Source organism: Hibiscus syriacus, unplaced genomic scaffold, assembly GCF_006381635.1.
Source record: "Hibiscus syriacus cultivar Baekdansim isolate YM2019G1 unplaced genomic scaffold, ASM638163v2 tig00110893_pilon, whole genome shotgun sequence".
Classification (NCBI taxonomy): domain Eukaryota; kingdom Viridiplantae; phylum Streptophyta; class Magnoliopsida; order Malvales; family Malvaceae; genus Hibiscus; species Hibiscus syriacus.
Window position 1 is genome coordinate 4,496,218 of NW_024062901.1, and position 70,816 is coordinate 4,567,033.

General features: G+C 34.7%; 8 protein-coding genes across 10 annotated transcripts; all 8 read right to left on the reverse strand.

Annotated features, from left to right (window-relative positions):
* Window positions 1-294: 294 nt before the first annotated feature.
* Window positions 295-920, reverse strand: LOC120145194. Its single transcript, XM_039159086.1, has one exon. The coding sequence runs from the start codon at window positions 837-839 to the stop codon at window positions 447-449; it is 393 nt and encodes a 130-aa protein (XP_039015017.1). The 5' UTR covers window positions 840-920; the 3' UTR covers window positions 295-446.
* A 4,308-nt stretch (window positions 921-5,228) lies between these two features.
* Window positions 5,229-7,676, reverse strand: LOC120145369 (plasmodesmata-located protein 6-like). The gene is made up of 3 exons (XM_039159222.1): window positions 6,817-7,676; window positions 5,688-5,810; window positions 5,229-5,597 (listed from the first exon to the last, which is right to left on the reverse strand). Exons 1-3 carry the CDS (start codon window positions 7,550-7,552, stop codon window positions 5,587-5,589), a joined length of 870 nt encoding a protein of 289 aa, XP_039015153.1. The 5' UTR covers window positions 7,553-7,676; the 3' UTR covers window positions 5,229-5,586.
* Window positions 7,677-22,638: 14,962 nt separating this feature from the next.
* On the reverse strand, window positions 22,639-29,531 carry LOC120145600. Its single transcript, XM_039159416.1, has 11 exons — window positions 29,053-29,531; window positions 28,760-28,877; window positions 28,309-28,646; window positions 28,080-28,211; window positions 27,912-28,010; window positions 27,391-27,809; window positions 26,185-26,319; window positions 24,949-25,088; window positions 23,550-23,675; window positions 23,355-23,481; window positions 22,639-23,103 (listed from the first exon to the last, which is right to left on the reverse strand). Exons 1-11 carry the CDS (start codon window positions 29,490-29,492, stop codon window positions 23,045-23,047), a joined length of 2,133 nt encoding a protein of 710 aa, XP_039015347.1. The 5' UTR covers window positions 29,493-29,531; the 3' UTR covers window positions 22,639-23,044.
* A 902-nt stretch (window positions 29,532-30,433) lies between these two features.
* Window positions 30,434-31,428, reverse strand: LOC120145753 (nudix hydrolase 18, mitochondrial-like). Its single transcript, XM_039159506.1, has 5 exons — window positions 31,340-31,428; window positions 31,136-31,241; window positions 30,946-31,029; window positions 30,640-30,768; window positions 30,434-30,529 (listed from the first exon to the last, which is right to left on the reverse strand). The coding sequence occupies exons 1-5, from the start codon at window positions 31,411-31,413 to the stop codon at window positions 30,434-30,436; spliced, it is 489 nt and encodes a 162-aa protein (XP_039015437.1). The 5' UTR covers window positions 31,414-31,428.
* Window positions 31,429-44,284: 12,856 nt separating this feature from the next.
* Window positions 44,285-45,278, reverse strand: LOC120145278 (probable calcium-binding protein CML25). Its single transcript, XM_039159157.1, has one exon. It carries the CDS (start codon window positions 45,001-45,003, stop codon window positions 44,392-44,394), a length of 612 nt encoding a protein of 203 aa, XP_039015088.1. The 5' UTR covers window positions 45,004-45,278; the 3' UTR covers window positions 44,285-44,391.
* Window positions 45,279-46,396: 1,118 nt separating this feature from the next.
* LOC120145729 (protein VAC14 homolog) lies at window positions 46,397-53,572 on the reverse strand. 3 transcript variants are annotated; one of them, XM_039159485.1, is made up of 20 exons: window positions 53,241-53,572; window positions 53,011-53,124; window positions 52,815-52,880; window positions 52,416-52,505; window positions 52,206-52,325; window positions 52,085-52,113; window positions 51,826-51,968; window positions 51,646-51,740; window positions 51,345-51,431; window positions 51,098-51,205; window positions 50,888-50,979; window positions 50,605-50,686; window positions 49,834-49,899; window positions 48,562-48,677; window positions 48,271-48,391; window positions 48,033-48,194; window positions 47,797-47,925; window positions 47,400-47,468; window positions 46,858-47,157; window positions 46,397-46,761 (listed from the first exon to the last, which is right to left on the reverse strand). In XM_039159485.1, the coding sequence occupies exons 1-20, from the start codon at window positions 53,328-53,330 to the stop codon at window positions 46,672-46,674; spliced, it is 2,169 nt and encodes a 722-aa protein (XP_039015416.1). In that variant the 5' UTR covers window positions 53,331-53,572; the 3' UTR covers window positions 46,397-46,671. The 3 variants fall into 3 exon arrangements, with proteins under 3 accessions (XP_039015416.1, XP_039015417.1, XP_039015418.1); XM_039159487.1 differs by lacking the exons at window positions 46,397-46,761; window positions 47,400-47,468 and adding an exon at window positions 47,312-47,399 and having other exon boundaries at window positions 47,135-47,157; XM_039159486.1 differs by lacking the exons at window positions 46,397-46,761; window positions 47,400-47,468 and having other exon boundaries at window positions 47,052-47,399.
* A 1,263-nt stretch (window positions 53,573-54,835) lies between these two features.
* On the reverse strand, window positions 54,836-58,169 carry LOC120145755 (E3 ubiquitin protein ligase RIE1-like). Its single transcript, XM_039159507.1, has 5 exons — window positions 57,432-58,169; window positions 56,312-56,431; window positions 55,900-56,032; window positions 55,644-55,802; window positions 54,836-55,188 (listed from the first exon to the last, which is right to left on the reverse strand). Exons 1-5 carry the CDS (start codon window positions 57,938-57,940, stop codon window positions 55,027-55,029), a joined length of 1,083 nt encoding a protein of 360 aa, XP_039015438.1. The 5' UTR covers window positions 57,941-58,169; the 3' UTR covers window positions 54,836-55,026.
* A 1,381-nt stretch (window positions 58,170-59,550) lies between these two features.
* On the reverse strand, window positions 59,551-63,028 carry LOC120145601 (probable UDP-3-O-acyl-N-acetylglucosamine deacetylase 1, mitochondrial). The gene is made up of 6 exons (XM_039159417.1): window positions 62,935-63,028; window positions 62,556-62,864; window positions 61,961-62,199; window positions 61,617-61,739; window positions 60,804-60,948; window positions 59,551-59,862 (listed from the first exon to the last, which is right to left on the reverse strand). The coding sequence occupies exons 1-6, from the start codon at window positions 62,992-62,994 to the stop codon at window positions 59,806-59,808; spliced, it is 933 nt and encodes a 310-aa protein (XP_039015348.1). The 5' UTR covers window positions 62,995-63,028; the 3' UTR covers window positions 59,551-59,805.
* Window positions 63,029-70,816: the final 7,788 nt, after the last annotated feature.

Below are 70,816 nucleotides of genomic sequence, written 5' to 3' on the forward strand. Positions count from 1 at the left end.
TAACCTCAACCAAAGTCGCAATCTAAACACCTTCTTAGGGCGACTGATGATGAGAACTATAGAATATGAGAATGCAAATTGAGACAATTGATAATGCAGTTTCAACTTTCAATTATGCCCATTCGATCATCATCTAGCCTTGCATAGCTAAATCCCAAATGATAATCAACTTGTTCTAATTGATATTGCAGTCCAAAATTTCAACTCCAAAAGCAGTTTTCAATTTTGAAGCAATAGTTTGAACCAAATCTCAACTTTCTTTCGTAATCAAATCATAAATTCAAAAACAGAGAGGCAATAATAATCATACAATTATCGTAAGATAAACATTCCAAATCATCCAAGCACATCAGTGAGGAAATTCAAACAAAAGATTATTAAGAAAAAGGAAAAGAATAAAAGAAAGTAGTCCAAATACAACAGATCTAACATTCACATCACTTATCTCAATCGCGATTCTTAAGCCTATCGAGTCGCTGGTTCAACTGCTCGATCTTAACAACAAGGCTAGTAACAGAGTAAAGGAGCCAGTACAGAATAAGAGCGGCGGCGATGAGAAGCGCGTTGCGTTGGCTCTTCATGATGGATTTCTGGTGACGGAGATATTCGGAAGGGGCACACGACTCGTCGTCACAGCTAGGTCGCGTCTCGTATTTCCAGTAAATATCCATGAGGAGGAAGAGGCAGAAAGGAACAACCGACATGAACGGCTTCAGGAGGTTACGTGTGACGGCAATTAAACCCTTGCGGAGTCCTTCGAGGCCTGGAACTGTGAGGAGCAGCAACATGATGGCTTCGGCGCCGGCGGCGTAGCCTAGCACTACCCATTCTAAAGCCATTTTCGCAGGAAAATTGGAAAAATTACTGGATCTGATTTAGGTATTGATTTTTCTGAGCTGCGGGGTGGCCCGTGGGAGCTTTCAATGTGCTTTTTCTTAGCGAGGAAAGAAGAAAGAAAATTAAGAACCGATTTTTTTTTTCTTCGAATGTAACGAAGTACACGTGGCATTGATGGTACACATGGCCTGTTAAGTAGGGATTGGGCTTTTATTCATTTGGATTTTGGCCCGATTTTATCCCAACGTCACTTTTGTTGATTAATTATCAAATTTCCTCCAACTATCGTCGGTGTTTAAAATTAATCTTTAAATTTTGAAACAATTAGTTGAACCCTCTTATATCACGCTATATATATATTGCAGTTAAAGGTATAGATGGTAAATTATTCGACCCCGATGAGTTTAGTTTGATTTTATAGTTTTTTTTTAATTTGAATTTGAGACGTGTTGAGAAACTTTTAGGGTCAACGACACATTTAGTTTCTAACTATTAGTTTTGGTATGTTTTAGTACCCAAATTTTCAAAAAAAATTTCAAAATCATAACTAACGTTTAGTTTTCATTACATTTTAGTACTCCATGGTTAAAAACTTAATGCGTTTAGTACCTAAACTACCAATTTGAATGGGAAACTAAAATGAAACAAAAACGAAAGTTTTTTACGGCGGAGTATTAAAACGAAACAAAAACTAAACTTTAAGTATGATTTTGAGAAAAACTAAAAGTTTAGGTATTAAACGCGTAATTTACCCTAACTTTTTTATAAAGGGAAGTTGAAAGTAAATTTTTTTAATCCAATCAAATATACTTATTATAGTTCTCATATATACATGGATAGATTTAAGCGAGGTGAATGAGCTATCATTCTCCTAAAAATCGTAAATATTTATATATTTTAAATTTTTTATAATGTTTTTATTTTTAAAATGTTATAAATTTATCTCTTAACATAAATAAATATATATATATATATATATATATATATTTAAAGTTAAAGGGTACACGAAGTCTTTGTACTTAAAAAAATCAACGTGACCCTCGTATTATTTCTCTCTCTCAATGTGACCCTCTAACTCAAAAAAGAACATAATGTAATCCTTTGAACAATGTTTTTCGTCATTGACCAATATTAATGTAAGTCCTTCGCTATTAGGATGTTCTAAGTCAACCATAAATTTTTGCAAAAACTATCTCCATGATTCTTTTCATTCCCCTTCAACAACTGGCTATACAACCGAAAACTAACCATTTTCGTCTCTATTAACAGTCACAAGTAATATTCTCTTCGTAACAGATTTGAGAAAACATCAACGTCAATAGAAATTAACGGAGCCGTTGATCAATGACTAAAAACATTAATTAAAAGATCATATGTTGGTTTTTTACATTACAAGATTTCATTAAAAAATATTTTTAAAGTACAGAGACTTCACGTACCTTTTTACCTTTATTTAAAGATCATTACTATAACGTTCCTCTATTGAATCAAGTAACTGAAAGTGGGTGCGAGTAGAATTGCCAATGGATTGATGATTCCGGGCCCCAAAGTTGGGCTGAAATTTTCCCCACATCCAATCCTTTATACTCTCGGGGGATTAGGGTTCTAATCATGGCTTATTCAAAGACAAATTCATAAGAAAAATAAAAAGTAAATTAAGTACTCAAAACCCAACTAACCCGAACCACGTGTGAGGACTAAATTGGCTAATCAGAAAACCTAACCAGCCATATATCTACGCATGCATCATTCTTTTCTTTACTTCGGTGGTCAACATCCCTATCTCTCCCCTTTTCAGTATTACATAAGAATTTTACATTCAGTGGGAGTTTCATCTGAGTTGCCATAGGTGCCACGTTTACATTACGTATAATTATGCAAAGGAGATTCTTTGCGGCATTTTCACAAACACAACGAGTGCCAACTCATTACTTTGTTTAGGTTTAACACTTGGTTTTAGTTATCCCATTCAAAATATTATTATTTATATGTCATCTCCTACTTACCCCAAAAGACCATGAATTAAGAAAAAGGCATTCTAGTCTCTAGAGACTTGTTTTTCCCTTGTCATTATTACTACTTTTGACACATACCCTAAACTTTATGGTCAAAGGTAATGATGATCCTTTTATATATATATATATATATATATATATATATATATATATATATATATATATATATATACACATATATGTTAATTTGGTTATTTTGAATTATCTTTCTAGTTCAGTCGGTAGAACACAAGGTTTTTAATTTTGGAGTCGTGGGATCGAGTCTCATGGTTGGCAATTCATAATTTGGAGGTCTCCCACGGAAGTTACTCTCAACCTGGTGTTAGGAGCAACTTACTATCCTACCTCCCCTTACCCCATTACATATAGAAAAAAGGGTAAGCTAATTTATTTAATTTGGTTATTTTCGAGTTGATTAGTTTATTTTAATAGATTATCATAGTTATTATATATATATTGTTTTTATTAATTATTTAACATCAAATGTTGATATCTCTGATATTTTTTTATGTTTAAACCTAAGATCTCAAAAAACAATAATTTATTTAAAATTGTGTTTTATTTTAATTTGAATATCTATTTATCATTGACGATATTCAATGGAGCCTGTCAAAATGTATTAAATTAAGTTAAGCAGAGGGCTCAAATGAAATTTTACACTAGACAAAGGGACCACAATTCAAAACGATTCATCTCTCATAAATGAAACCCAAAAATCATTTTCTTTTATTAAGCTAAGATATTCAAAAATAGTATCTGATTTGAATATTCTTAACTTTTTGATAATGAATGTTTAATTACACTGATATTCGAATATATAACCTCTAGAAATAATAACGATTCTTTTAACTACTAAGATAAATTAATTCGTGCAACCCAAAAATCATTTTCTATTCACAAAAGGAAGAAAAAGAATTTATCCGGGGGACTGAAAAATAATAATAAAACTGCAAGGCAACATGTCGGCATGTGTAAAGTGGTGATATGATTAAACCAATAAGTTATGCAAAAGATTTGATGGATTATTATACATGTAGCCAAAAGCAAGAGCTGAAATGATGTTCAACATTACATTGCTTGATTCCCAAACCCTAATTCTTACAGTCCTCAAACTTTGTCATGTCTTTTTAGCTTTAGCTTTTGCTTTTGCCCTTTGTTTAAAGCCAGTCCTTATCTAATCTCTTCTCCTTCTCCATGTATTTGTCTTGGAATAATTACACAAAAAGGGCCTTGGAATTTGCATTAGCGACGCCAATTATAATCCAATATCCCTTTGAGCCCACGCTAGGAAAAGGTGCCAAAAAGAATGAATTGTGGGATGCAAGAAAAGAAATTACAAAGTGACAAAGGGGTTTTTATTTTGCATAATGGGACAGAGGTTAAAGCTCTTTTGATAAAATGCAAAGCCGATATTAGGTTTGATAATTGATGAGAGAGAAGATTCTTAGCTGATTCATGAACTCTAAACCATTCAATTATTAGCATTCAAACACAGGGACATAATCATATTAATAATTAAAATATTCGTAAATAGTTTCTAGGGATAAGTACACAAATGGTTCCTCGACTATAGGGTATTGCTTTATTAAGTCTCCCGACTATCGAAAGTTACGAAATGGTCCTTTGACTATAGAGTGTTGCTTTGTCGAGTCCCTGGACTATTAAAAGTTACAAAGTAGTCGTCCGACTATTCATTATGTTTCAAACCCGTCCTATTTTGTTAAAAAAATTGGTGGTATTCTGAAATAAACGTTAACCTATTGGATGCGATATGACAAAATCCGATCCTAGAATCTCAAACGATTATCATATCTCAGTCATCATATTAACGTTCAACTTAGACAACCACCAATTTTTTAACAGAAAATGACGAGTTTGAAACATAATGAATACTCAAGTAACCATTTTGTAACTTTTAATAGTTGAGGGACTTAATATTCTATAATCGGAAGACTATTTTGTAACTTTTAATAGTCAAAGGACTTAATAAAGTAGTACACTATACCCTAATTTATTTATGCTTTACCCAATATAAAAGATTAAAACTGAATGTATAAGGATAAATACCTAACATCCTCTAACAACTCTACCAAAAGCTTTCATTGACATATAATAATTATCAAATTTTAGTACTTATACTCAAATTATAAACTCTTTCATACATAATATCGAATAATTGTCAGTTTTGTTGAAGGATGTTACGTATTTATAAAAAATTTATTGATCGATCAATTTAAATCAATATTATAAAGGTTTTTTATGAAAATAATCTAAAAGTATCTTGAAATCGGTATCGAAAACATTATTCTAATTATTACAAAACTATATAAAGTAAACAAATTATACGTAAATATAATCTAAAAGTATGGGTGAAGAATTCAAGCTTTTGCCAACCATATGCTATAAAGTAAGCAGAAGTTGTAATTACAGCCGACATATCCACCTATTACATCACTAGAAAGAACACTTTCTTTTCTTCCACGAAAAGTGTTCACTAATTATACACTCAGAAACAGGTTTTCGCCATGGATGAAAATCTCAACTGGTCGCAGTTCTTAGGGTTTTTTTTCCACCTTAAACCGCAACTCTCTCTTCACTTTGATCAAAGGCACCTGTTTCCGTACCATCAAAATGTAAAGAAAAATCGAAAATTACAGCTAAAGGGCCATTAAAGAAGCAAAAGGATTCATCAGATTAAAAGGGTTTTTGCTTGTATCCTTGGCGGCGTGTTTGTTTATTTACCACCTGCAAATTTTCAGGTAGAAAATGAGAAACAAAGGGTGAGAATATTTGAAGAAGGTGAAGGTGAAAGTGAAAGTGAAAGTTGTATTTTACCTTTGCCTTTCTCACAGAGCGTCGATAAAAATGACACAAAGAGAATGAGCAGAGCAACTCCGGCGATGAGTCCGATTAGAATTGCCAGCGTCTTCTCGATCTCATCGTCATCGTCGTTCGTATCTACAGTGTATAACTTGATTTATTAGTATGATCCAGGTCCCATGGGTGAAATATACTAGTAATAGAGGGCAAAATGACTAGTTTTGTAAATGTTCGTATCTAAAATTTAATTCGACTTTTAGAGTAAAAATTTGTATTCTACCCGATTCAAATCGACAAAAATATAAATATAAAATTATTTTTATTAAATAAAATAGGGTTCTAATAAAAAATATAGAGAAAGTGATATCCTTATGATTATTCTTAAATATATAGAGAATAATTATATTATTTTTTAGGGTGGATCTGATCGGATGTTTTTACCTTAAATTTAATCCCAACTTGATTTCCTCCTTCAAAAATTTCGACTCAATTCGAATTTAATTTTTTTATCTTAATATACTCGACCCTATAAAATCAAATAGAACATGAATCATATACTCATCCCTAATCTCACACATAAATGTGAATTGAAAAACCAAAACGTAAGAATTGACGATATTTTTAATTACTTGGACTCACCAAATAAATAATCATGAAAAGTTTTATAGTGTAAGTTTCATGCAAAATTATACTAATTTTAGGGCAAATTATGCATTTATAACTTAAACTATTAGTTTTGGTCTGTTTTAGTATACACAACTTTTAATTTTTCAAAATCATACCTAACGTTTAGTTTTCATTTCATTTTAATACCATCGTAAAAAATTTAATGCGCTAGTACCTAAACTACCAGTTTTAGTCCGTTTTAGTACCGAAACTTTCAATTTTTTCAAAACTTTACGTTAAATTTTGAATGAGATACTAAAATGAAACAAAAACTAAAGTTTTCATCGGAGTACTAAAATGAAATAAACACTCAAGTATGATTTTTAAAAAAATTAAAAGTTTAAGTATTAAAACGGATGAAAACTGATAGTTTAGATATTAAACACGTAATTTAATCTAATTTTTTTAGAATAAAAATTGTTTTAACATTATTGTTATAGTAATATTTTAGAGGTCGAGGTTTGAGGGAGCCCTTTACCATTTTGGCTATGGGAGGGGTTTCCACCTTCCGAGAACCGCACGTAGCACTTGGCTAAGTACATGTCACCCCATTTGGCCGCCGGACACTCGGTTTTCAGCTGTCCGGTCGCCTCCGATAAGCAATCTTGGCACTCGCTCGGACTCAAATCCCCAACGCACTGAGCCACACCCTGTAAATCCCCTGACCCGGAAACTCGGAATGGCTTGTACGTCCCATCACTCGATCCCAAGTAACCCAACATCGCATCACGACGAGTCGACTCGTCCGAGTAAGACGAACCCAACGGCCCACATTTTTTCACCACCACAGTCTTGTCCTCCACACCCAGGAAACTCGTATTATCATACTTAACGAAACAACCCTCGAGTTGCAACGCCCCACCCGTCGAGTCAAGGCAAAGAGTACCCAATCGACTCACGGCTCTCGCCACGCACCGGCCACAGTCACCGCCGTCGAGGTTGCCCCGGCACTGGAACAGGCCGTAGACAGTGTCCTGAGAGGCCGTGTCCGGTACCGTAAAATTACTATAAGAGGTGTACATGGCGGCGTTAACCAGGGAAGTGAGTACCGAATTCACGTTGGACTCATAAGGCGAGCCCGACGTGTACTTAAGCTGCGAACAGCCCCCGAACACGAAGGAATCGGTGGCTGTATACGACAGCCTGACGAAGAAAAACGATATAAAAAGAACAACAAAAAGAATCACCGACGTTTCTTCCGTCGCTAAAGCCATTGGGGAGTAAAAGAAGTGTTTGAAAGAGAGAATTTAGAAAGGAGAGTGAGGGATGGCTTAGAGGAGAGGATTTCAGAGTATTAAAAAACAATTGGACGACACTGTTTTGGTGTGTTTGAGAACAGAGAGGATTGTTGCTTTGAGGGGAATTTACGTAAGGAGGACACTAGCTTCATATTTCACATGAGTTTCCATTTTTGATTTCTTTTTCATATATTGTTATTATAATGATTATTAAATCATTTTCACCTACTGCTTTAACTAATCTAAGAATTTAGACCATTTTTTAATCACTACAAAAGATAAAGGGGCTTTGGTATCATATTATAAAGTTTACAATAAATGACATAACAAGGATAAAACCATGGGGGTGAAATTGCTTAATGTTAAAAGTGATAGGGACCTAAGGAGCCATAAGAGGCATGGCTTAATTTGACTAGCTTCAAAACATCTAGGTACTTAAAAATAATTAGGGTAAAGTACACCAATGGTCATTGAACTATAATTAAATGAGCATTTGGTCAAAGAACTTTCAAAAGGAAAAAATATCATTAAATTTACTGATCTATCACAAAATAGTCATTAAATTTTATCGAACTATTACAAAATGATAAACTAAATTATCAAAATTTTATATTTATTATTATATCACAACGATCATTTTAAACTTTTAAAGATTCAATGACCAAAATGATCATTTTAATATATTTTAGTGACCTTTAGTGTGCTTTAACCAAACAATTAAACTAAGAAAGTTAGGGGATAGGACTTAATTTGACTAATCTTAAATCAATCAAAAGCTGAGGGTAGGTCCGCTTCCACCATCAACGTGTTGTGATTCCGTCCCTAATATAACACATTCGAATTTAACAAAAATCGCACGAACTAAGCGGTCTCAGTAATAAATGAATTGTTATTATTTTTTAAGGTCTCAAGTTTAATTACCATAAATGCTATTGTGATTTCGTCCCTAATATAACACATTCGAATTTAACTAAAATCCGGGACCTATAGGAAGAGTAACGCTCTCCTTAACTTACCGAGTTTATTTGATGGGATCATGAGTAAAGATTTTTTTTTAAAAACTGTCGAAAATATTATTGACATATAAATAATAATAATAATTATTATTATTAATTTAGTAATGTTTGTAGTAAAGTTGTAATAATTAATAAGATATCTATGAATGGAAAAATGTTGGCTTTAATAAAATTAGTTGGAAAATGACATAGTGAAGGGTAGGGATTGACAAATGAACCAATAGGCGAGGTATTGGTGAGCTTAAAGGTCATATGTGGTTGGGGGACCGGTAACGGTTGACCCGTATTACATCAAAGATGGTCTGGGACTTAGCCATGCCTCCTACATTATAATTCATCTATCATCATCAACTTCATTTTCAAATACTAATCATTTGGTCCAATTTTCAGTTTACATCATTCTTGTTTAATGTAACGCTACCAAAAATAGGATCAAAAGTTGAACTGGTCAAGTTTTTAATTTCTCGATTAAATCATTTTTAGTTTCGAATTTCAAACGGTCCAGAATGATTTGTAACGAAAACCATCGAAACGATTCACAATGCATATAAAAGAGTGAGGTTTACAAGATTTTGAATCGTCGAAAGAACGATGATAAAGATCACAATAGAAAGTGATTACGTCTCCGGACTGCTGCAGATCTTTTACTAAGAGAGAAAATTTACAGGTGTTTACAAAACACTCACTACTCACAAGAAAACTCTCTAGTATTGGGAGAAAGAAATGATTTTTGGGATGGTTTTGAAGCTAAATTAATCTTGTAAATACCCTAAAGCCTAGGATTAATTATGATTATCCCATTATCATTTTTCAACAAACATCTATCAAACTTTGAAAAACTATTTTTCAAATAAACATTTACCAAACTTTGAAAAACATTTTCAAAGAAACATTTACCAAACTTTGAAAATCATTTTTACAAAGTTGGTTACCAAACTTGAAAACCATTTTAATACTTTCAACAATCTCCCACTTGAAGACTGATTTTAATCTGTCTTCACACCTCGATCTATGCAACAGCTTTTCTAGTCTTGTTACTCTAGCATGCCAACTGAAGTTGAACACAACTTCAGTTTGTCTGTAGTCACCGTCTTTGTCAACATATCTGCCGGATTTTGAGCTCCACTAATCTTTTCAAGTTTCAAAATCTCATCTTCCAGAAGAGACTGGATAAAATGATATCGCAATTGTATGTGCTTTGTCCTGGAATGAAAAGACGGATTCTTTGCTAGATGTATAGCACTTTGACTGTCGCAATACAAGACATTGTTTTCTTGTTTCTTGCCTAACTCTTCCAAGAAACTTTGGAGCCAAACCATCTCCTTGCTAGCTTCCGTAACAACGATATATTCTGCTTCAGTTGTAGAGAGAGCAACTATCTTCTGTAGTTGAGAAACCCAACTCACTGCGGTTCCTCCTAGAGTATAGACATACCCTGTAGTGCTCCTTCTGATGTCAACATTTCCGACTAAGTCAGCATCTACATAGCCTGTCAGTATTGTATCTCCACCTTTGAAACAAAGTACTTTGTTTTTGGTACCCCGCAGATATATGAGGATCCATTTGACTGCTTCCCAGTGTACCTTGCCCGGATTATTCATGTACCTGCTAACAGCTCCCACTGCTTGAGCAATATCTGGTCTGGTACAAACCATGGCATACATCAGACTTCCAATCGCTGAGGCGTACGGCACCTTCACCATGTGTGCACGTTCTTCCTCCGTCTTTGGTGACTGTTCTTTGGAGAGTCTGAAATGAACACCTAAAGGTGTACTTACTGGTTTAGCATCTTGCATATTGAACCTGGAGAGTACTTTGTTGATGTACTCAGCCTGTGATAATTTCAAAGTCCCTGACTTTGTGTCTCTCTTGATCCTCATCCCAAGAATCTGCTTTGCAGCACCCAGATCCTTCATAGCAAACTGCTTTGACAATTTTTGCTTCAAGTTTATAATCTCTTGCATGTCTGAGCCTGCAACGAGCATGTCATCAACGTACAACAATAAAATAATGAAGCTATTGTCGAACCTCTTGATGTAGCAACAATGATCTGCTTGGCATCTGGTAAAACCACCGCTACTCATGAAACTATCGAACTTCTTGTACCACTGTCTAGGAGCTTGTTTTAAACCATACAAGCTCTTCTTCAACCTGCATACCAGGTTTTTCTTGTCTGCCTCTATGAAGCCTTCTGGCTGCCTCATAGATTTCTTCCTCCAAATCACCATGAAGGAAAGCTGTCTTTACATCTAACTGCTCAAGATGTAAATTCTCTGCAGCTACAATTTTCAACACCAGTCTGATTGTAGACAGTTTCACGACTGGAGAGAAAATTTCATTGTAGTCAATACCTTCTTTTTGCTGAAAACCTTTGACAACCAATCTCGCTTTGTAGCGTTTGCTCCCATCGTGCTCTTCTTTGATCCTGTAAATCTACTTGTTGTGAAGCGCTTTCTTGCCTGGTGGTAATTCAACTAATTCACACGTCTGATTTGACAAAAGCGAGTCCATCTTATCTTTCATGGAAGACTCCCACTTGACTGAATCCTCCACTTGCATTGCTTCATCATAGCACTCTGGTTCACCATTGTTAGTCAGCAACAAGTAGTGCAAAGAAGGAGAATACCGTTGGGTTGGTTTAGGAATTCTGGAGGAGCGTCTTAGTTCCGGTGTGACTGGTTCTTCTTGAACTGCTTCAGGACTGATCTGAACATCATTTCCAGAAATCTCCTCAAACTCAGCAAATTCCTTTGTTTCAGCTTTGGTATTGGAGCTGCTTGATTCTACAGTTGACCTGTCTTTGTACATCACATTCTCATTGAAAATGACATCTCTGCTTCTAATGATCTTCCGATTTTCATAGTCCCAAAACCGGTAACCGAACTCATCACCGCCGTAACCAACAAAGGCACATTTGTTGGACTTAGCATCAATTTTACTTCTTTCAGTAGAGTCTATGTGTACATAAGAAATACAACCAAACACTCTTAAGTGTGAAAGGTTTATTTCTTTCTTGCTCCAAACTTCCTCTGGTATTCTGCCATCCAAAGGAATTGAGGGCCCACGGTTGATCAGGTAAGCTGCAGTGTTAATAACTTCAGCCCATAGAAATTTGGGTAATCCGGCATGTATCCTCATGCTTCTGGCACGTTCATTCAGAGTTCTGTTCATGCGCTCTGCTACGCCATTCTGCTGCGGTGTCATGGGAACTGTTATCTCCATCTTGATCCCATTGTTTGCGCAAAAATCTCTGAATCTCCTATTTCTGTACTCTCCTCCATTATCAGACCTTAACCGCTTGACTTTCATACCATTCTCATTTTCCACCATGGCCTTCCATTTTCTAAAGGTATCAAAGACTTCTGATTTTTTCTTCAGAAAATAAACCCACACCTTCCTTGTAGAATCATCGATGAAGGTGACATAATATAATGAGCCTGCAAGAGATGAAACTGGAGATGGTCCCCATACATCAGTATGAACTAACTCTAACTTTTCAGCCTTGGGTGTCTTACCAATCTTTGCAAAGCTGACTTTATTTTGTTTGCCAAAGATGTAATCCTCGCATAGTCCGACATCTACATTCTTTAGATTCGGCAACTTTCCCTTTGACAAAAGTGTCTTCATCCCTTTCTCGCTCATATGGCCAAGCCTTTGGTGCCATAGGTTTGATTTTCCATCAACATCTGCTACTGCAATGATATTCTCTAAATTTGAGGTTACATAGAGAGTACCAGTCTTCTTACCACGAGCAATGACGAGTGCTCCTTTGGTAATCTTCCATTCACAACCTGAAAAGGTTGTACTGTATCATTCTCCATCAAGCTGTCCTACAGAAATCAAATTTCTTTTGAGACCAGGAATATGTCTCACTCCTGTCAGCTTCCAGGTGGTCTGGTTTGGCAGCTTTAGTCGGATGTCTCCTTTTCCGACGATCTTCAAGGTTTCATCATCAGCAAGATGAACCTTCCCAAAATCACCACTGACATTGTTCTCCATGATTTCTTGGCATGGCGTGGAGTGGAAAGATGCCCCTGAATCCAAAATCAATGATTCAATCGGACTGTTGACGCTTAAAATCATGGCATCACTTGTCTCCTCCGTCATGTTGGCAGATTCCTGTGCGCCGGTATTTTTCTTCGGTGCTCGGCAATCTCTTTTGAAGTGGCACTTCTTGCCGCAATTATAACAGGTAAAATCTTTATTTCTTGTTCTTGATTTTCCCCTTCTGGATTTCGATCTGCTACGATTTGTATTTCTTTCTGAATTTCTCCCTCTGGACTCCGTGTGCAAGGCTGAGGAGGTTGATGCTTCACCCGATTCTCTCCGTCGAATTTCTTCGCTCAGTACCAGATACCGAACATCGTCGAATTTTAATTTGCTGTTTCCCGACGAACTGCTGACTGCTGTAACAGTAGCATTCCAACTGTCTGGTAAACATGATAAGAGAATTAAAGCTCGAACTTCATCATCAAATTTAATTTCCACTGAACTCAACTGGGTTGTGATTGTGTTGAGTTCATTTAGGTGTTGTGCCACCGATGCCCCTTCCGTCATCCGCAAATTGAATAATCGCCTCATCAAAAGAACTTTGTTTGAGGCCGATGGCTTCTCATACATACTGGAGAGAGCCTTCATAAGACCCGCCGTGGTCTTTTCCTTTGCTATGTTGAAAGCAACATTGCGAGATAACGTCAGTCGGATAACTCCGAGGGCTTGTCTGTCAAGAAGAGCCCAGTTTTCATTCTTCATGCCCTCTGGTTGTTTTCCTGAGAGGGGTTGATATAGATTTTTCTGCTATAGAAAATCTTCAATTTGCATCTTCCAAAATCCAAAGTCCGCACCATCGAACTTTTCAATTTTCACATTCCCTTCGTCTGCAGCCATCGCTCCCACTCGAATCTGGCTTCGTTTGGATCGTTTCTGACAATTTTTGCAAACCGTCGTGTATTAGAACACCTCCGTCGACAAACTCGTATCGCCGACCGAATTTCACTATTCACGAAATTCACTATTCACATGAATAGTAACCCAAATAGTAACCTCGCAAAAAATTGACAAAATTCACAACCCAAAAGCTCTGATTACCAGTTGTTGGGAAATAAACCAAGTACAAGTAATTTCCCTATAACCAGATTAGTGAGAATGCAAAATAAAAGCGGAAAAATAATACCCGAAATTGATAACGGAGTTCAGCCAATTGTGCTTACGTCTCCGGACTGCTGTAGATCTTTTACTAAGAGAGAAAATTTACAGGTGTTTACAAAACACTCACTACTCACAAGAAAACTCTATAGTATTGGGAGAAAGAAATGATTTTTGGGATGGTTTTGAAGCTAAATGAGCTAGGGTATTTATAGTTGAAACTTAAGGACTTAATCTTGTAAATACCCTAAAACCTAGGATTAATTGTGATTATCCCATTATCATTTTTCAACAAACATCTACCAAACTTTGAAAAACTATTTTTCAAATAAACATTTACCAAACTTTGAAAAACATTTTCAAATAAACATTTACCAAACTTTGAAAATCATTTTTTCAAAGTTGGTTACCAAACTTGAAAACCATTTTAATACTTTCAACATCCTACATTATAATTCATCTATCATCATCAACTTCATTTTCAATTACTAATCATTTGGTCCAATTTTCAGTTTACATCATTCTTGTTTAATGTAACGCTACCAAAAATAGGATCAAAAGTTGAACTGGTCAAGTTTTTAATTTCTCGATTAAATCATTTTTAGTTTCGAATTTCAAACGGTCCAGAATGATTTGTAACGAAAACCATATTAACGATTCACAATGCATATAAAAGAGTGAGGTTTACAAGATTTTGAACCGTCGAAAGAACGATGATAAAGATCACAATAGAAAGTGATAGCCACTAGCTATAAGTTTTAATTTAAATATAATTAAATATATATACAAATATATATTTTTAATTGAAAAATATTAAATAGAAAATAACAAGCATTGTTTAAACAAACGTAAACAATTTCAATTTGTTCTTTTTCTTCTATATAATGTTAGATGCCCTTTTTTTTTGATGAAACAAGAGGAATAAAATACACGAATTAAAACGTTGGTGTCAAAACACAGCCAACGGGTTCTTATTGCACAAAATCGACGACCTCCATTGGCGGAGTAGTGAAAACCATATGGACTTCGCCCCTCGCTGTAGCTAACTTCGCTAACGTATCAGCCACCTTGTTTGCATCCCGGTGAATATGCTTCAAAACCACATTCCAATCCCGATGTATAAACTCCTTAACACAATCAAGAAGCGTGATGATCGAAGCTCTTCTATAACTTTCCTGCATCATTCGAACAACCTCCAAACAATCATTTTTTACCATTACTTGCCTCTCCCCAAGATTTCAAGCATGAGAAAGTCCTTCATGGATACCCCATAATTCCGCTTCAACAATAGAACAAATATCGATCGCTTTAGAGAAACCAATCATCCAACCACCACTCGAGGATCTAATGACACCCCCACATGTAGCAAAACCGTCACCTATTTTTCGTGAACCATCAGTATTAACCTTACACCAATTGAGAGGAGGCGGAATCCAAGGATCAAACGTATTCAACAAAAGACGAGAATATTGAGCTAATGATAAGGCTGAATCTAATGCACTAATAGCTTCACGGCTTAGTCGCCTACCGCACACTAGCACAGAATCATTCTCAATGTACTCCGGGTCAAAAATTCTCCTATTATGGTCTTTCCAAATTAACCACAGAATCGATCCAAACAATAAATCCCAATCCCCTTCTTCTCTCGCATAAAACCCCGGGGAAGCGATATTAATCAGTAACCATTCTCTAAGATCTCTTGTGAAAAAATCATCTAATTTTTAAGTTTTAATTAAAGATGCCCAAATTACCATGGAAACTTGACATTGGCGAAATAGATGATTCGTTGTTTCACCTGAACATTATGACCACATATCATCTAATGGAGCCTTTTTTAGAAAGCAATATTTGATACTTAAAATGTTGAATTAATTTTGTCGTGTTTTTTTTTCTTATCACTGATATTTGATATATTGATCGACTAATTTAAATCAAGTATTATAAAAGTCTATTACGAGAATGCTCATTCTAGTTTAATTTATTTTATTTAGAATATCAAAATTCAAATCATTAATCTAACTAACTTTATTGACATACGACTAATGAACATATAAAATAATTGTTCATAGCAAAGTGGTTGGTATTGACTTCCATACCTTTTATAGGTATAACATGTGAAAACATGAGAAATCAATTCCTAATATATATAAGGAGAGAGTAGAATTTAGGGTAAACTACACATTTAGTACTTAAATGATCAGTTTTTGTTCATTTTAGTACCTAAATTTTTAATTTTTTTAAAAATCATACCTAAAGTTTGGTTTTTGTTTCATTTTAGTACTCTGTCGTTAAAAACTTTAGTTTTTATTTCATTTTAGTACCCCGTTCACAATGTTAAGTTTTGAAAAGATTGAAAGTTTACGTACTAAAATGAATCAAAACTGATAGTTTAGGTACTAAACGCGTTAAGTTTTTAATGACGAGGTATTAAAATGAAAAGAAAACTGATATTAGGTATGATTTTTTAAAAAAAAAAAAATTTAAGTACTAAAATAGATCAAAACTGATAATTTAGATATTAAATGTGTAGTTTATTCTAGGGTTATATATTTTTTTTATAAATATGATTTGTATTAAATCAAACGTACCAGATCAAGTGAATATCAAGACTCTTGAACAAGTTTAAAGATGCATTGATGAAGGGTCCTTTTCCATTGATATTGAAGAATGGAACCTCTATGTTTGGTACACTAATGCTCCCATATTTATGAAACTGCTTGGAAAATCATCTAAACTCTTTTTTGACAAGGACTTCGATTGTAGAACAGTTATATAGTTTAGGACATATGCCTTTAGATTGGGGTCACAAAATTTAATGCACCAACTAATTTTACTTTTCACAATTACATAGTTTTATACGCCCTTCTTATTTTATCCTTTTTTTTTTTGGCATTCTTTCTAGTGTAACTTAATTGTTTTATTAAGCACGAACCAAACGATCGGTGATAAAGGAATTGTTGATAATCTTTGAGGTCTCGAGTTCGAATATCAAGAATATCAGGGGTGTGAGCTTTTAATATCTAATGATTGAGAGTTATCATTGAACAAATACTACTTTATACGGACCCCAAATTAATTAAACTATGATATAGAAATTATTTTGTGTATTGTTAGGGTATTTTTTTAAATCACAATAAAATGACATAAATCCTTTAAAAAGTGATTTTGTTAAAAGAATAAAACATTTGATGACCCTTATTTACGATCCCCCCCTCCAAAAGTCTAACCAGAAGGCAGGGGCTCCGCCGGGGGAGGCGGGTCAGTTTGGTTGAATGGAAAAATTACAGCTTAGATACTTGGAAATTAACAATATTTTAATTTACGTAATTCAAACAGCTCCTTTCATAATCTTTTCGAAACTGCACTTCATATATGATTTTACAATTTCTTTATATGATTAGTACAAATTTGGAATCCGAAGTTTCCTACCCTCTTTAAATAAAAAAGGACATTTGTGAATGGTGACTATTTAATTTAGATTTAAATAGTTTAAAGGAAATATTTAATAAAATGATACAAGTATTTTATGAATTATTGTATCACATAATGTTAATGAAAAAACATTTTACAAAATGGTCTCCTGACTATAGGATACTACTTTATTAAGTACTTAACTATTAAAAGTTTTAAATGATCCTCTGACTATAGAGTATTGCTTTGTTGAGCGCCTCGACTATTAAAAGTTACAAAATGGTCACCCGACTTTTCATTATGTTCTAAACTCTTCCTTTTTAGTTAAAAACTTGACCCTTTTTTGAGCTGAACGTTAACCTGCTAGTTGTGATATGATAAAATATGATCCTAGAATCTCAAATGACCATCATATCTCAGTCATCATGTTAGCGTCCAGCTTAGAGAACCGTCAATTTTTTAACGGAAAATGTTGAGTTTGGAACATAATAAATAGTCAGGTGACCATTTTGTAACTTTTAACAGCCGAAAGACTTGATAAAGCAAAATTCTATAGTCAGAGGATCATTTTGTAACTTTTATTATTTGAGGGACTTAATAAAGCAATACCCTATAATCGGAGGACCATTTGTGTACTTTACCCAAATAATTATGTTTTTATATATAACTAGTACTTTTTCTTTTGAAGAGAAATTTCTTTTCCAATAATTCTTAACATTTTGCTCTGGAATTATATAGAATTGAATTAGACCTCCGCAGTCATGTTCATAACAATTATGCAATAAGCATTTGGTGCTTATTAAATACCAAGAAGCTTCCTTTAATAATGTTAAAAGCAGGTGCTTCAAAAGACCAGTGGTATTTGTTCAAAGTCTTTGGGTCATTGCTATGAAAAAAAACAAATGCCTTTATTAGAATTCAACGATCTTTTAAGTTTTCCATTGAGGAAAAAAAATGACCTAGTGAGAAAGTTAGATGCATGTATTAATTAATTAATTAAAACTTATTAATTTAAATATTAAAACGTTCATCTGTGTCAACGAGCGTTGGTATAAGTAGTTAAAATTCAGGAATTTGAGCTTATAATGTAAAGTTTGAATCCTAGCACCGTCACTCTTGGTGAGTAATATGTAAATGATAAATCCCAATTGGGTCTTAGGTATACCCTGACCATGGTCTGGGGCGCCACCCTTCTCTAAACTTTTTTTAAATGAAAACGTTCACGTGTTTTTATAAGATTTTTGGTCTCGATCGATTGAAATAGTGCCAACAAAGACTTTTGATTTGATGAGGATAGGGACGAATCGGTAGAGGAGATCCGACCCCTAAAATTGTATAAAATTAACTTTTAATTTTTTAAAAATATTGAGAAATTTAATTTATTCTTCTCACAAATTTTAAAAATTCTTATTAAGTTTTATTTTTTAAAAATATTTAGGTAAAGTACATAAATGGTTCCATGACTATAGGATATTGTTTTATTAAGTCTCTCCCTATAAAAAGTTACAAAATGGTCTTCCGACTATAAGTGGTTGTTTTGTTGAGTCACATGACTATTAAAAGTTACAAAATAGTCATTCAACTATTCATCATGTTTCAAACCCATAATTTTTCGTTAAAAAATTGATTGCAGTTTGAGTTGTACGTTAACATGCTGATTATGACATGATAAAATATGATCTCATAATCTCAAGAGACTATCATATCTCAGTCATCATGTTAACGTCCAACTCAGATGACCATTAATATTTTAACGAAAAAGGATGAATTTGGAACATAATGAATAATCAAGTGGCCATTTTGTAATTTTTAATAGTCAAGGGACTCAACAACGCAACTCCCTAGAGTCGAAGGGCCATTTTGTAACTTCTAATAGTCAAAGGACTCAATAAAGTAGTATCATATAGTTGAGGAACTATTTGTGTACTTCACCCAAAATATTTTTAATTCTCCTCCTAAAACTTTTAAAAGTTTTCTCTAAATCAAAAAATAAGAATAAGAATTATAATTTAGACCTATACAATTCTCAAATATTTTTTTAAAATGTATCGTCAAGATCTATTATTGAATACGAAGCGTGAAATTAACAAAAATGAAGTTTTTTAAAATGTGTTGTCAAAATGATAATAATGAAGAAAGGGGAAGGTCACACTCAATAATTAAATAAAATGTCCATATTATAGATGTGTATCTATCAAAGGCGATGAATGTTTTGTCATTTGCTTTTATTGTGTGCCCACAACACCTTTTAGGTCTATGGGTTTAACCTCCGACCAAAATATTGTCATTTTGCTCGATTAGATAAGATTTAAGGGCAAGCTGCATCACCAACAAATGCCCCCTGCCCTTTCCATCACCTCCCTTTGATTTAGGGTTGGATCATGCCATGTCCCTACACTTTGTAGCTGGCAAACAATCATAGTAATAAAGCATACATACCATCCATCATATATCATGCATATATCTATGTATACATTATACATATATGCACTTGTGCCATGGTTATGGTGTCTTTTGCCACACAACATTGTTGTTGCCAATCATGGCTCTTGGAACCAAATTATTAGGGTTTGATTAGCTGAGGATAAACTTTGAATAATGATCGGAGCCCATCTGTGGTATCTTATGCTATAATTTTCACTGTACTATGAAACATAATAATTCTAAAATATATAAAATTATTAGTTGATTTAACGGGATAAAACATTAGATGTTTTAAGAAAATATTAAAGACTTAAATATATAGTGGAAGGAGGAAATTGGATTGAATGGGTCACACCCTTAATAAACTTTAATGTTTGTCGTTAATATAACATTTTTCATATGTAATATATCATGTCATCATCTAAGCACAAGTAATATATGCCAAGTTAACACCTAAGCACATGTGATATACGTCATCTAAGTAATTAAAAAAATAAATGGCTGTCCCTTTTTCCCATATATATGGGATAAGGGGAGGTAAGATAGTAGGCTACCCCCAACACAAGGTTGAGAGCAGCTTTCGTAAGAGACCTCCGAATTATGAAATGCCCTCCGTGGGACTCGATCCCACGACCTCAAGGTTAAGAACCTTGTGCTTTACCAACTAATTAGCTAAAACATCACATGTGCTTTACCAACACAACGTCATCTATTATCCTTATCGCTGATAGATAAAACATCACGTCAGCGATAAGCATTGACAACTAATTAGCTAAAAAAATTCATCAAAAAGAGTATTTTGACAAAAAAAAATCGAAATGTATAAAGATAATAGAGACCAACATGGCTTTTATACAAAACATTAGGGATGGATTTTGGGATTACGCCTAAAATATAATATAATGTATATAATCATATTCTAATTGTCTGAAAATTATTTTGTTGGAATGGACGTTGATTTCATTATACAATACATATATATTTCTTCATATATCATACAGAGTCGAATTTATAAAATATTCTTATACCAATAATCCAAACTATAATTTATTCGTCGAACTATTAGTTTTATTATTATTTTACTTAAAAGATCAATAAATAAATTTACAAAAGAAATAATATTGAGGTATTACCATCTATTTTTGTGTGGTTTTATGTCCCTCTCCATACGTTCAAACAAGCTTCCATCATAAACGCCTTTAACTGCCACTTTCCTCTATAATCCACGTTCATGCTTGCAAAGATGGTATAATGTCAGCCATTCCGTCCAGCTACGGATCCCACGAATTCGGTAAAAAGTTATTCTGGAATTCGAATCTCATCGTCCGACGTTCCATCGATATATTATATAATTTTTTACGAGTTGTACGCGAGTATTAATACGTAACTTGGAATGCCAGGAACTTAAGTAACTACATATACCATCATGGTTTCTGTCAAAGAATGAATCATTACGCCCTAAATCATCAACTCCTGCAAATATTCATGCAATTATTAAACACTTAAAAAAAAAAGAACAAAAACTGCAAATTTAAGCAAGACAAAGTTACATACATACATACATACATATGTATGTATGTATGTATGTATGTATGTATGTATGTATGTATGTATGTATGTATGTATGTATGTATGTATGTATGTATGTATGTATGTATGTATGTATGTATGTATGTATGTATGTATGTATGTATGTATGTATGTATGTATGTATGTATGTATGTATGTATGCATGTATGTATGCATGTATGTATGTATGTATGTATGTATGTATGTATGTATGTATGTATGTATATAAATACTACCTTGTGGAAGATTTTTTGATGAGAAAGAAGAAGCCATGGTTGGGGTGTTAATGAAACTGAGATATTTGGCAGATACAAAGAGAAACTGCAAGAATTGGTGACAAAGAAGTAATGGAAACCCTAATGAGCTTTGCTTTTGTTGATTATATGACGTTACAGGTATTTATAGTGGGAATAAGAGGTTGATCAAGACTGTTTGTTGACAAAACAAAAACCCTAAGCAGCTTCTCAAACGATACGTTAAAGCCAAAAAAAATCATTCTCTTGACAATTTCTTTCAACTTTTGATACTCTCATAATATTTTACAATGAATACTCGTATCCTTTTAACCACTAAAATCGATAGTATTTGTTTAAAATCTTTCTTAATCATTGATAATACACCGATTGTTCGAATTCAAGACTTCAAAAAAATATTTCCTTTAATAATTGGGATAATTTAATAGATTCTTATTACGCTATTTTCTCAAAAATTATATCATATTTATATGTAGTTTATTATACAATTAACGAGTGTGATAGAATGATTAAAAATTTAATAACAAAATAAATGCTTCGTATAATGGGAGGCAAAAATAACATGAAATGAAAGAGAACCGAAATGAGATAAAACGACACCCTTTTTTACTGACAAAATATGAAACGACAACTAAGGAAGCTGCCTCAGATGTGAATACAAAATGTATTTGCCTTTTACAGCCACAAAAATAGGAACACCAAACGCATGGTTTTCTTTCGCCTTCACATTTCTCCCATCAATTTTTTGTTTTCCATTGTTTATTGATATAATTTTTTGTAAATGAAATATTATTGTTTAAATTTCTTAAATCATCGGAAAATTCCCTCAAAACCCTATTTTCTTTTGCCCTCCTAATTCCCAGACTTTGACCCTGATTAATATAGACCAACCAACGTCATAGACCTAACTTTGACGTATGAGTCTCTCAACAGGGATTTCCTGCATACACAAATACTCGGATTCGAGACCTTAAACAATATCAAACTGCTTACCACTTGAACTAACTCCCGTTAATCCTCAAAACCCTAATTGATTAAACCAAATGATATTGTACGTTTAAACACGACAGAATTCACAACTTTTTGATGAAAAGTAAATAAATTCATTCCAATAACATATTTTATGCTTGAAATCATTAAGCTTTCAATTTAAATAACATCCAAAACAGGAAGATCAGAAATCATGGAAGAAACTACGCATGGAAATGCACAGGAACATAAGCTGTCCAAAGAAGGAAGCTTATGAATGAAAATGGAACTGTAATTCAAACATTGTTGGAAATAATAAACTTATGAGGGTACAGTTTTCTCATCATCCAAGAGAAAGCACAAGACAGAGAGGGGAACATAACAATTATCTCAAACCAGTAAAGATCCCAGCTTCATCTTTCTCCTCGGATTCGTTCTTAACTACATGATATGGAAATGGAAAACAAACGAGGAAATAAAAGAGAAAAATAATAAAATGTGCACACCAACTTTGATACGGTACTAGCATAACTTGTGCAGTTTTTTAATGTCATCGGATTCGTTAAGAATTCTTGATTTATTTCACCACCATTGACATTTCATAACTAAGCCTGTTGCTGGAGTTACCTAATGTATATATTTTCTTATATACATAATGTTCACATGCAACTCCGGTGATTTCAAACGATGCAACACTTCATCGCTAAACCCTTTTGGTCAGGCCTTGCCTCGTCGTTGCCTAGGAAAATATGATCACGGTTTAAACTTTACATAACATGCATCAAAGCGAGAACATTCGGGCAACGGGGAATCAATATATCACAAATAACATTCAGTTGATCAATATCCAAATAACCAGACTACCATTTCATGGAACAAACAACACTTTCTATAGTACGATTCGACTATCCTTAATAACTAAACTCGCTTAAGAAAAGAGACAGGCTTAAGAAAACGACATAATACGAAGAGATTATAAGATCTACACACCTTCAGGAGGCTGAGCTAGCCTCCTGTTCTGTGGAGACATCATTTCTTTCTTCAGCTGACTCAATATGTCTTCCATTGTATACTCCCTTTGCCAATTAGCAAGCATGGGGAAAAGGCTAGGTTCAACCTGGAAATAAAACAGAGCTATTAGTATCATACCGTAGCATAAAAGGTTGTGAGAAAAACATCCCCTACCACTCCGGTTTCCTGATTTACGCAGGTCATATTTATCCGTGTTTGGAACCTCACACTTGGTGGATTATCTGGATAATCCTTGCCACAGAACAGTTTCAATTGGTATATGCGTCCTTCATAAACAGTCTGAAATGCATAAAAAGTAAGATATCAACTTACTAGGTGGTTTAAGAGAAATCATTATTAATTGAGTTTCAAATGCAATGGTAACTTCATTGAAGTTGGTCAAGTGTATGGAAGTATACACGGGACAAAATAACAAGGTTAACAAGTTAATTTTCTTAACTTCATCGCTTTTTTTTCCTGGTGCGTGCATAACTAAAAAGGCTCTCATTACATTACACAAAATCTTATCCATGTATGATAATCATTTTCCTCTCCATAAGATTGTCTAATACTGCCCATGTAGGATAATCAATCAAACCATCCCATCATTCTATGAAGACCTAATGACCTACAGCATTGAACAAAAAGCCAATTGATCTAATCCTATCATTTGCAACAAACTAGACCTAAATGAGCTGAAATTACCAAGAATTGACTGTTTTATGAGTGAGCAAGAATTTCATAAAGAAAGAGATAATAACGACGACAATTTTGTGGGGGATAAACGTGAAATGTTGATGGTGGTTTGCCATCTTCCATTCGTGAACGAAAGCATATCTACATCAGCATGCGCATCTCTAACATAGTTTCTCAAAATAAAGAAGTTGGGAAGATTTCTAATTTTAGTTAAAGGCATTAAAATTGTTAAATACAAACCTTGTATACTTTGTCATAAGCTGAGAGAACAATTGAAGTATATTCGAATGTTCAAAAAGCTCCAGCTAAACTGAGTTGCAAAAAGGATGTAGATCATAGAGCTTGTATATTATAGTTCCGGGTGACAGTTTTAATGAGGCTCAATGGGTTTTGCAGGTAATAGCTAAACTTTTCAAACAAAGTACTTTTTCAAAAAAAGCAGTTGAATTATGTGATAAAATAACAATTAAAAATAGTCAGGATTGGATAGTAGAACTCCTAAGCAACTCCTATAGAAAAGTACCGAGAAAGGTCTTTTAAAATATCGTAAATATGAAAAGCACTAATCTCTTCTTATAAGTTTCAACAAGCTATAATTGTCAGAATATAAGCGAAATTAGGCCAGTCAACTATATTCTACCCCCTGGTGCAGAAAGAAGCAGTCTTCCAATTCGAGCAATAGACTAATTTGCCTCGAGCATAGCTTCTTTTCATGTTATTGGTATCCAACATATCAAATATCTCATCAAGAATGACATTATCTTGCTACAAGTAGTTGTCAACTTCGAGGTTGGCTTAGACTCATCATTGCACATTTCCACTCAAATTCAGAGACAAACACACTGGTTACTGAAAAGAATAAGAGAGAGGGACTCACATTAAGGGGGCCAATAATAGTCCCAGTCCATGACTGCATGTATATATCATCAGCATCATCCATCCCATAGCTAACAGTTCCATCCCCAATTCCCTTTTCGCCCCTCTCAAGCTCTTCCAGCAATCTGAAATTCCTGGGCACTGCACAAGACCAGACATTTTAGTCCCTAGGTCATAATTGTAACAAAGTCACATATGAAGATTTTACGAAGACCATCCTTAAAAAATGCAGTTCTCAAAAATATTTAAAACAAAAGTTTCTTCAATAGCAAAAAGTAAAATCCAAGACAAAGAAATGGTAGGATGGTATGTCAAAGAATCCAAAACAGTCAACAAGATACCAGAAATAACTGAAGTAATCCCGATAGAATACAAGCTAAACCGCAAACATCTGTTTTCAAATGTTCAGTTAAGACGGCTAGCACTCTGTAAACTGTTGCATATGCATCCCACATCACAAATAACGTTGACTAATCTCATCAAATTCCTTGAGAAGTGGATCAATGGTTTTGATGTATGAAACGAGTAAAAGAAAAAAGTTACTTCAAAGCTTGTACGGTCCACGCATCATAGTCAAGTGGCTATCATAGCAAAGTTTCGAGCATTTTAACAGCTATTTCTTCTTCGTTTTGAATATACTCTATCAGCATCAATATTCTTTACTTGAAACAAGGTACATAGACAAATGTTGTTAGATCTAATTAGTTTAAATATATTGCAATGGCTCCGTCACAATTATAATTTATAAGAATCATGAATAACCTTAAAACTCGTACCTCAGAACCCGAAGTGAAGAAAAACAAATAACAGAACTATTTTAATCCAAATTTCAACAAGGGTTTGATCGATTGCAAATCAAAAACCAAAGGAAAAAGACAAGATCTTCAAGGAATTTTTTAATAAAAAACTTGCTATAAAATATCCTGTAAAAATTTCACCACAAAGGCTATAAAATTCTCACCTTGAATATCAAACCAAGCACAAAAACACCATCCTCAAGCATCTAAAAACAAGAACATTAAACTAAACAAAAGAACACCAATATCAAAACCAAAACCCTATTTCTACCAAATCCAAGAATGATCACTCCCCTAGGGAAAAACCCAGAGATGCAAACACTTTCAAAGCAACAACAACAGCGGAATAATAACAAATTTTCAGTGATAACAGGAAAAAAAGAGAGGAAATTTGAGTAACAAATAAGAGAAATATAGGACTTTCCAAATCGAAAACTTACCAACAACACTTGATCCTTCTGTACCCATCAGTTCTCTCAATCTTCGAGATTCAAAAGGAGGGGGGGAGAAAGAAGAAACAGCTACAGTTTCCTTAATTTCAAAAGAGGGGGAAACCCCAAAAAAATTATGGGAAAATTATATGAAAAATAAAAGAAAGATGTAGGAGGATAAAGGGGGCACGTTAAAGGAGAAAGCTTGGAATCTGAAATCGAAAAATCGACAACCACTGTTCAAATTTGACTTCTGAATGGTTAACTGCCACTTTGTATCCGATAGTGGTCAGGTAAGGTATGGTAAGGTTGTTAGGAGAAAGCAATTAAAAAGAAATAAAGAAAAGTAAAGGGTAAACTATGTATTTAGTATCTAAACTATCAGTTTTTACTTGTTTTAGTACTTAAACTTTCATTTTTTGAAAATCATACCTAAAGTTTACTTTTTGTTTCACTTTAGTACCCGCCATTAAAAACTTTAGTTTTTTTTTCATTTTAGTACTCGTTCAAAATTTATCGTTAAGTTTTGAAAAAATTAAAAGTTTAGGTACTAAAACGAACCAAAACTGATAGATGGGTACTAAACATGTTAAGTTTTAACAGCGGGATATTAAAATGAAATAAAAACTAAATGCTAGCTATGATTTTGAAAAAAATTAAAATTTAAATACTAGAACGGATCAAAAATGATAATTTAGATATTAAATTTGTAGTTTACTCAAAAGTAAAAGTATAGGTAACCACTTTTCTATTATCTATATTTTATCTTAAATTTTTATTTTTCAAATAAATTGAATAATATTTATCGAATCATAATTTAATTATCATTTCAATAATATTATATAAATAGTGAGTTCAAAAGTAGTAAAGTACGTATTTTTCATCAATTTAAGGATTCTAAAACTTATATTTCAAATATTATATTAAAAAAATTGTGAAGTGCTTCTTAAGTGATACATTAGGGATGAATACATGTTGATTTTTTTTATCATTTCTGATTTTGATTTAAAAAGAAGATTTTTATTCGATTTTGATTTGTTCTAACGTTTAGTCATATTTCATTGTCTTTGATTTTTGAAGCAAAAGTTGGAACAGATCCGATCTAAAAATTATCCCCTCAATCTATCATAAAAAAGAACATTCATCTAGATCATGCCAACCACTTCTAGGTGCAGATATGAAACAATAAAACTTTAAGCTTGCTCTTCTATCGACGTCGAAACCACCCATCCATCTCTTCGTCGTCTGAAGATTTGAGCAATTCCGACTTTCTCCGGCTGTCGCTGCATTTAGATTCATCGTTTTGCATTACCCTTGTGGGATTTTTGTTCGTCTCCGACGTTGACTTGCATTTCCCGTCTGTTTCAGGTGGCACGGTAGGCTTATTTCTGGTAATGGGGAAATCAAAGAACTTTGAATTCTCAGTCCCTGAATCTAAGCATTCATCTTCGTTCTCTTCATGTACAAATCTCCATCTATCTGAACTTTCATATCGCTTTCTGTCTTGCCCTTCGAATTTACCGATGTTGCCTTCGAATCCACCAGCGGATGTGATTGAAGCATTCGAGACTTTTGGCCGCTTGTGGTCACATTTCAAGCATATCATATTTCGTCTGAAATTAATATAGTTGCACCTGTATAATTCCAGACATTCGAATCCACAACATGATATCAAACAAGGCTGTTATGTTCGAGCTTTGGTGAATTCAAAGGAAATTGAACTCGAGAAAACTCACGATTCACATTCCCATTCCCCAGGATTGAGATGTCGCTTCGGAGGTTTCTCTTTGCATTGCAGACATCTTGTATTCTTTGCAAAATTCAGGAAGTTGCATCTGTAAGAATTGAAAGTCTCCATGAGGAATGAACCATTAGAAACTCAAAAGACCTTTAAGAATCAGTACCTGCTACATATCCAATCTCCCTTCTTTAATGGCAGATGATCCTGATCTTCCCGTAGTTGCCTCAATCTTTCTTCGAAAAAACCGTCACAGCGCAAGCACTTGATGTTTCTTGCGAAATTTAGGAAGTCGCATCTAACAAATGGAAAGCAAAGACAAATTGGTGTCACAATGCACAAACAACTGGATAACCAAATTTTCAAATTGCAATAACATCAGGCCATCAAATTACTTGGGACAAAGCCAATCGCCTGGCTTCATCGGAACTTTTATTTGTCCTTGCGTACTTGAATGATCGTGTCGTGAAGCATCCCCTCTTGAGGGTGCAGCATTTGGCATGTCAGCTCGTTGATCCTCTCTGCCATAATCAACCATTTCTTTCAGCAGTCGTCTTACCGATTCTTTAATTAATTTGTTTTGAACTAGTTTGTTCTCGACAGAACCGGTGACAGAGTCGAGACAGTAGGTCAATAAAATGCGCATCACATCCACGGTCCTTCCACCTTCGTCTTCACGTGCCTTTACATACGCCCTATCACAGTTTCCTCTCAAATTGCAGGAGCTGCATACCTACAAAGAAAAGGTAGACAAACAATAATCAGGGAAAAGAAAAACAGAGAATATCTCTTTCACTTACCACATCAACAATATGAAACAATAAATTGAAGACGCCTAGTACATACATTTCCTTCATCAATGCCCACATGAGCTCTTAAGCGCTTCCCAGAATTGACAACTTTCCTATCAAGGCTCGGGCATCCGCATCCTACAATGACCTGAACATCTTTCCTTGAGAAGTACCTGGAAGCAAAAGGGTCTTCAGAAACACGAAAAGAACACAAAACGTCTACATATATTATCACTGTAAAATATTATCAAACAGGTTATATGCATAGAAACCCAGACACAGATACAAACACAGAGCAAAGAGAAAGTAACTCACTCAACACAATGATAACTAGAAATTCTCCATTACCTTATAAGACTAAAGCGATCTCTAGCGAAATTAAGGCAAGATGTGCGGATACTATTGGCTTCTTTCGAACCCAATTCACCATTTTCAAAAGGGTTCCCATCTGCATCGAAATAGCCTCTCCTCAATAAGCATTCCATCAAATCCACCCATTCCTGCCACGGATGAGAAATCTGAACCGTTGATTCATTCCGCGTCGTGGTTCTCTCATGATCAAACGGAACGACGACTTCCGGCGGTGATTGGCCGCCGTGGGAACTGGGTTTTGAAGAATTGAGCTCAGCAACCTCATTAAGAACAACATCGAACTTTGAATTCGGATATTGGATTTTGGTAGAGCTGTGGATGTACGAAATGGGAATCAAAGGGAAATCATATTTCCGGAAATGGATTTCGAGAGAAGTATAGAGAAATTTGTAGCTGGTTCTTAAAAGCCTCATCATCTAAGTTCGATTTTTTTTTGGCGGAAATATTATTGGTATAACGGTAAATATTAATTTTATCATTAATTTTTGGCGGAAATGATCACCAATTGTAGTTAAGTCCCTTGATTATTAGAAGTTATAAAATGGTCATTTAATTATAGAGTATTGCTTTGTTGAGTCCCGTGACTATTAAAAGTTATAATATGATTACTCTACTATTCACTATGTTTCAAATTCGTTCTTTTCTGTTAAAACATTTATGATATTTTGAGCTGAACGTTAACCTGTTGACTGTGATATGATAAAATCTGATCCCAGAATCTCAAACGACTATCATATATCAGTCATCATGTTAACATCGAGCTTAGACAAGCACCAATATTTTAACAGAAAATGACGAATTCAGAGCATAATAAATAGTCGGGTGACTATTTTGTAACTTTTAATAGTCAACGAACTTAACAAAGTAACATTCTATAGTCAAAGGACTATTTTGTAACTTCAAATAGTTTAGGAACTCAATGAAGCAATATCATATAGTCAGGGGACCATTTATGTGCTTTACCCTAATTTTTAATAATTTAGTTGATTTTTTATGATAAACATTTCTATTGTTCTTTGACACAATTGTGGTGAAAATTGTGATACAAATTAAGAATCAAATGACTGAATGAAGGAATCTTTTGCCTTTGGCCCAATAATTTTCTTCATGTTAATTTCCTTCTAAAAGGTTTGAGATTTAGGGGTTTTTTTATATAAACTGTAATGTTTATATTATTTTCTTTACTTGACGTGAAAGAAGGCATAGAGAACATGGCTCATGCAAAACAACTTAAAACATCTACCATGCTGCCACTGTCTCCTTGGCCCTTTAATCAAAGAGAAAACCCCTATTTACAGACAATGAGTTCATCTCCAATTACTACTAAACCGAACATAATTGAAATGTTTTTTTTTCCCTATTGCTGCAAGGAACTCAGTCTTTCAACAAATATGTCCAATGCTTCCTTCATCCACCAATGCTGGCATACATCCCTACCTTCCTTCACATTCATCTGCACAATTTGAATAAAATGATTAAAAAAACCGCGATTCCTCGATTCGTATGTTGATTTAAATAAAACCCGAGATTTAATTCAGTTGATTCGTGCGATAAATGGCTTACCCAAGTCCGTCGACGGACATGCTGCTCCGGCCAGAAGTCGAGTTCCTCCTTCACAAGCAGAGGGAACATGTGACCTTCATAAAATGCGCCATGGCTTTTGCTTATGAAGTACCATTTCCCCAATTCATGCTGTGTTCATCAAATGCCAAAATTAAAATTAATCAGTAACTTTTATTTTTATGCGGGATTTAAATATCGGTCCGCGACCGCATTAGCATATGTGATATAGCGTAATAGCGTATGTTATGTTGCAATTGCGATAAACACGACATGATACAATACAAGATGTTAACAAGCAGGACTAACCTCAACATTGCCAATAACTCCAGCTTCTTCAACAGACTCTCTTAAAGCAGCTTCTTCCCTGGATTCATCAAGCTCCCAACCACCCTAATAATTGAAAGAGAAAAAAAAAACAATTGATGAATAATGCATGATTTAATGGATACTTTATATTGAAAATGAAAAAAAAAAATCCATTTTTTGTTTGCAGTACCTTGGGAAACATCATATTTTGACCTTTCTGTGAAGAGATTAAGAGAACCTCCAACTCATCAGTAATGGTTCCATCGCTGCTGCATTTGAATCTATAGGGAATGCATCTGCAAAATCATCGAAATTTTGAAGAAATTTATTAGCTTTTCTCGTCATCCATTGAAGAAAAATCTGACCAGCAAGGAGAAGAAAAAGAAACACTCACCCGACGACTTGGCGGCGTCCGAGGTTGTCGTAGCGCTGCAAGTCCCTTCCGGTGCGAGAAACCAAGCAAACCATCCTCGATGAAATCGAAAGGGACAAGAAACCGAAAACGATTCAAATTTAACAAGTTTTTTTTTTTTGGAATTATTGCAGCCGACGACACAAATAACGACAGTGGGTTCCTTTTGGGGTATCGGAATCTGGTAAATACAGACAGACAGACAGAAGATCGCCAAAGAGGTTTCGAACTGGAAATGGAAGATGTTGGAGCAAATAAAGAACGGGTATTTATAGAAGAAAAGAAAGAAGACAAAATTATTAATTAATTAGTGAATAATACTTGTGTTGGGGGGGACTGTTTTTAAAATCAGAAACGGCAGGTCGAGGAACAAAAAAAAATCGAACCGGGCTGGTGCTGAACTCAAACGCGCCTGTTTTTATTAGCTTCGGTGCCGTCCCGTTTGCACAGACTGACTTCTAGTGGCTTAATATTCAATTCAGTCCCATATGGTTCTCGTTTTCTTATTTTAGTACCTAAATTATAGCGACTGAAAACGGTCAAATCAAAGAATAATGACTAAATTTACAGCTTAAGTACGAGATTGTAAGTAATAAAAGCGTTTGAATTAAAAGATTTAATCGTTCCGCTTGGAGTTTTGATCGAAATTTAAAAGGTGTATATAATTACTAAAAAAATAATTAAATATTAGACTAAGTTCATAACATTTTCATGGTATAGGGACTGGAATGAAATTATTACCAAAAAAACATTGAAAGATTTTGTTTTTCTAAGGTCTTGTAGCCAACACGAACACGGTTTGGTATGCTTTAAAAATGGGATCTGATGTATAAAACCCGTTGACTTGCATGTGTTCGGAGCATGCCTAATTTCCCCTTGGCCGTGTTTCTTTGAAGACAAAATAATATTAAAATAAAAAGGTCTATGAGGTCTGCCGTCTGGTTTCTTTCATCTTCTCTAGTATAGTTTGGAGTGTGGTTCCTAGTGGTCTACTTTCCTCAACCACGCTACCCGGATGGTAAATAAATTATTGTTATTTTCTAACATCTTAGATTTGAGCATCAGAAATGTAAGTATAGGCGAGCAAAACACGACTTGATTTGAAAAATCGATTTTTTTTTTGCTCGACTCGAATTGACTTTAAGTTATAATTTCATAAACTCAACTCGAATTTTTTTAAAATTCAACTCAAATTGTAAACTACAACTCGAGTAACTCAAAATTTCAGTAATTGGTGAATTGGTTTTTAAGTTTGAGTCGAGTCCTTCGATTTTGTGTGATATATGTAATATAACATATGGAAAAATATTTGTATATTATATATGGTTATGGAAAGTTATTTGAATTGGAATCAAATAATATTATAAATATTTATAATTAAATTTAAATAGAAACTCGAAAAATTGATTTGACTCGACTCGATTCAAAAGAATTTTAAGTCAACTCCGAGTTGTAAAATAGAACTCGTCAAGTCAAATAACTCGAATTTTTTTTATTCGAATCAATCGAATGTTCACCCCTAAATGTAGGAGTGTGGGAGTTCAGTGTCAAATAATTAAAGGGATGACTGTTATCTTCAGAAGTCTTCAATTCGAGCATCAACAATAGTAGAATATTTTTAACATTCATTATCAAATAATTAAAAATATTTAAAACAAATATTACTATTTATATTATTAAAAATAATAATAAATGAACGATAGTATATTTTTTATTTGTTACTTAATAATAAATAAAATAAAAATTGATTATTAATAGGTTATCTCTGCATAAAAACATTAAATAAATTGAAAACGACGGCACCAATATAATATATTATAAATGATAATTAAATTAATGTTAAACAGTTGTTATCAGTATAAAATATTTCCCTCGTCTTAGTTTACTTATAATCTTAGGCTTCATAGCCAGCCACCGTCCCAGCAGAAACACATGGAGATCAATATACAAAATAAAAATAAAAAATCACATAAAATAAAATAAAATAAAATAAAAAAATCACATAAAATAAAATAAAATAAAAAACAATTGATACATATACATATTAGAAGAAAATAAATATTAACCCGTTTTAGTGCTTGACATCTACTTGTTCATATATATATATATATATTACAATGATAATATATGTTATATTTTCAGCAATATCATTTAAATTTAAATATTAAAAATAATATTATTAAAAAATTATAATCATGAATTGTAAAATAATGTAAATCATAAAATGAACATAAAATATAAAAAATATTAAAGTCAAGTATACAAATGATCCCTTATTTATAGTTGTTGTTTTATTGAGTCTATCGACCACTAAAAATTATAAAAAGATCCATTGACTATAGGACATTGTTTTTAGCGTCTTTTACTATTAAAAGTTATAAAATGGTTGTTGGTAATGCTTAATCCCACATAGTATTGGAAACACTATTGGGAATGGGTATTTATAGTATGGAATTCTCACTTCCTTGTTGAGTGAAAGAAAACAAGGAGGACTCTCGCGCGTCGCCGCCGTCATCAGTCTCGGCTCGGGTCGTGATCGTGGTCGTACGTGTCTTCGACACGTCCGCGCGGATACTATCTTTTTATAGAAAATTCTTGAGGAATTTCTCTTTGAAAGAAACAAATGGAAAAATGTGAAATATTTTAACTAATATTTATAGGCTGCTGAGAACTGTTTAAATTCAAATGATAACAGTTGGTTTATGAGAGTTATCAGAAATTAAACAGCTTTTCCTAAATTAAATCATATAATTTCGGGAGTTATAATAGCTGAATAATGATGCAATGAACCTGAACTATTTTTGAGTCAGGTTCATCTAGACGTTTCAGTTGTTACAAAAGAAGAGATTTAATCCTGAAATTTTATGGACGATTTTAACCCTATTTTTAGCCTATAAATAGAGGGTTATATTCAGCTTCTCAACTCACTCTCAACATTCGCAATTCACTCTCAAAGTGTTTTCTGCAATTATTCTTTCTGTGCTTTCCGATAAGAAGAGCAATACCACCGGCAGTCCACTCCGATTTTGGGTGTACGGAATTCGGAGCGACCGTGTTAACCTCTGGGGACGGTCCGCCTACTGCAGCGATTACACACATCGGGGCGAATTCATTTCTAAGGCAGTTGTTATACCACGACACGGTTTACGAATCTGTTCCTTTTAATTACTGTTTATATTTCCAGTCAGTGCTAACGGTGTAGTTTTGCAGTTCATATATCCAACAATGGTCATTCGACTATTCACTGTATTCAAAACCCGTATTTTTCCGTTAAAAAAATTATGGCAGTTTGAGTTGGACGTTTACCTGTTATCTGATATATGATAGACATTTCAGATTTTGGGATCAGATTTTACAATATTACATTTAGCATATTAACATTCAGCTCAAATTGACATCAATTTTTAATAAAAAAATGACGAGTTTGAAACACAATGAATAGTCGAGTGATCATTTTTTAACTTTTAATAGTCAACGACTAAAAAAATAATGTATTATAATCATGTGATCATTTTATAATTTTTAATAGTCTAGAGACTCGATAAACAATACCCTATAACCGAGGATTGTGTACTTCACCCAAAATATTAATTTACAAAATATATATTAAAAATGAAACTCTGCCTGTTTTGATAAAAACCCTAACTCTTGATCAGATTATCATTGCATAGCAGACAAACACAATTATGATGAGATGAACTTCTAACGAACACATTCTCATGTTCCCATTTATTTATTTTATGGTTTCCAAACTTTAAAAATAATATGTTTCCACACCTCGTTAATGTGGACCGAAGGGTTTCGTCCGTCGGAAAATCAACATTATCTGCCGCCTTCTAATTTATTTATTAATTTATTTTCAGTTTAATTTCACCTTCCATAATAAATATTGAGCAATGATTTCATATGTCCATACCATGATATTTGTAGCCCATATTTGACCTTTTCTATATATAATTTTGTGATCGACTTCGTGGCATATACTTCCGTAAAAAATGGCTGTCTCTTGTTCCCATATGTAATGGGGTAAAGAGGAGGTAAGATAGTATGTTGCCCCTAACACTAGGTTGATAGCAGCTTCCGTATGAGACCTCCAAATTATAAAATACCCTCCATGGGACTCAATCCCACGACCTCAATGTTAAGAACCTTATACTCTACCAACTGAGTTGAATGATCATTTCAAATATATATATATATATATATATAATTTTTATTTCAACTATTTTTCTTTATGTCAACTAAAAATATGAAAATTGTGATAAAGTAAATTCTAGAGAGATGACAATAGTCATGACATGAATCTATGTATTGCATGTTGCCTTACGTATTCCATTTACAAAATAATTATAATTTCAACGTCAATTGGATCCATCTACTTAATTTAAAAAAAAAACTAGCTAACCCTATTCCCATATGTAATGGGGTAAGGGAGAGGTAGGATAGTAGGTTGACCCGACGCCAGGTTGAGAGCAGCTTCCGTGGGAGACCTCCAGCAATTAGAATTATGAATTGCCCACCGTGAGACTCGATCCCACGACCACAAGGTTAAGAGTCTTGCACTCTTACCAACTGAGTTGGACGGGCAATTCATACATTTACTTAACGTAGAATAGGGTAAATTAAGCATCAAGTACCTAAATTGAGCAAATTGAATTTAATGAGTGGACAAGAATCTTCCAAATTTCTAGAAAAAGAACCAGTCGTTCACATACTGGTCCAATAGGGCAAAAACAAGTGTGAACATGTCCAAATTTTCTGCCCACCACATACATGTCTGGATAAGGAAATCAAGTTTTCTTGGAATTTATTTCATTTTCTTCCAGAGAACGGTGCTCGAAATTCAAACATTTTAGTCAATTTAGGTAATGAATCAGTGGGCTGTTTAATTTTTCTGTGGAAGTAAAATACCAATTCAGGTAGGTTGACATTCTGGAAAACAGATCATGTTAATGTCAAACCACAAATAGCCATATCTCCCATTAGTTGTCAAAATACAAACATACTTTATTTTATTTAGGGCAAACTACACGTTTAGTACCTAAACTATCAGTTTTGGTCAAAATTTAACGTTGAGTTTTGAATAATTTTTAAAGTTTAGACACTGAAACGGACCAAAACTGATAGTTCTGGTACTAAACGCGTTAAGTTTTTAACGGCGGGTGAAACAGAAATTAAATGTTATGTATGATTTTGAAAAAGATAAAAGCTTAGGTACTAAAAAGACCAAAACTAATAGTTCAGATACTAAATGTATAGTTTACCCTTTTGTTTCTAATAGCATGAAGTATAAATAAATTAATATGTATTAGTATGAAACGATTATACTAAAATATTTATTTAAAAATAATGTTTTAAGTAACACTTTACCGAAAATATTAAAATAATATTAACATTTTTTACGGGACATTTTCTTAACCTACCCGAGAAAATTAAGATACAAATTCAATAAAAAGTTTCTTACACAAAATCTCACGAGAAAATAATTATTATGTGGATTTAGCTTATTAGGTCATCTATAAATGACGATAGAAAAAGGTGGAGTTCTACGTTGAGACATTTAATATAAGGTTAAAATAAGGTATTATCGGTTTTGTTATTATTTAAATAATAAAATTGATAAAAAAATTTATCTAAAATATTATTATTTTTACCTAAAACATCATTTTTTTCAATATTTTTTGATTATTTTTAACGCTTAATAATATTTTCGGTTATTTTTAGTGCCTAATAATATTTCCGGTCATTTTTTAGCCCCTAATAATGTTTTCAATCATTTTACCGATTTTGTTACTTAAACAAATAACAAAAACAGAAATGCATTTTTTACTCGTATACTAAGACTGTTGAACATGAACATTTCCCGAGGAAAAGAGTTTATGAAATAAATTTTTTTGAAAGAAAAAAAAAACAAATATATAAGTGGAAGCTTAAGTGATTGACAAATGTCAGTCAATAAGGGCTCCAATTGTACCGACCAAAAGAAATATGCTTTCTCTTTTCCTTCTTAGTTAAGGAATAACCAAATCCTGAGCCGCCACGTGGTATCCTCTTGCTTCAATCAAGTTGTTGCTGCTGCAGGCGTTAAAATTAGGATAAACTACGCGTTTAGTACTTAAATTATCAGTTTTAATCAATTTTAATACCTAAATTTTTTATTTTTTAAAAAAACATGCCAATGTCTAGTTTTTTGTTTCGTTTTAGAATCTATATTCAAAATTTAACGTTAAGTTTTGAATTTTTTTTTGAAAAGTCTAAATACTAAAATAGATCAAAACTAATAGTTTAGATATTGAATGTATTAAGTTTTTAACGATGTGTTACTAAAATAAAAACTAAATTTTAGATATATTTTTTTAAAATTAAAAGTTTAAATACTAAAACGAATCAAATCTAGTATTTTAAACATAATATTCTATCTGACAACTTAATTTTATCGAATTTATATATTTTAAAATAAAAGATAAATAAAATACACTACCTAAATAAAATCAAAACCAACAATCTTACTGATTAATTTAAAACGACTTTTATATGATATTAAATTATGAGACAAAAACGTGACAAGGATGAATTCCAAAACTCTATCATCTAGTCATTTTCGTCAGATACCGATTGAACGCCACGTGGAAGATCATTAGGCACAGGCACCTTCCAAGGACAGGACAGCACTGTCGTGACTTTGAATGTCTGGGGGGGGGAATCGGGGTGTTGTCCAAATTTTAATTTAACGATTGAGATGGAAATTGTAAATGCAAATGCCCCCAAATATTTAACTTTTAAATTATTTAGCTTTATTAACATAATAATACGATATTATTTTATTAAGTTCATTGACTGATAAAATTTATAAAATATTCATTAGACTGTTAATTATATTCTAAATTTATTATTTTTTGTTAAAAAATTAATGACATTCTGAATTGAACGTTAACATAATGAATGTAATATGATAAAATATAATCTTAAAATTTCAAACAACTATCGTATTTCAATCATCATGTTAACGTCCAACTCAGACGACTGTTAATATTTTAATGGAAAATGACGAATTTAAAACATAATAAATAGTCGGATGATTATTCTATAATTTTTAATAGTTAAAGAATGTATCACCTAATAATAACAATTATTCATTTAGTCACTAAAATAATTTGGCTCGTGTATTTAACATCCATCTTAAATAATAAAGAGGGATGCATACCCTTTGCCCAAGAAGCTTCCTTTTCCTCGGACTATGTAAACCCTCCAAACTCCAAAACAAAATACACGTACACAAGGCCTTCGGCGTGAAGCCACTCGCAATTAGGTTTGCAATACGACCGATAAAGAGAAAAATATGGATCAAAACAAGATCATCGGCAGCTTCCATGAGAACATCGTCTTCAACAACCGAGCAGCTACAATAGACGAAGATGGATACAATAAAGGCGTTCCGGTCCATAGCCAAGTGATGAAGATAAAGAAAGAGTTCGAGAAGATCAAGCACCCTTCGTTGCAGGAGGCGGATATGAGACGAGTGCTCGGGGAGATCACAAGGCAAAGGTCCCGCTCCCCTTTGGGCTTAGCCGACAGACCCATTTCTGTCGGCATTTAATGGACCAAGGTTGAAGAAGAAGAAAAGAAACACAAATGGTTAACTTTCATGTCGACGTACGGACAGGTTTTTAGGATTAGTGTCTTTTGTTTGTTCGTTCTGTGTTGAGTTTCTCTTCTCTCTGCTGCTGTAGATATCCCGAAGTATGATTATGGAGAAAACACAGTCTATCTCTTCCTTCTCTGTTTCTGTTTTCATCTGTTACTAATCTCTTCTCGTTTGGATCAAACGTTTTAACCACCTCTGTTTTTTACTATTACACGAACCAAATTATTTCATTAATTTAAAGAATAATCAATTTTAAAATTTTAAATTCGAATATCAGACACTATAAATTATTAGATTCTTATTAAACAATTAAAAATCTTAAGAGTTATACCATCACTCTATAAAAGCATTAGATTATACCAACGAGTGTTGTCACAAGTGGTTGTGATTTATGAATTTGAACTTATAAGGTCAAGTTCGAATCCCACCACCGTCACTCTTGGTGGTCAATCTGTAAAATCTTATGTAAATCCCAATCGAGTTTTAGGTATCCCCTGATCCTGGAATGGAAGAGTCACTCTTAACCTAAACTTTTGTGTATCAAAAAAATAAAATAAACGCATTAGATTAATAAAAAAAACACTTTTTGCAATTATTTGCATACGACACATTACATGTATAATCGCGTGTTATCCTTCTAATACAAAGACAAAACCTAGTAAAAGGTAAACATATATATGTGTAACCTATCACATATATTTCACAATTTCGTGAGATCATTTGACTCGAATTTGAATTTTAATTCAGTCTAATTTTATAAATTTAATTTTTGTTTAAATTCAATTTTAGATTTAGAGAAACAAATACTCGTCTTAATTTGACCCATAAATAATAGTATAATTAATATTTATATATTTAAAGATAATTGTTATAATCCCTCTTTTGTTATGTATTTTCAATTATGTCTATGTTTTATTCGAGAAGAATGACATATATGGGCTCGTTTTTGGATGTGGATCAAATTTTGTGTCCGGTGAAATATTCTTAAACCCGAATCAGATTAGTTATGAGTAGAGGGGTTATGTATGAGTTAGATTCGGGTGAACCAAAATCCAGTCCAACACAACTTATGTTCATCCCTTTGTGTGAATTATATAAATATCGAAATTTTAAATTGAAAAGATTTAATTAAGTATGGGCATGGAATGGAAATCGAAGGCTTCTACACGATTTTAACCCTTTTTGACGTTTGGTGATACACCATTTGGAACTCGTCCTTAATTCTGAGATAAAATTCATCCATGACTCGACTTAATCAAAATATTTAACTTTTATTTTTATTCAACAAGATATGAAGATAGCTGAAACATAAAGAGAAAGACATTATAGTAATTGTCTGGATATACAATTGTCATCAAATTTTTTAAGGAAAATGATAAATTTGAAACAAATAAAATAGTTGGATGACAGTTTTGTAAATTGTAATAGTTGAGGGACTCAATAAACCAACATCCTATAATCAAATAACTATTTTATAACTTTTAAAAGTGAAATGATTTAATAAAATATTGTTTTATAGTCGGCGAATCATTTATATAGTGAATTTTTCCCATAAATTTATAACACGTATTATTATCTTGTCAGCAGTAACTGCAATGATAAAAGTGTAAGTGCTCAAAAAAATTTGTGACTTCAGTGAATTTTTTTTAATTTACGTGACTAAATTATAAATGCTCTAGAAGTTCAAAATATACCGTTATAACTACCCATTCTCTATTTTTTAACTCAGATTTTTTTAGGCGATTTTCCAGATATATCACCGGTGATCGGTATTATTATCGTTCTAACACCGGTTAGACTATATTTCCCGATCTAACACCCTTAGAAGGAAAGCGCGCCCCCTGCACCGCGTTATATGCTGATTTGGCGCCACGTGGGTATAGCGTGCCCCCTGCCCCGCGATATACGGTGATATGGCGTCACGTGGGTATAGCGCGCCCCCTGATCCGCGCTATACCTGGATATCTGACACGTGAGGTATAGCGCGGTGCAGGGGGCGCACTATACCCCTAAATGCCCAACCCTTCACGTCCCCATCCTCCCTATAAATACCCCCATCCTCAATCACTTTTATCACACCAAGTTCTCTCAATTTCTCTAAATTTCTCTCAAATACTCTCTTTTTAAGGTATATTTTATAATATTTTTACTATTATGTTTTTACTTTATTTAATATTTTACTAATATAATTCTTTTGCATATATATAATGGAAGGCAGTCTACTTCGCTCGGATGGAAATCATATATCTCTACACTTTGCTGAAACGGTAACATTTTAACGTTTTAATTTAATTTAAATTAATAGTAATATTTAGTTGATTTATTTAATGCATGATTATTAGATTAAGAATTAATATCTCGACACTTTGTTGATACGGTAACATTTTAACGTTTTAATTTAATTTAAATTATTAGTAATAATTAGTTGATTTATTTAATGCATGATTATTAGATTAAGAATTAATTTTTGTAATTATTTATTTTTAGGAGAAGGACCGTGTATTAGATCCTTTTATTAGGAATCTTAAGTTAGTGATACCCAGCCGTGTCTTGTCGTATTTAGTAGAGGCTAGATTCAGTTACATAGGTAGATATCAGAGTCACTGTAAGATAGAGCCAAACATGATTTCTGTCTTAGTAGAGCGGTGGAGGCCGGAGACCCACACATTCCATCTTCCGTGCGGAGAGTGCACGATCACGCTTGAGGATGTTTCTATGCACCTGGGCTTCCGGTGGATGGAGATGTGATATCGGGGATAACTTCCGATTCTTGGACTACTTTGTGTCGGGATAGTCTAGGACGTGTCCCGAAAAATTTTATCGGATGTAGGATACCGTTAAATTGGTTAGATGCCAATTTTCGGGAGTTGAGCGCAGACGCCTCTGAGGATGAGGTTAAGATGTATGCACGGGCATGCATACTGCAGCTGCACAATTGATGAGGAAATGATGTATTTGTTTAATTGTAAATTTTTATTATTTCTCATTTAATACTTACTTTATTTTGTTAAACTTGTTGGACTTTTTTTTAAATATATTTTAGTTAATTTTGTTTATTACCATTTAATATTAGTTATTGTAATTTTGTTATCATTTACCATTTAATTCTTATTGTAAGTTTGTTGTATTTAAATATCAAATTGTTATTAGTTTAATAAAATTTAATAATTGTGTTCGTTTTCTTAATCTTCATCAGCGATTATCGAATGACATTAACTTGAAGTAAATACAAATTAAAATACAAGAATTATTATTTGATAAACAAATACATCATTTCCTCATCAATTGTTACTAGATGACAACAGAAGTGGACATGTTTTTCTAGTGTGTCTTGGGTTTCTACAATGGCCACATATTCTGTCTTATCTAGATCTTTCTCGAATATCCATTCGCAATGAATTCGATTGGATTTTGGACGACCACGCTCCCTCAATAAACTCGGATATGCAGATGGTTGCGTTGATGGCATCTCCATATTAAGGTCAAAGGGATTTGCAGATGAATGTCTTTCCCTGAACTGGACGCGGTGTTGCCATACGTATTGTTCGTGGACCCACCTCAGTACATATCGTAAGGAGTTGCGGATGAATGTCTCCCCATAAGTATAATATTTTTTCAAATAATGATAATAAACAATAAGTATAATTAAAAATTATAACAAAATTAACTTATAACGAAAAATCACACGAGTTTCTAAATCAAATTTGAGAAGATTACGAGAATTATTACTCGTTGACGGAATTATTGTATTAATTTATAAGAGATGAGAGGAGATGTGAGCCGGAGGAGTGTATTTATAAGCATATAAGGCGTGGTACCTGCACCGCGCTATATGTAATTATTCAGATAAAAGATATAGCGCGGATCAAGGACCGCGTTAAATATAATTTTGGTACGGCGTATAGCGCGGCCCCTGATCCGCGCTATACCGCTACGTGGCGTATAACGCGTATCAGGGGGCGCGCTATACCCCACGTGTAACCCAGTCAGCGTATAGTGCGGTTCAGGGGGAGCGCTATACTCCACGTGACGCCAAATCAACGTATAGCGCGGTGCAGGGGGCGCGTTTTCCTGCTAAGGGTGTTAGATCAAAAAATATAGTCTGACCGATATTAGATCGATAATAATATCGATCACCGATAATATACGGGAAAATCACCTTTTTTTTTTTACCCTTACTGCTAATGATTGAGACGTAAAGGCTCATTTTGTACAATCTCCCTCTCGGGAACGACTATTACGGGTCAGTCAGGCATTTCATCAAACACTCGTTGACATAAACTTGGCCATTATAAGCAATCGCCATTTAATTGAACCGATGGCTCACATATCAATCAGAGAAACAAATCATTGTGGTCTCAATGTGGCATTTAATTGAACCGAATTTACAATATATATATAAACACCCAGAATTTCTGGGCAAAATGGAAGTGACCATGTTCCAAAAATCTCAATTTGGATCTACCAAACCAATAATGCAGCAAAGGTACCGACTTGCATTAGATTGGACCTATGACGCGCTCGATTCGTACCCCTCTTCTTTTTTTTGGTATCCCAAGGTATCCCATGTTTCGCCTGGGACTAATTCTCCGAGGCACTATGGGGCACTGTAGGTGGAGACTTCTCCCAATAAAATTTGTTGCATCCACAAGGGCTCAAACTAGAGATCACTTGCTTAAGCGACCAGAGCCCCTTCCACTCAGATCAACCTTTATTGGTGTACCCCTCTTCTTTGGTGATGACGGGTTTAAATATCGGAAAAGATCCGATCACGGTGGTTAAATATTTCGGTATAGAAGAATATTAGAGTTCGATTGGAGTGCATTGATCGTCTTTTAGATACTTTTTTTTAAATAGGATTGAAAGAGAAAGTTCTAATAGGAGAAGGATTATATCGAAGTGAATATCAGGTGAAAGATAGATAAGATTATGTTTTAAAAATTCAGAGTAAAGTATACAAATGGTTCTCGATTATAGATCGAGAGTTACAAAATGATCCTCTGACTATAAAGGATTACTTTGTTAAGTCCTTCAATTATTAAAAATTACAAAATAATTACCTAACTATTCATTATGTTTCAAACACATCATTCTCTATTAAAAAATTGATAGTATTCTAAATTAAATAAAAAATAACGAGTTTTGAACATAATAAATAGTCAGATATTCTAGAGATAGATGATAAAAAATTAGGGGTAATTTCACGTATTATAATCAAATTCAAAATCAGATAGCATTAAATTACATAGAAAGAGTTTAAAACATACACAATTCCCATAAGATTATCCATTTAAGTAGAAATTTAGAAGAAGAAACAAATCTGCTGCTAACCAATTAACCAGAGGGGGGGAAATTACCAGTGGGAAGAAAGAAACAATGGAGAATTGATTTAGACGGCAACATTTCTCTCGTTAGTTTGAATGGAACCGAAAGTGGCTCCGGCCATCATCATTACCTTAAACTCCTCGAAATCAATCATCCCATTCCCGTCATTATCCACGCCGCTTATCATCTTCCTGCACTCGGCGATCGAGCATTCGTCGCCGAGGCTCTGAAGCACCTCGTGGAGTTCCTCCGCCGATATCGAACCGTCGCCGTCGATATCGTACACCGAGAACGCGTCCTTCAGGTTCTCCAGAATTTCTTCGTAGTCGATCCCTTTGGTGTTCAGCTCGATGAACTCGTGGAAATCGATGAACCCGTCGCCGTCCACGTCCAGTTCCTTGATCATGTTCTCGAGTTCCTCGTCGGAGGGACGCTGCCCGAGTGATTTCAAGATGGAACCGAGCTCCGACGCCGAGATCTTGCCGTCGCCGTTGGCGTCGAACTTCTTGAACACTTCCTCGATTTCTCGGAGTTGGGTTTCGGTGAAATTCCCCATAGGAGGTCGGATCGGGGATTGGACTAACAACGATTCCTTCGACGGAACATCGGGTGGTGAAGCGGATGAATCCGTGGGACGTCGCTTCTTTTTCCGATTGAAGATCGATCCAAATCCCATTAGATTGTAATCAAAACACTGAAGATCAACGAAAAAATCGCAATGAAAATAGGGAAATTGAATCGTGAATGGAATCAGCAGATGAAAGCCAAATTGGGATTTTTTTCTTTCAACGAATAATCATTGATCGATTGGTATATATAGAGGGAATGGGTTTGTTACAGAGGGAGTTTTAAGCGGTGATTACATTGAAAAATTTGTGGAGAAATATGAACTTGGAAGCATGTTGTTGGGCAGTTGAATACTTGAATTTCCTCTTTTTTCGTAATTAATTTTACTTTTAATTATTAAGGAAATAACATTTTGGTATAATAACAAAAAAATCCCTTAACATTTGACATAATTTTCAGTTAAGCCCTTTTAATTTTTAAAAAATTAAATGTTTTTTCGAACAAAAGAATTTAAAGGCTCAATTGAAAAAAAAGTCAACAATTAAGGGTTCTTTTATTATTATACCTTTTGTATTTAATTAGAAGTTTTAAATTGGTTACTGTATTAAGAGATTAACTTGTATTTCCTTATATAAAAAGAGATTATCGCCTATTTAGTTTCTATTCATAATTAATTTATTTTTAATGATTAATATTTAATTTATTAGATAATCTTTCATGATACAATTTGAATTATAAAAAAAATGTGATATTACATTTACCTATTCATACGGGACTTTTTATATCAATAATTACAACAGTTATAATTATAAGAAACCACTACAAAAAATAATAATTATTATATGAGAATGATTAGATTTATAATTGAAATGTATATTTAAATTAAAACTTAATAACTTATCGAGTAGTGTCGGTGTTTGAAAGGAAAATTGTTATTCGTTTAAATCTTTGTATGTTTCAATTAGGCCTATAAACGAACTAAACGTCATCAAAATGTTTGGCTGGAAGTTCGTTTATGTTCGTTTATTTGAACAAACATGAATAAGATTTTTTGTTCGTTTAATTAAATGAATAAACACAAACAAAGGGTTTATTCGTTCGTGAACGTTTGATATTTTGTTCGTTTATATTCAGCTCAATCTCCAATCATATTTGAAATATCAAAATTAATAAATTTTAACCTTAAATTCATTAATATTTTAAAAACTCAATTAATTTTAAACACAAATAAAAAATACTCAAACCAACTAAAGAAAATATAAATTTTAAAATTATTTAGAGAGAAAAAAACTTTTCTCAAATATAAACTCAATTAATTTTATGTTCATTAATTTATGTTAATTTATGTTCGTTTATCATTTTAATAAATGAAACAAAGAAACATGAACGAACACAAACAAGCTACATTTATTAATAAACAAACATGAACAAGAAATTTCAATTGTTTAATTGTTTGTGTTCATTCGTTTAAAATTAAACAAATAAACATATACACATCCTCGTTCGTGTTCGTTCGGTTCATTTACAGGCCTAGTTCCAATGTTTTTCAACATATACTGATTCGTATCCATGTGGATTTCAATATAAAAAATAACAGAACCACATGAGTATATCCAGATTACAAAGAAGAAGAAAAAATAGAATAGCCTGACATGATATACAATTTTACATGCTATACTTGGTATCACACCTCTGGCTCTACAATCTCGAGATCAATCTACAAAATGACCCTGAACTATTCATAGGCCACAAAAAGCGCCGGTGAATAAATCGGCAACTACCCCGGACCTCGTCTATATGATGTTGAAGGCGGAATGCTTGAGGCTGATGCTGAGGGTCGCTGGGATTCTTCTGCCTCTGACCCTTCCTGCATGGTGAAGGGGAGAGGTGACAAATTGATTCTCATATAGGAAAACCATAAAAGACGGTGCAAACAGAAAGATGTACCAACTAGCTCACACACCTTTGATAAAGAAGTGGAACGTTTTCGTGCTTTTGCTTGTGCCTGTGATTTTTCAAGCATGCGGTGTTGTTGCTGCATTTGCTGAAACTGTTGCAGCCTTGAAGCAAAGTTAATTCCATCATGTGAATTCCCATTATCTTGGCTTATATCACCATCCTCTGTGATTTGGGATCCACTGCAATGTAAAATTTGGTTGTATGAGTTGCCTGATGATGATGCTCGTTTGAGTTTATCACCATTGAAGGAGTACGAAGGCACAGCTTTCAAACGAGTCCGCAAGATCTTGAATGCAGCACTTTGCTGTAGTTAAATCAAAGGGTCAATATAATTAAACAATGAAAATCTAGCACACAGTCAGTTTGTGACAGTCGCTAAGAAACTCAATACAGATGTCCCCTTAAAACCAATCAACCATATCCCTATACCGAAGCTGGAGTATAAGAAAATGTTTGACCTGTTTGAAGAGTCAAGTTGTTTGCAATGACACCCATTTTTTAGGCTTGGGACGGGGGTGCCAAGAAAAGAAAGTAGCACATACATACCTGTGGAAGCAACATCAAAAGACCATACAACGCTTCCAGCAACGATGTATACCTTCCTGGTTCAAGAAGCTGGAAATAAAAAGAAAGGATCAGCTAAATTTAAAAGACGAACATGCAAAATAGGGGGAAATTACTTATAATAAAAGTACAAATGCAACTACAACTAAGGAATTCACTAAATCTGATATATTTTGGCATGGTAAAATGAGCAGCAAGCTGCAAAAAATCTTTCATTGCATAAGATATGCGGCAATGGGGAAGGGGGGAGTTCTAAGTAGAAAAATAATCATAAATAAAGAGAACACATGCAATATTACAATTCCTACAACTCAAGCATATTAAAGATATTAAAAGGACAAGTGATGCAGCATGCACCAGTTGGCATTGATTAAGTCACCTGCAATCTAAGATAAGTGAAGACGGGAGTTTCCAGCAAGCGAATCAGTTTATCAAGCTGAACCAAGAACTTGGCATTAATATCTTCCTCAACCAAGGACTGGATCACGGAACTTGCATGCTGGTAAGTCTATCAAGCAAATAAACTAGATTAACAACAATGAAAGCAGACGGACCGCAGCCGATCACAAGAAAATAGGGGGATTGGCTAGCCATTAAAGGAGTTTAGTTTCTTACCTGTGCTAACAAACAAAGACTTATGATCGCAATGGGTGAATGGCACCATGAAGCATACAAAGAAACAAATAAATCTTTTCCAGCAGCATTACTATGCGACTGTTTTAAAAGCTCCCTTAACTTGGATAGCTCAGAAGAAGTGAGTAGAATCAAATTCAAAGCCTGGAACACAAAGAAAAAATTATATTTCAACAGAAGATCATTATTGCATTAGTTGAATCCCTAAATACAAGACAACCTGAACCATGATGCAGGCAAAATCCAGGTTTGCTTCTCCCTCCAGTATGGTGGATAGCTCACGATAGACACGTTCAGCATCCAAGAGAACACAAAGTCTACAGACTATCAAAGCACCACGCCTAAGAATAAGGAGAAAGATTTGAAAAAGAAAGCAATGAGACACATGTACAAAGATAGAAGACAAGTTGGTCATATAGCCTGCATGAGGACCCAACTCAACAAAAAAATTTAAAATTTATAACAAATTTCATTTAGAAATAAACAAAGCACTTGAGGGACCTAGAATTACCTCTCCAGCAGAGAATGATCAACTCGGAAATTATGCACTAGAAAAACAACAAGCTGGCGGAAATTTAGGGGATCTTGTGCTATGCACGCATGAATATCAAGAACCAGGAGCACAACCTGATGGCAACATCAAAATTGCATAATAAGTTAAGCATGTATGATAACTCACCAAAAGCAATATATTTTGACCTACTAGCTTGTTCATGGGTAAATCCAGACTATTTTAGTTAATTTTGGCCATTTTCTGTGATAGTGTTTAGATTTCATTTTTAAAGTCATTGTTCATACTATTTTGTTAGATTTTGAATTAAGGTCATATTAGTATATAAAAAATTCTAATCAAAGCCTACGTTGTAGGAAAAAGGTCCTTGGAATGAATTAAATTGGAGAGCAAAAGGCACACTGGTGCCATGAGGATTTAAGCAAGAGAACAGTTAATTTTGCAGTTTTAAAGCAAGGCAACATTTTCATCCAATTAGGGGGTTAGCTGATTTACAGAAATTAGAAATGGATTGTCTCCAATTTTAGTACTGAGAGATAAGATGCATGCAGAAGTGGGTCCTAGGAAGGGAGCTCGATGAGAATTTGGGTCCAGTTATCCTAGGAGGGTCAGATTAGGATGTGAGACGATCTGCAATCTGTAGTGGGAAGTCTAGGTTATTGAGAGAAATCCTAGGTATCTTATAATTTGAGAGCCATCAATGAGTTTGCCCAAAAATAAGATTATCCAAATTAATTATGATATAAATCCAAGTCACTCATCAACCATACTTCCATTCTAGTTTCCGAGTTAAGTCTACAATTCAATTTAGTTAATTGTTTAGATAATTGTAGAAATTAGTTTCATTCAATTTTTATAATCTGCTTTCATGTGAGCTTGTAAGAAGGAGGTCAACCAACTTTCACAACTGAAGCTTTAATTAGTCAATTAGTCTGTTTCTAGGAAGTATAAATTGTAGAAATTTAATCCTCCCACGGGTATGATCCTCAAAATACTACTGTTTAAAAAGACATGGGAGTAGGAGAACCTCTAGCAAAGGCAAAACTCTTTTTTAAGGTTCCTGAAGAGACTATAAGGATAAGTACAACTGAGTTAGCTAGGGCCTAGGAAGTTTCAATCGCAGTTTCATCTAGGAAACAACATTATATAGAGGGCACATCCTGATGTAATTATAGTAATACAAATATACAAAACAAGAACAAAGAAAAATACAATAAAATCTCTTAATGTAATCGTCAAATATGAAACACACAAGCAGAAGCAGAAATATACCTCATCAGAAGAATCGGATAGAGCTTTCAAAAGGGTGTCAAATATGTCATTTAGAAAGCACAAGACCTGATTCGGTTAAAAAAATTAAATCATGCATATTTGAGTAATATTAGAATCAGAAGCTGCAAATAAATACATCATGCAAATTACAAATTTTACAAGAGGTCATAAACTTTTTCTTTCGATTTACGTTGAAACTATCATGCCGTCACACAGGCAATGTGGTATGTTCGATACATGAAAAGATTCCAGGTATGCAGCATCAGACAACTACAAAAAGTGCTAACAATAGTCCAAAGAAAGGTCAATTAGGAGACGAAGATGCTATGCATATCATGTACCAAAAGGAGTCAAAAGCTTTGACTTTGGCAGCCATCAATCTCTCATTGTGGACCATTATAGATTCAAGTTGTATTAATGAAGAAAAGGCTAGTAGAACTTTAATTCAAATCTTTTACTTAGCATGATAGCATCTACCTGTATTTTAACAGCCACCATCTTCAGTGAATTTTGCTAGGACTACAAACATGCATAAAGTGATAGACGCTCCTTGCTCAAAAGGAAGACAAAATAGAAAGTAACAACAAGATGAAAAGCAGACATCTTCATTGTGTATAATTTTAAAAGATTTGAGATTGCAAGGAATTTAAATGCTTAAACAGTAATACAAATTTGGGATTCAAAGAAGTGTTTGACAAGTAAGATCATTGACAAAACAAAGTATGAGAAAACACAGATGTAATAAAAAATAACAAATAACTGCTTCCTCACCTCAGAACGATGTCTGTCTAAAAGGGTTGATATCCAGTGCAATGCTTCAATCCTAGTGGCTTCCCACTCACTATCCAGTTGCCTGATCAGTCAAAGAAAATAGTAATTACTAGAAAACCACTGCACAGTGAAGTTATTTCAAGAGTAAAATAAAACAAAGACACCATTATAAGCACTTTACAGTAGCTCTTCAATATACAGAAGGGGCATATATGCTGATGGAACTGCAGACTACTAGTAACATTTCAAAACAAGCATTTTCCCAAAGTAATAAAAACTATACCTCCTTGCAATGGAGAGAACGGCCCCAACATCAAAACCCTCTGCTGGATCAGCCTTGATTGAAAAAAGTTCCTCATTGGTTTCACGAGCAACCTAATATAAAAATATTAAAATAAAACACATAAAGGAAAGAACTCAAATGAGTTTCTAAAAGACATTGCAAAAAGTTATTTAATATTCATTAAGCATACAATAAAAGAAATGAACTTACCACTCTAATTTTTTCTTCTTTATCAGATATGCAGGGGAGAATGGCTCCCAGTATGTCAGCATAGTAAGGAACAAGCTGGTCTCCACCTAGTTTTACAAACTCGTTTATCTGTCCAAAGAGAAAATTAAATTAAAAATAGTATGAACAAATAAGTTGATAAGCGGAAGAAAGAATCAATGATCATTTTCCTCCTTTCTGCTATAAAAATGTTCCCATATATGCAAGCATAGAGTCAAATGCTACTAACCCAACTGATAGCTGTTAACCGAGTGAATTCATCAGGAGAAGCTGCCCTTTGCACCAGTATTTCAGTCATGCGACCATAATCTACAGACTTCAAGAGTAGCACTGTTTGAGTCGGAAAATTACAAATGAACAAAACAATTCTTTTTATGAGAAATCTTTGTAATAATATATAATAAACCCTATTTTGAGTAAAAAGTATATGTAATCAATCATGTTATTCCCATAAAAAAACTGTGAAACTTCAAGACAAGTGGCCATGGAGATAATCCAACAGTCAAAGAACATGTTAGTAGAAATCTTACTGGGGAGTTTTTAATCTCTTGGAGGAACTCTGAAAGTGCTGAATCAGCTTGTTGCCGTATTTCACGACTAGAATCACTTAACATATTGAATAAACCTGAAAGTTGTCAAGAACTAATTAATTAAAATAGCTTCTCCTAGGGAAGTAGTACATTGGTTTAAAAGACACAAGATTTTATTACCATCAAGAAAATCAGGGAGGAAACCCAACATGTCAATATCTGGGACACTATCCAGTACAGTTATCCATCCAACCAAAAACTGGCGGACATAGGGATTCAGGACATTCATACGCTCTCTTAGTAAAGGTATAAATTCTTCAATACTGAAAGCAAAGCAATCATACACATGATATTATAAAGATATAACCCAGAAAGTTCAAATGAGATCTCTAGATAAAACAAGATTTGTGAGGTAAATTTGGAATGGAACAAAGCATACCTAAACTGGTCACTTTCGGTAACAATATCCTGTTTCACATAGTAAAAAAATAGAAGGGCAATAAATTCTCATATTTCACATAAGTAGATGCCAACATTTAGATGAGAGAGCAATTATTAACCTTGACAAGACTATCTAAAAGGTGAGCAGCACTCTGTACATTGGGATCAGAATCAGCAGATAGCTTGCATAATGCATCAAATATCTGATTAAAGAATATGATAAAATCGCCTCGGACAACCTGTACAGAAGAAGACGGCATATCCAGTCCACTATTAGTAAAGAAAACATGAAATTACAAGAAAACATAGCTAAACCAATCTTCTTACACCTTTGCAATGTTATATAGAGCTTCACATGCATAATATCGCACTCTGCTATCTTGGTCAGATAAAGAATTAAGCACCGGCGGCACAAGTTGCTGGCAGATTGCATCAAGGGCAAATTAATCACTAAATTTATCAAGTGATAATGAAAAAACCCGTAGCTAATTTCAGGTTATAACTAATAATTGCTTTTGTATTAGCAAACAACCCTAAATCATTACAATCATAGGGAATAAGTCTTTAAACCTTGAGATGTCATCTTTTTTTTTTCCTTTTTTTTTTTGAAAGACTTGAGAGGTAATTCTTGTCTCTCGAATAACAATACCATGGTAAACATTCTTCTACATATTTCCAAAAGATTAAACATGTTAACAGACAGCTACTAAAGGCAAACTAGTGCTTACCTCAAGATGTTGGGCAGCTTCGGAACTCAAGGCAACAGTGGCAGCAGCTAAACCAATCAGTCCTCCCTACAAAACACAACGCCGGAATTTAACAAGACTAAGCAAAAAAAAAAAACCAAACAAACAAACAAATTAAATGGATGGAAAAAGTCGCACATTTTTTTAAAATTCACAAGACTAATCATCGTCCACCAACCTTACGGTGATTGGATTGTGAAGAGTAGGTAAATTCCTTGGACAACAAATTGATCACCGCCGATATCTTATCATGATCTCCCGTCGACGCCAGCTGTTTCACGATTCCTTCAATCTACAAAGCCGTCATAACAAAAAGGTTAAGCAACTCGATTATTGCAAGTAGAACAAAAAAAACAAACACTTAGAAATTGAATTCCACTGAAATGCAACAAGAAAAGCAAAGAAAACCTCAAGAGCAGCATTCTTGCGCTTCTCGTACAGCTTTTCTGAAAGATTACGGAGAACTGACGCGGGAATCACGGAGATCGCGTCGGCCATAGCAGAAAATTAAAGAAAGAAGGGGAAAAAATCTTTCGATAAAATCAAATCCGTTTCCTAATCTTTTCAAATTCGAATCTGAACATAGCTTTCTTTGAACTTCCTTCTTTTTTTTCACTTCTTTTGGTCCTTTAGGGTTTTCTGTTTTTCTGTTTGGATCGATAAATGGAAACCGAGGGAAAATTCAGATCTGGTGAAATTTTCGCAGCAACGATGATATACTCTTTTATTTAAAATAAATAAATAAATGGGATCGGATTTTTCAATTTTCTTTCTTCTGAATTAATTTTAATATTTAGTTTTAAAAATAATTAATCAATTCTTGAGAATTTGGATTATGTAGTTTTCAGTTTAGGGCATTAGATAAACGGATAAAGGACGTCGGAACTGACGTGGTTAATGTGAAATGACCAAATTACTCTTTCAGTACGGTAAAAGAGAGCATTATAATCTCTAGATATCTCACGTTCGAACAACTGTATCGGTAGGATGTGTGTATATTTCGATGATTAAGAAAGATTTTACAAGATATTATCTTATAATTTTTAATGATTTGTTGAACTACTGAGTTTTGGTAATTCATATAATGATAAGGTTTAATAGTATTATCTAATTGAACCAAATTTTCAGTTATCATAAGGTACGAAGATCAAATCTTCATAAATTAGAGGTACAAAATTCTCAATTTTTGTAAAGTATAGGGACGATTTTAAGAATTAGACCTTAAAAGTAATATAGCTGCCGTGACGCATTAGAAGAGGAGGAGAAGCTGGGAAAGGTGGATATAGTGAAATAACATTATTAACAATGAAAAAGGTTTATAGCTATATATATATATATATAATAATTTCAGTGATCGAAAATGTCTTATAATATACGATTTTAACCAAATTTTTTTATTTGCGAAAATGACCAACAAATTCGTAATGCGAACTCCAATTTCGCAAATCAATTTCCAAATTTGCAACACAGAAGTCAAATTCGCAACACATAAGTCAAATTCGTAAAGCGCGTTTATTTTCACAACGCAATGCGATTTTGAAGAATCGTGTTGCGAATTTGAGAACCGCGTTGCGATTTTGGAGAACCGCATTGCGATTTTAGAGAACCGAGTTGCGAATTTGAAAATCGCATTGTGGAGAACCGCGTTGCGTTTTTGGAGAATCGCGTTGCAATTTTGGAAAACCGCGTTGCGATTTTGAAGAACCGCGTTGCGATTTTGAAAAATCACGTTGCGAATTTGAAAATAGCGTTGTGATTTTAGATAATCGCGTTGCGATTTTAGAAATTGTGTTACAAAACTGAAGTTCTCGTTGCGATTTTGGAAACTGTGTTGCGAAACTAGAGTTCGCGTTGCGAATTTGTTGATTATTTTCGCAAATCCAAAAAAAATTGGTTAAAATCGTATCTTATAAGGCATTTTCGGTCACTGAAATTATTTTCTCATATATATATATATATATATATATATGAGTTAAGCAATTAAGTTCTCATTCTACCAATAATGAAGCAAAGTACAACAACAGACAACATTTGAAGCATGAAAAATCAATCCATTCTTAATCGAAAAGAAAGGCTAAGATATTAACCAGAGTTGCTGCTGTCCAAGGTTTGGTTTTCTACAGTACATATGCAGAAAGTATAAACCACCGGATTGGATTCCGACGTATGGGGCTCGAGTCTCTGTTTTGTCCTTTCATACTTGTTCGGTTCCCTTCAAAATATTGTACTTGCAGAGAGGGCAAGTTGCATTCATCTTCAGCCATTTCACGATGCATGTTGAATGAAAATGGTGGTTGCATGGGAGAGCATGGAGGTCATCACCGTCGTCGTACGAGCATAAACATATACAGCATTCCTACAAGAGACCCAATGGGCATTGACATGAAGGAAATCCAAAACAAAAGCACAAAACTCAACCAATGGCATTAGACTCAATGGCTCAACCGATCAACTAGAGGGACACAGTGGCTGCCTACCAAAACCCTACCCTTCACCTTCAAGCCATAACCCACATTGGATGCTCGTAGTCAAAACACAAATGGCACCAGCAACCAAGTGGAGCTCTAACCCCCCCCCCCCCCCCCAAAACAAGGCTATCCACAATTCTGCTATGAAACCAGAGCTTGACACAACGAAATCTAAGAAGCTCGTCTGATCACTCATCAAATTATTGCGAGGCATGATTGTTTGCCGTGGAGTAGCCTTAAAAGAATGAATGTGCAAGACAGGAAGGGAATGAGGCAACAATATTGTGACGGATCAACATAACTGCGAAAAATACAGTAATTCCATGATAAAGTTGTAACTTACTGCATCCTCGGGTAAGAGTATGCGCTCATTTGCCAAATATCCACTGCTTGTTTCTGTGGGAACCATTTTTCCTGCCCCTACGCAAGTCTTCTCACCATTGTTTATAATCTGATATTTATAGTTAAGAAGGATGCTAAGATCTGCTTCTGATGCACCTTCCTAGTCAATAGCAAAAGAAATGAAGATGCCATCATGCTATGGACCAATTTGTTTTAAATTTCTGAGTCGGTGTAACTATTAAGTGTCGTTTTTATACCTGCCCCACAACAGCATAAAGAATTGCAATGATGCATGGCAAGCAGCAACATAAAGCAATCCCAATCAAACATGCCAAAACAACACAAAAGACCGCAAATAACACGTCAAATGCCAGAAAAACCAAAGCCAACCTGCAGATAGAAAAGATAGAGATCCTGAAGTTGCTCTTGATTACACCGTAGTACACTTCACTAACAGTAAAATACAAGAAAAAGCCAAAACATTGAAACTATATTTGAAAATCTGGAATGGTTGCATTTTTCAATAAATTGGTAAACGGATTTAGAAAACTCCTGTACAAATTTCTGGTCTCCATCACATCAAAGTCGATATATGCTACTAATGATAATGTATATGTCGAAACTGACAAATAAGTTGCTTGCAAATAAAAAGATTGGTTAAAGGCATACCAGTATAAACGTGGCGCACTTCGAAGAAGGATGTCACCACCAGAAACTACCCAATAGAAGCCCACTATCCACCACACAAATGATGCCATGGTATTCACTGATTCACATCGTTTGGTTACACTGCCCATTAACCATCAACTCAGTATGAGAATAATAATTCCAATATCCTACTTCTATCAAAAAAAAATATATATCCTACACCATGGTCTCTAGAACAGAAAAGAAATGCAAAATCAAGATGGAAATACAAGAAGAGTTTCACTCAAATGATAGCATGGTAACAATTCGTACATCTCGGCCAATTGGATTATACGATAACCAAAATAAATAACTACCAAACACTACTATATAGTCAGTAAATCAGTTGGTACAACGAGTAACACATCAACCCAGTTCGGACAATCTGGACTTGGCACTCACGTCTTGAAAGGGAATTCTACATTTAGGTCATCGATTTCTATCAATCTGTTACCTGCTTCGAAAATCATGTTCAACCATTTGGTCAATAACCCAAATGAATGCCGTAAATCATTTTCTCGGTGTTCAGCATCTTACATAAAAGGGAAAGGGTTCTGGTTTTTGTATTTGAGTCATGGTAGTATTCGAGTGCCTAAAGTGGACCAATTTGACCCACTCAGATATATCATATATTCCATAGTGTTCGGAAATTCCGCTAACCTTGAAAGCAGCACTAAAAGGATAATGGTAATTCAACCAACTATTTTCCCGCGAACACACAAAAAGTGCCATTACTGGGACAAATGACAAAACCAAAATAAAACCTTCAAATTCCCTGAGAATAACTATAACTATCAAGCTCGCCCTCATCCAATTCAGCTCAAAAACCAATAAAATCCCAATTGAGCTTGAACCCTCGTGCAATTTAGCACCAAAAGAAACAATGCTTTCACCAGTAGTCTATTACTTAAAAAGCATAAAAATCATGCTCCAATACAAATTTGGTTAAAAAGATAGGCCTGAATCCATATCCAAATTCAACTAAACAAATAAATAACACTCAAAAACATCAAATTCAACACTAAAAAAACCAGATTGACTTTAGCTTAAAAGAATAAGACGCGCATGAAATTTTAAGTCAAACTATAGTAAAAAAACTGACCTTGATTGATTTGAACCAGTTCCACCTAATTCATCTTCACTATCATTAGCATCTCCTGCAGCAGCAGTAGTATCTCCTCTCTCCTCATCCCTAGCAGATGTTCTTCTAGTGTTTCTTCTCCTGTACTCCAACCAAACCAAAACAATATGCACCAAGCACTGCAAAGCGTACCCACATATCCACAGTCTAATAGGCGTGTTAGGCCTCTCATCCACCGTACAGATCAGCATCACAACCGACACCACCACGAACGCCGTGTTCCACAACATATCCAAAGCCACCACCGGCTTCGAGTACCCCCAGTCCGCTCGTCTCTCCTCCAGCTCACGTGCCGCCGTCTCCCTCACCAGCACGGAGGCGCCACGACGCCCCGTGACCCGCCCCAACATAAGCGCCAGTGAGGCAGGACGAGCCGCGGGGGCATCGGGCTGGCGGGAGCGGAGGAGAGGCGCGTGAGGGTCATTCGCCGACGTAGCGGAAGTCGTTCCGGCTAAAGATGGGGAAGACATGTGGGAATTTCGATGCGGGTTTTCTCTCTCTAATTGTAGGGAATCTCTGGGGCTTTAGATAGAGAAATTGAACATAATTTAACTAATTTTTCTTCTCCTTTTGTTGAAAGAAAGGAAGGGGAAAGGAAATTCTGAATGGAAAGTTGTGGAAAACTATAGAGAGGAATGTTTTCGGGTGAAGAGAGAGGCTTCGAGTTTAGTCTTTGGACTTTAGACTTTAGAGCTGTTGACTGTTAGATGGTAAAAAACCATTCCTTGTTTTGTTTTTGTTCGTTGAAACTTGAAACAGCCTCTTTGGGAAGTTCTACACTGCGGTTTTCCATCTACGGCTTGTATTCTTTATTTTTCCGAATTCACCATATCGTTTTTATTTTAGTATTTAACTTTTGCATTTCAAAAAAAAAATAGTATTTAACATTTGCATTTCAAAAAAAAATATTTAACTTTTGCATTTAAAAAAATAGTATTTAACTTTTGACAAAAAAACATCATAAGTCCCCGTACTTTTAAAAAAAATCAATATGACATTCATATTATTTTTCTCTCTCAATATGATCTTTAACTCAAAAAATAAGTCTAATATGACCCTTCCACTAATATTTTAATGTTTTAAAAATATTTTTATTTTTAAATATTTAACAAATATATATATATATATATATACATATATATACACTAGAAAATTAAATAATCAAATAAATTACAGCTCAAAAGGACCACTATCCTTTATTTGGCGAAAATCGAACGATTTATAGTTATATCTTTGTATTTTTGTCAGCGGAAAGAAGAAAAACACATTTGTATTGTGATTTTATATATATACATATATTTGATAAGAATAGAGGAGACATTATAAATTTTTATAATTTTATTTTAATCTTAAATTATTAATAAAATTAATACTATTATAAAATAAATAAATACCAATTCATTTAATAACAGATAGAAAACTGTTCTATTAAATGAATAATAAATATTATTTTTAATTATATAGAATATAAATTTTTTACGACTTCATTCATGATAATTTCTTTAAAAAAAAGTTTATAAATATACTTTTTAAAATGAAATATTTTATTTTGCATATTATGACATAATCTAATTACACATTTAATGCCTAAACTACCAATTTTGGCATGTTTCAAGACATAAACTTTCATTTTTTTTAAAATCATACCTAACGTTTAGTTTTTATTTCATTTTAGTAGCTTGCCATTAAAAATTTAATGCATTTAGTACATAAACTATCAATTTTGGTCAGTTTTAGTACTTAAACTTTTAATTTTTTCAAAACTTAACATTAAATTTTGAATGGGATACTAAAATGAAACAAAAACTAAACTTTAGGTATGGGTTCGAAACAATTGAAAGTTTAGGTACTAAAATGGATCAAAACTGATAGTTTAGATACCAAATAAGTAATTTACCCTATATAAAATTATAGTATATTCATATCCATGTTATATTTAATTTGCTTTTATCACATTCATGGACTCCAGAAACTGAAGCTGCATAATTTTGAAGTTGACGTTACCTAGCAGTCAATGACGAGGAATAATGATAATAATAAAAGACCAAATCATATGGAAATTTCGTCCAACAGTTTTGAGATGTGTTTTGAATAGCCTATTTACGAAAGAATGGTTGGTAAGCTCCCCAAAACAAAACGTGTTTAAATAAAGCAATCAAAACTTGGGTTGGGGGAGCTTAGTTCCAGACCAACATTTTCAAACCAAGGACTTGTAAGAAACTGCAGCATTTCTTAACCTTACCTCGGCCAACTTCCCGGCATCGGCACCGAGTGTTGCAGAGCTCTGATCCAGACATTTCTAAAGGAATTTTGAATAGAAAGACTGTTGACTTCCTTAAACGTTGATTCCCGATAGTCGGCGTACTAAATCAGCATTAAGTGAATGGCCACCCTGTATCGTGTTCAGAGTTTAAAACCATGTTACAACCATTGGTGTAGATTCAGAATGGTGAGAGACAGTAACTTAAAACAGAATTGTTTTACCGATCCCGTCTATAAATGAAGATTTCACTGGCTTCCAAAGATTTTGAGTAGAATTTAGTTTTGGTTAAGAACTAATGAGCATGTAAACACAAGATGAATACCATAAGACATTTCCCTGAATCTCCCTCTAAATAACTCAGAATTTAGTTCAGACATGAAGGAATTCGAGCTAAATGTCTTCAGTTATGACAACAGAATACCAACATCAATCCGTGACCATATCCACTTCATCATGGGGGCATGAAAACCTTGAGGCCAGAACTCAGACCGGCTTACAACAAATATTTCACAGAATATTTACCATCACCATTCAGGATTTTGACAACATTTATCTTGTGAATACTAAACCAACTAACTAGTTATTCAGCATAACTCGGTCAACCAAACCATTAATCTCTCCTATAGTGACTCTCAACCTCAAAATGGAGAGAGAAATTAAGAACCCTTTCAGATACAGATGCAAATTTGCTTATTTCTACATAAACCCGAACTAAGTGTTTCTCATATATAATAGATAATGATCAATCTTCATAAAAAATGAAATGATAGTACGATTGGCAACAGGGCAGGGGGTTTGCTCGTCCCGAATTTGACCAACTTCCATGCCTGAACTAATCTGAACCCAATATTATTTAAGACTTTAGTCCCCGGCCGGCCTTACCCCAGAATTTTGCACAATGGCAGCTTGATATCATATTAATTTTACTATAGACCATAGAACACAGATTGTCTTTGTGCATGGAAAAGATCATCTTTAACCACATTTTACTTGGAAGAATATTTATCAATAATAAACAGATAAAAAAAAGTAGCCAATCAGAGGGAGAAGAATGAGTGGAAATACTCAACCTTGAAAGATACTATATGTGCCACGGGAAATCCTTGACTGCCCGATCGTGCAAAAAGGGAAAGGTCACCAATAAGATCTAAGACCTTATGGCGACAAGGTTCATCATGGAAACGAAGTGGTGGATTCAGCCATCCTTTAGTAGCACTGCAGAAGAAAAAATTACATTCAACAGAAAGAAAAGCAACTGTCCTGGGTTACTAATATCCCACCACATGCCAGTCTTGTCAAGATTTGTTGATTTTCGAACAACAAGACCTGCTTATGTTCGGACATCAAATGCAAACATCATAAAATATCTAAGACACCAAAATGTTTGTCAAGAAACCATTCATTAGTAAATTTACCTAAAGTGAATGAAGTGCCTGCTTTAGCTTATCTTTGAGATCTTATGGAAAACAATAACCAAATTGCATCCATGTTCCTTATCGTACATCCAATTTAGTCATCCTAGAATAAACAGCATGCTGCATTCTGTTCTATGCTTTCATAGGCTAATAATATAACTAATTGGCCACCCACAAAAACTACTTGCTTTTCACAATTACAAGGTGAAAATACTACAAAATAGAAAGCTTAATAAAAAACTTACAAAGTCAAAGCTTTCTTTGTTTAGCAAAGACTCTAGGAGGCTCAGCATGAAAATTACAACCTAATTCATACTTCTCATCAACTGATCAAGAAGAAACAAAGTTTGTTGTAAATGTAGTAAAAAATCATCTTCATACGTGTGCAATTATGTTTGAATAAATGAAACTACACATTGGAACTGGGTGATCAGACACCTTGACTTAACTTTAGCATTAGCATCTCACCTACATACAATTGCATTGTCTAGTGATCCCCCTTTAATGAGTCCCGCAGCACGCATATGTTCCACCTGAATGTAGTTCACATAGATTTTAGCTAAAGAAGCATAGAAACAATGGCAACTATTTCTATGTTAAGGAAAGAACTATAGCTAGCTGAGAAATGGAATCAACTGCCCAACATTATTTACAGAAAACCATAGCCCAATAGAAATATAGATAGATTTACTCTGTTCAGTGAAAACAGCAGCACAATATTAATGTGACATCATTATGTACCACTTTTTTTTTAAATGTGGCCATCTTTGGATACCCTTCATTAAGAAAAAACAAGAATTCCATTTTGTTAAAAATCAGCATAGCAGAGAAAAAAAGAATTTACCTTCGGGAAATCGATTCCACAAGTTATGCAAACCTCTGAAGAAGGGAGTCCAACTATAAAAGAATCATTCCTCAAAACATGCAATGGTTCATTCAAATACGGTGCCAATTTTTCTGCATTGTTTCCACATCGATCCAAGGCCTCTTTTCGGCCAACTTGTTCAATTGCCTCAACCCATGCACTTGCTGACCCGTCGAAAATAGGAACCTGTGTTAGTTAAAATCCTCGTCATCAACATCTGAAAAAATTATGATAATCATTATAGTATTTCTACAATATATGGCCTCTAAAGGTTCTTTTCAGCTGTTCTATTGTTGCTTTGTACTTATAGCTTGCTCAAATGTTGTTTTGAAGTGAACGAGAACAAATGAACGAAAAATGTAACAGCAATTTGAATAAATTTGCTCCATGTAAAATATTATTTTTTAAAAAAGAACATGCAATTTCAATTTTAACATATGCAAACTCACTTTTCTTGCAAAAGGAAAAAAAAGAATAATAAAGCTGCAAACTCAAGCAAAAGTAATCAATTTTGATAGCCAAACAAAACTTATGGCACCAACCTCAACCTCAGAATCCTCAGGATCGAGACTTCGAATCTGAATAATGCAGTTGTCGATGCCTTTAGCTTCCAAAGCCGAAAGCAAATGCTCGACGGTCCGAATCTTGTATCCGTCTTTGCAAAGAGTGGTACACAACGGGGATTCTCGAGCAAAATCGATTGACGCGGGAATCAATTTCGACTGAAACTCAAAATTCCTTCCTTCTCCGGCGAATCCCGGTAATACCTTAACCTTCGAAACCTTCCCCGTGTGAAGTGTTTTCCCCGCCAGTTCGATGCATCCCGCTAGGGTTTGTTGAAGCTTACCTGTCTGTGATCACAGTATAAGTCAACGGAAATAGAGATTGTGTTACGGACGTTGGGAGAGTGACGGAACCTACCGTTTTCCATGAGATGAGATTGGAGGACTTCAGGGAGTTAAAGGCGGCGGAGAGAGACATTTTCTACGGTGGAGGGTACGAAGTTAAAATTACAACTATGGTTGAGTTTTGGCGGGCTTTAAAACTCTGAAACTATTACAGATATGCAATTCGATCCATGTTCCAAAACAGTAAAATTGTTGTTCAACCTATAAAAAGGGTAAATTATGCGTTTATGATCTAAATTATCAGTTTTTATAATATTTTAGTACTTAAGCTTTTATTTTTTTAAGGTCATATTTAAAAGAGAGAATCGCCTCAGTGACCAAAAAAAAGTTATAATATACGATTTTAACCAACTTTTTTTGGATTTGCCAAAATGACCAACAAAATCGCAACGCGAAATAAAAATCGCAACGCGATCCCCAGAATCGCAAATCAGTTTCCAAAATCGCAACGCGATTCTTGAAAATCGCGATGCGATAGTACAAATTCGCATTGCGATTTTCCATAATCGCAACGCGAATATGAAAATCGCAACGCGAACACATAAATCGCAACGCGTATCCGTAAATCGCAACGTGTATCCGTAAATCGCAACGCGTATGGGTAAATCGCAATGCGTATCCGTATATCGCAACGCGTATCCGTAAATCGCAACGCGTATCCGTAAACTGCAACGTGTATCCGTAAATCGCAACGCGTATCCGTAAATCGCAATGCGTATCCGTAAATCGCAACGCGTATCCGTAAATCGCAACGATAATCCGTAAATCGCAACGCGTATCCGTAAATCGCAACGATAATCCGTAAATCGCAACGAGAATCTGTAAATCGCAACGATAATCCGTAAATCGCAACGAGAATCTGTAAATCACAACACTTAAATTTTGGGTATATAACACTGAAATCATAAACTAAATCCCTAAATCGCAACTCATTCCATCTCCATCTATCACTCTCTCCGGCGACATCCGTTCCTATATCCAACGACATCCTTCCCAATCCGGCAACAGGTTTTAGTTTCGCAGCTCGTCTGTTTAGTAAATTAATTTACAACCATGAAATCATCTAATGTTGATCATGTTTGGATAGATTTGTGTTTTGGAGGGTCATGGGATAATGTTCATGGTGTTTTACAATATATGCCTTTACCCATGAATCTTCAACTAAAATTGTCTTTACAAAAGTTAACTTATGAAACTCTAATGCTACGTGTTTCAAATAAATTGAATTTAGAGCCCCTAAGTGTTTCAAATAATGTTCATGTTGTGAAGTCAACGTCATGGAGAGTTGAACCATGTTCAAACACTTTGTTTCAAGTACTGGATAATAACTTAAATGGGCTAGTCGATCTAAATGCAAAGACGTGTAGTTGTATGAAATGGCAAACATCTGGTTATCCGTGTGGCCATGTTATAAAAGTTGCTCTTCATTTAAACCAAGATGATTCAAGCGCATACGCTATGGATTGCTACACTACAGAAGTTTATCGACAGACTTATGCCGAGATTGTCTACCCTATTCCACATCCTTCTGAGTGGGACATACCAGATGACTTACAAACAGTTTTGCCACCAGCCATGGATAGAAGGCTACCTGGCCGACCAAAAAGTCACGATCGTATACCGTCTAAGGGTGAAGAGAAGAAGAGATCGACATGTAGTCGGTGCAAGGAAAGTGGTCATACAAGGTTGACATGTGGATCACCAGTGCCATCAAAATCATCTTTTCCTCTACCAAAATATGGATCCTCATCAAAATCCAAAGCTCATATGGTGTCAAGCAAAAGGCAATCATCTTTAAAATCCCAATCACGATTGGCTTCACCTTTTGAGACTGTTAACTTAGGTGATTTTTAAATGCAAACGTTGTATTATGTGGATTTTATGTGTGAACTTTTAACATTTCAGTTGAATTAATGACTCAGGCCAACCATTTTGACTTAACCAACTCTTGTTATTCAGTTGTTATCACTATTAGGCATGCATTTGACTATCGCAACACGGAAAATACAATCGCAACGCGAAATGAAAATCCCAACATGAAAATCGCAATGCGAAATGAAAATCGCAACGAGAGAATCGCAATGCGAAATGAAAATCGCAATGCGAAATGAAAATCGCAACGACAGAATCGCAATGCGAAATTAAAATCGCAATGCGAAATGAAAATCGCAATGCGAAATGAAAATCGCAATGCGAAATGAAAATCGCAATGCGAAATGAAAATCGCAATGCGAAATGAAAATCGCAACGAAAGAATCGCAATGCGAAATGAAAATCGCAATGCGAAATGAAATCGCAACGAGATAATCGCAATGCGAATTATAAACGCATTGCGATTTTCATTTCCGCATTGCGATTTTCATTTCGCATTGCGATTCTCTCGTTGCGATTTTCATTTCGCATTGCGATTTTCATTTCGCATTGCGATAGTCATTTTTGCCTTCAACATAATGCAGATTGAAATCAACAAATCAACCATTACATTTCAATCAATTAAACAAGCACAAATAAGAATTATGTTCGCATCAATTACACAAATCAACTTTTACAAATCATCTTTTACAAATCAATTAAACAATCAAAAAATAAGCAATAATTCTTATTTCCGATCATCTACTATTGAATCAACTTTTACAAATCAATTAAACAATCAAAAAACAATCAATTAAACTATTGAATCAACTTTTGCAGCTCGACATCATTTTCACGCAGTTCACTTCTGAGATTAACCTGCAGAAACCAAACATTTGTTCAAACAACACTTTCTACGCAAATTATTGAATTCTAGTTAATTAACCAACATTTTCATTTATAAGTATAAACTTACCAATTGTTTATGGACATTTTTATAACGCGGATGCAGGTAGGCAGCGTCTCGTATATATCGATTTAGCCATATAATGCCGAAACCACAAGCCTACTGCAGCTTTATCTCTATCGGTGGGAGGTAGATACTTGATGCTTCCCGTCGTCAACGCTCCAACGCCAAGCATACGAGAGGACCACAATCTCCTCTGGCTCCGCTCGTTTGTTGTGGCGCGGTCTCGTCTCTAATAACTGTAATATGAGCTTCTTTGGCTTCTTGTTTCCAGAACGAGTCCAATAATTGATCGCATCCAAGAATTTAGCCAAATGAGAGCTCCATCCCTTAATAACATCTCTTAAATCAACCAATGATATGTAATTTATCATGCTGTCATACACTATTGTCTTAAGGGATGGGAGCTGAAGCTCGACGAGATCCAATGTTTACGTTCCAAAACAGGGATAAACACCTGCAATCATAAGTAATAATTCATTCATTTGCGCACTTATTTCATAAAACCTTTAAACTCAATCTAAAATAAATACTAACCTTATCGACCTCCCACCATGCAGGATAAGTTTAGCTGTCCATTGCCCAAATCAAATGATTCATCTCGTGCATTCTTCAAGTGAACGGCGTGAAAAGACGTCGGCATTATTGTATATCGTATATTTTATTTTTCTTAAGTTTTCTTATTATTAGAAGACGTGTCACCCACGCATCGATATGCTGTTTTACAAAAAAAGACATATATTAGTGACTTACATAAATTTAAAAAAAAAATTAATCAATTGAAATATAAGAAAAATATAAGACTTACCCCCCCATCGAAATAGCCATTGTCTTCGACCCCTAATACGCCCCACCAAGGCCGTTCAAGCAACAAAAATATCATCGGTGAGCTTGCTATGTCAGTGAAACACCCCTTGCTCCGCTCATGTAGAAAAAATCAACTGCGGTCTTAGCCCAAAGGGTGTTATCCAAAATTGTGTCCGGTAGTTGTTTCCCTCTCCTCTTCAGATACCGGTATGGTACTGGCCGGTAACTCATACGAGAGCAACTTGAATCCATCATGTCCGGCACGACAGAGGGTTTCTCAAGAAGCCTACATATGACGCCATGTGAATCGGGCTCTTGAATGGTGGGAGGGACCTCTTCAATGATGACAGTGGCCTCTTGAACGGTGGGAGGGGACTCTCGAGGAATGATATGGGGGGCCTCTTCAACGATAGGAGTGGACTCTTGAGGGATGACAGGCGAGTCGGGCTTCTTCTTGCGGTGTCTTCGCACTATTGGGTGTACGGAGAACTTAATAGCACGTGCACGCTGTCTGATGCGTGAACTCCGTCGTGCAAGCATAACCCGACGTAAAGCATCCACTCTATCGGGCCGCTAAATAATTAAATACAAAAATCAGTAAATAAACAGACATGATATTTAAACAGTGAAAACAAAGACAATATGTTTCAAACTTGCATTGTATTCACCCAAGTCATTATTCTATCATAGTTCACAAATGCATCAGATACAAAGAAAAATGTTTCAAACTAATACCCTGAAGTTAGTATTTGTCTTTGTTTTGTCTATTGGTTGAAGTAATGCAATCCATTCAAGTTTCAATTTGCAGAAGAAGAAATAGTTTACTTTCGCAACACGAAACTTAAAATCGCAACGCGAAACCAAATCGCAACGCGAAATGAAAATCGCAACGACAGAATCGCAATGCGAAATGAAAATCGCAACGAAAGAATCGCAACGCGAAATGAAAATCGCAATGCGATTTTGGTTTCGCGTTGCGATCTTGTCGTTGCGATTTTGGTTTTCGCGTTGCGATCCTGTCGTTGCGATTTTCATTTCGCGTTGCGATTTTGGTTTCGCGTTGCGATTTTAAGTTTCGTGTTGCGAAAGTAAACTATTTCTTCTTCTGCAAATGAAACTTGAATGGATAAATTTACTTTCAACCAAAAGACAAAACAAAGACAAATACTATTTCACAGTGTTAAAGAATACACAGTTTAGCAGAATTGGCAGCAACCGAACAAATTTACTTTCAACCAAAACAAAACAAAGACAAATATATTTCACAGTGTTAAAGAATATACAGTTTAGCAGAATTGGCAGCAACGAACAATTACTTTCAACCAAAAGACAAAACAAAGACAATACTATTTCACAGTGTTAAAGAATACACAGTTTAGCAGAATTGGCAGCAACCGAATAAATTTACTAGCAATCTAAGTGAAATGGCTAATCTAAGTGAAATTACGAGTAATTTATCATTAAGTTAAATATGGAAAATCTTAAACTTACCTCGTTGCGTAGAGTATGAACCTCATTCTGCAACGATACTATCATCTCACGTAGAGCGGCAACCTCACCACGTAAGTTGACACCTCCACACGCCATGCACCATCGTTATCGCGTAGAGTACCGATCTCCTCACGCAAGGCATTGACCTCATCACGTAACTCCCTTGACTCATCCCGTTGAGGTGGAGGTGGAGAACAGGAGATAGGAGTCGTGCATCTTTACCGGTCGCCTATCATGAGGTGATGGTGGAGAAGAGGCTCGATGATGTGACGGGATAGGTGATGGCTCTCGTTCTAGAGATGTATAGTCGGGTCGATGGGTGATGGCTCTAGGTGAGGTGATGGCTCTCGAATTGGAGGAAGTGGATGCTGCTCATCATCCGTGCCATCAAAAAAATTCTGACTAGCTTGCCACCAATCAGTGGCAAGCTCTTCCTCCGTGGGTGTCAGTCTTTGTAATGGAATGTTGGCCTCCTAAAATATAAAAACTCAAACAAAGTTAAACGTCTACTATTAATAACTTGTTTATATTATATGAAAGTATTTGTGTTAACTTACATTATTTATTGTGGCATATGGTATTAAGTCTTCCCAATCCAACAGAGTTTTCCTCTTCCAGGAAATAGCCCTGGGAATATCATTTGACGTTTTTATTGCATATGTACGCATGCTGGGGAAAGCCTCGAATATCCAAATCTACAAACAATATAATAACAAATTAGTAATTGTTAAATAATTAATTAAATTTTAGAAACATTATATAGAAATTCTTACCTTAAAGGCCCAAACAAAGCCTGACAAAGTGTATTTGGACCCATCGCCCCGCAAACTTTTGCGGTCATCAAAGGCAGACGACAACTTAGTCCAGGTAGCTTTCCATATATACGAACCCCACGGAAACAGATTCCATGCATTCAGGTCCTCTACCAATATTATTAGCTCCCGATGATAGGTTGTCTGGCCTCTCTGCCTAAAAAGCCGGCATACACAAGTAGTAGAAGGCATACTCGGACAACATCGACGTCTTCCATCCGAGTGAAACCAGCTTTCTTATTAAATAATTTCTTCAGGTCGTCGACATGTAGGTTCGGCTTCTCCATTGACTCATCCGGAAAAACCCGGGATAACCATGATGGGCGGGCGATATGACGAGTGTACCGGCCTACATCATCGTGTCCGAATCGTAGACCAGTGATTAAGCAGAACTCCTTCCGCCCAAAGCAAGTATACGCTGGTGGAAAATGAAACCATATCTCTTCCTCACCACGTTGTATACTGTCGGTAGATTTGATGTCATGGTCTGAAGCCACAAATGGGTCAAATTAGCATCTCCACCCGGATGCTGTACTCTCAGCCATGGCCCGAAGCAGGTTTCCTCAAACAATTGTCTTTGAGCAGGTGAAAGCTTCTTTGCAATTGTAGTGGCCAGGCTGACTTTATTTCTCAAGGTCAATTGAGCCGAAAAAATTTCTACAAAAACAATAAACATACCAAGTTAGATATACCAAAAACTACACTGTGAAGATATACCAAAAACAATAAACATAAAAAGTAGTAGTTTATTCTTGAAACTAAAATTTGCAACACTGTTTTGTCTTTTGGTTGAAATGAAAATCGCAACGAGGAGAATCGCAACGCGAATGACAATCGCACGAGAATCGCAACGCGAAATGAAAATCGCAACGAGAGAATCGCAACGCGAAATGAAAATCGCAATGCGATTTTGGTTTCGCGTTGCGATTCTCTCGTTGCGATTTCATTTCGCGTTGCGATTCTCTCGTTGCGACAGTCATTCTCTCGTTGCGATTTCATTTATCTCGTTGCGACTTCTGCAAATTGAAACTTGAATGGATTGCATTACTTCAACCAAAAGACAGAACAAAGACAAAGACAAATACTAACTTGAAAATCGCAACGAGAGAATAGCAACGCGAAATGAAATCGCAACGACAGAATCGTAACGCGAAATGAAATCTAAGTGAAATGGTTAATCTATATTGAAATGACCAGTAACTTATCATCAGTTTCAATATGAAAAAACCTACAATATGCAACATTTCAAAATAAAAATAATTAAAAAACTAACCCTCGGAGGTTGATTTTCCATTTCTGAATATTGTGAGGGATTTCTGACCGTGAATGGTTGTGAGGGATTTCGCCGGAGATGGGGACGGAATCTTCGGAGATGGGGACGGATTTCTTCGCCGTAGAGAGTGAGAGATGGAGATGGGATGAGTTGTGATTTTAGGTTTTAGGACCTACAATAATGCAAACATTTCAAAATAAAAATAATTAAAAAAACTAACCCTCGGAGGTTGATTTTCATTCTGAATATTGTGAGGGATTTCTGACCGTGAATGGTTGTGAGGGATTTCGCCGGAGATGGGGACGGAAATCTTCGGAGATGGGGACGGATTTCTTCGCCGTAGAGAGTGAGAGATGGAGATGGGACTGAGTTGTGATTTTAGGTTTTAGGTTATGAGTTGCGATTACGGGATTTTGTCTTAATATTCTTTTTGTAATTTGAAAATAAAATACGCGTAGCGATTATAATGGCGCTTTAAATATCGCGTTGCGATTTACGGATACGCGTTGCGATTTTATGTATTATCGTTGCGATTTACGGATACGCGTTGCGATATACGGATACGCATTGCGATTTACCCATACGCGTTGCGATTTACGGATACACGTTGCGATTTACGGATACGCGTTGCGATTTATGTGTTCGCGTTGCGATTTTCATATTCGCGTTGCGATTATGGAAAATCGCAATGCGA

What these genes read in the sequence shown, in the direction of transcription:
- LOC120145194 (XM_039159086.1), bottom strand. Translation starts at nt 839, where the DNA reads ATGGCTTTAGAATGGGTAGTGCTAGGCTACGCCGCCGGCGCCGAAGCC.
- LOC120145369 (XM_039159222.1), bottom strand. Translation starts at nt 7,552, where the DNA reads ATGGCTTTAGCGACGGAAGAAACGTCGGTGATTCTTTTTGTTGTTCTT. An exon ending in CCCCTCCCATAGCCAAAATG is followed by an intron (nt 5,811 to 6,816) that starts GTAAAGGGCTCC and finishes TATACACTGTAG; the next exon opens with ATACGAACGACGATGACGAT.
- LOC120145600 (XM_039159416.1), bottom strand. Translation starts at nt 29,492, where the DNA reads ATGATGAGGCTTTTAAGAACCAGCTACAAATTTCTCTATACTTCTCTC. An exon ending in GGAGATTGGATATGTAGCAG is followed by an intron (nt 28,011 to 28,079) that starts GTACTGATTCTT and finishes CAATTCTTACAG; the next exon opens with ATGCAACTTCCTGAATTTTG. An exon ending in CTATTATTGGCCCCCTTAAT is followed by an intron (nt 23,676 to 24,948) that starts GTGAGTCCCTCT and finishes TATGCATTTCAG; the next exon opens with ACTGTTTATGAAGGACGCAT.
- LOC120145753 (XM_039159506.1), bottom strand. Translation starts at nt 31,413, where the DNA reads ATGGTTTGCTTGGTTTCTCGCACCGGAAGGGACTTGCAGCGCTACGAC. An exon ending in GGACGCCGCCAAGTCGTCGG is followed by an intron (nt 31,242 to 31,339) that starts GTGAGTGTTTCT and finishes ATGATTTTGCAG; the next exon opens with ATGCATTCCCTATAGATTCA. An exon ending in ATGTCCGTCGACGGACTTGG is followed by an intron (nt 30,530 to 30,639) that starts GTAAGCCATTTA and finishes CAAATTGTGCAG; the next exon opens with ATGAATGTGAAGGAAGGTAG.
- LOC120145278 (XM_039159157.1), bottom strand. Translation starts at nt 45,003, where the DNA reads ATGGGATTTGGATCGATCTTCAATCGGAAAAAGAAGCGACGTCCCACG.
- LOC120145729 (XM_039159485.1), bottom strand. Translation starts at nt 53,330, where the DNA reads ATGGCCGACGCGATCTCCGTGATTCCCGCGTCAGTTCTCCGTAATCTT. An exon ending in GCAAGAATGCTGCTCTTGAG is followed by an intron (nt 53,125 to 53,240) that starts GTTTTCTTTGCT and finishes ACGGCTTTGTAG; the next exon opens with ATTGAAGGAATCGTGAAACA. An exon ending in TTTTGATGTTGCTTCCACAG is followed by an intron (nt 47,158 to 47,399) that starts GTATGTATGTGC and finishes ATTTAACTACAG; the next exon opens with CAAAGTGCTGCATTCAAGAT.
- LOC120145755 (XM_039159507.1), bottom strand. Translation starts at nt 57,940, where the DNA reads ATGTCTTCCCCATCTTTAGCCGGAACGACTTCCGCTACGTCGGCGAAT. An exon ending in ACTGGTTCAAATCAATCAAG is followed by an intron (nt 56,432 to 57,431) that starts GTCAGTTTTTTT and finishes GTTAATGGGCAG; the next exon opens with TGTAACCAAACGATGTGAAT. An exon ending in TACTCTTACCCGAGGATGCA is followed by an intron (nt 55,189 to 55,643) that starts GTAAGTTACAAC and finishes GGTCTCTTGTAG; the next exon opens with GAATGCTGTATATGTTTATG.
- LOC120145601 (XM_039159417.1), bottom strand. Translation starts at nt 62,994, where the DNA reads ATGTCTCTCTCCGCCGCCTTTAACTCCCTGAAGTCCTCCAATCTCATC. An exon ending in ATCTCATCTCATGGAAAACG is followed by an intron (nt 62,865 to 62,934) that starts GTAGGTTCCGTC and finishes CTGTGATCACAG; the next exon opens with ACAGGTAAGCTTCAACAAAC. An exon ending in CTGAGGATTCTGAGGTTGAG is followed by an intron (nt 62,200 to 62,555) that starts GTTGGTGCCATA and finishes TAACTAACACAG; the next exon opens with GTTCCTATTTTCGACGGGTC.